Here is a 70393-nt window from a genome sequence, read left to right on the forward strand (position 1 = left end):
GTAATAATAACTACTTCTTATATGAAACAACCTCTGCTAAAGTGTTACTCACCCTTTGGTTTGGTCCCGTTTCCAAACAGTATCTGTCCACATGAGGCGACAGCACAGTAGTAGGTCCCAGCATGAGAAACATTCAGACTCTTTATTGGTGAGTTGTAGACACAGGTGTGTGTTTGCATGTTGTTGTTCCTCTCACACTGATCATTCCTGTCTCCATGTGTGTAAATTAATCCTGGATGATATTCTTGAGAGTTTTTGAACCAGTAAACACTGTGTTCTCCATCATCATAGGTCCCAGTGTGTACTGTACAGTTCAGAGTCACAGAGCCTCCTGGCTGGATGCTCTCAGATGTCGACTGATGGACTGAAGCTTGGATGTTCAAACCTGAACCCTTTACATTGACAATAGTTCCCTCTGCAAATTCTAACATAAATGAATAACCACTTGCGCAGTAGTAAGTAGCTGAGTCTGAGATGTGCAAATCTGTGATCTTCAAGTAATTTTTACCAGTTTCAGTATCCAGTGCAAAACATTGATTGTTCTTCAATTCATTATGAAAAGTGCCACTCCTTTCATACTTGTAGAAGGTAGAGATGATCCTTAGTTTCTGTCCTAGAGTTTGCTTATACCAGTAAAGCCTTGCAACAGCACCTTCATAAAAACATTGCAAAGTCACGTTGTCACCAACATTAGCTGATAAAAATCCAAGGACAATTTCAGATTAGTTGCCAGAGCTGAAGAGAAAAGAGACAAAGGAGATTTGCAATTAGTGCAATGATAGAAGTTTAATGTTGCAACAAAAATGTATATACGTTTTAAGATGTCATCGTGTTCAAAATATCTTGTTGAATGTAGAGAACCTCTAAATGTTCTCTACTCTTAGAGAGAAGACAATGTTTGATTGGCTAACAAGAAGTGACACTGCATGTCTTACTTTGGAAACAATGAACACAAGTTCAGCGCCGCCTCCATTGTCAATTGGTTGGTTCCCAGACAAGACACATGGAGAGAGGTGCCAGAACCACAATATAACTCTGAAGCCTAATGTTTAAAAATCACAAAAAAGGAATAACTTGCTGAAAAAAGTGCAGTGGAGTCCGGTTATGCTCAAATAGAGTACTCTAGTCCACAGTTCGCTCACCTTTATTTTCCGGCATCAGCAGCAGTAAAAGTGTGAAGAGGTTTAAACAGGTATTTAGAGAGGACTTTGAGAGCCAAAAGCAATTACAAAGACAAAGAGGCAGGATGTATAATCACACATTTCCTCTCAGGTAATTGTAGAATTGAGTGTAGAAAACTGAAATGAGGTGGATTAAGAGACTTGGTTGTTGAAATTTTTGAAGAAGTACTGAATTGCTCTTTTGGTGCTGTATGAATGTCTACTACACTGACCCCAGTAAACACATCTTAACACTGCTGAGCTAGACACAAGTGCAAACCTTGGACCCCAAATTACATTGTGTGGGTATGAAGATTTATTTTATGTACCCCAAAAGGATTGTTTGACAGTATAACACCTTTTATCTGTGTAAAATGAAACATTAGGGAACTGAAAATTTAATAGAGGTTAGGCATCTAAAACAACTTGGCCAAGGGTAGGGTCAGGATTTTGGTTAGGTTAAACTAAGAAAGGCTGAAAGTAGCCCCACTCACTAGTTTTTTTCAGTATTTTAGTATTTGCGGAGTTCAGTATATTTTCTGTCCATCCACTGTCCCTCCTTCTTTTACTTTACATTGTATTATTCAACGTGAAATTACAACCTGACTCCAACAAATCACTTGTTCCATGAGTAGAATCGTCTCTCACACTTTATTCAACAGTGTGTTTTTTGAAAGTTATCACATATTTCAGTCAAAAGGTCAGTCTTCCCACCACAGAAGCGATAAAGGTAAATGCTGAGAGTTGGCTAGATTTAAAGATGCAACCTGCACTAATGTTAGTATTACTAGATCTTTGTATGGTTTCAATAACTGTAATACACAGTGATGTTTTCACTCTTATTTGATTGATCTGATATGATTGATTATTGTTAAAAAAAAAAGAAGCTTTGCCTACAATGGCCCCCAACCAGTAGTTGTGGCTTCTTTGCTGAGGCGTTTCATGTTAATGGGCTATTAAAGTGACAATTTGCTGATTTTCAATATTCCATGTATCAGTTATATGTTTGGCATGTCTATAATATCCATAATTGTTGCCTGCGTTCTCTGCTGTGTGGACTGTACGTCTTTGTTAGATGTTGTTGCCAATGGCAGCACATGAAGTGCCAGTGTGTGGGTCAACATGGGGCTTGAAACCTTGCTCAAAGAAAGAAAGAGTCATTGCGACAGGAAGAAGAAGGCAGTGTGATGTTTTAACCAAACCTTGTAAGAAAATAACATTTTGTTTGCACTGGTTATTATGGCTGCAAGTAGCTTACACTGCTGCTAGCAGGACCTTTTATATATGCTGATGTAAATTGTTTCAGCTGCTTCTCCCAAACACACGTACAGTGGCCATTGTTTGGTTGATACAACAGTACATGTAATGCCTATGCGTTGGCACAACTGTCTGTCAGGCAGAAATACAGGTTTTAGTAGAAGGACATAATAAGAAGCTTATACTAACAGCAAAGTCATGAGTGTTTTGGCAATACAGTTACACAGCACTCTAAATGATGTTGACAAAAACAATCTGATAACCAAGAATATACAGTATATTAATGTTATAGAGCTGTTAGGTGTAGATGTCTATTATTTTATTAAATCATGTCTCAGCTCTTTGGTGCTGATTTGCTGATACAATCTACTGAAATGCTCTGGGCATTACAGTTAGACTGTGTGGCTGCTTTGCATGAAAACACTGTAGATTTCCTGTTTGAAACCACAAAGACAAAGAGAGCAGAGGGTCCTGCTGACGTACATGACTGGAGTATATTGAGAGTAAATCTTTTGACTGCCAACCACACAGAGGCTAAAAAAAAGATTCTTATATCTCTGGGTTTGTGATGTACAATAAACACATTTACAGTTTGGGTAAGCTTTGGGTGAACTCTCACTATCTGACAAATGGGAAATTACATGTTGGTAGGTCTTGTTGCCATCTTGCCATGAGAAGGCCCAACGTGTTGTTTCTGAGGCTGTAACCATGTGGGGAATGAGTCACGTCCGCATCCGACAAGCTTGATGTTTGCAATACCTTTCTGACTGTGTCCCTCCGACCAGTAACATTTGTAGCACAGTGAGATGGCGAACTACCTTAGTGTGGCAGAGCTTTATCTGCTTTTAAATTAGCAAGTAACCACAAACATGGACCAAATAACGTTAAAGTTCACTGCCTTGTTTGTCAAGTAAGGAAAAAGACAGATAGAGAAAAATCACAACTTAAAAATACATTATAGGTTGATAGGCAGACTGAGAGAGTCATGTCCTCTATAAGTGCAGCCAGGTTACTGCTTCACACTGAAGTACACACATTCAGTCAAAGTGTCATCCCTCTGTCTTCTTGACCTGCTGACCTTGTTCTCCCCTAAAGCAGTGTAATGTAGGTTGTCTGCATCTCTGTAACTCTGAAAATATAGTATGAAGCAATCACCACATTAGTATACATCCTGTGTCTTATTATGTCTTATTTTAGGATGATTGTACTGAATTGTGTCCATCCCCTGTACATGTTGTCATGCTGTAATATACAGTATATTGTTGTTGTAGTAGTACAACTCTAAGAACACTCACCTCTGGATCTGGAGTCGAGTCCACTGGAGATCTTTCTTGAGACTCTTGAGTTGTGAAAAAAGAATAAAAGCTTTTAAAATGCACTAAGCTGGTGCTCAAACATGATGGAAAATGAACCATTGCACCATGATAGATATAAATCAATCATAAGTTTCTAACTTATGGCCTCTTTAGTTAATATTCTTGTTGACTGGCTCAGTTTCCTATGAATTGATAAATAAAAACTTGAAGTTCTAGTTGATAAACCATGAAAATATGTTCCTACAGTATGTGGAAGTAATCACTGTGGTGGAATATGTTAACACTCTTGTCTTGATTTGATTGACTTGTTGTTCTTATCAACTTCCAATAGCTGTGCCTCCAATATTAAGTGCATGAATACAAACTATCAACAGTAATAAATAACAGTTGGCCTACCTGTACGTTGGCAGCAGTTTTTGTTCATTGTATATGCTGCATATGCCAGGAAAACAATCAGGATGGTGGAGAATGTCAAAGCTCCAAACAAGAAGTAGACCAAGACAAAGTCCACTTCATCTGCAGATTCAGATGATAGGAGACATTACAGAGCTGTAGGAATATTGAGTAGGTAGAAATCATAACCACATATGAAACCACAGCTAGAAAGTTACTTACTGCCAAGGTCCATCTTGGTCCCGTTTCCAAACACTATCTGTCCACATGAGGCGGCAGCACAGTAGTAGGTCTACATTAACTTGTTATCTGGGGATGTTTATTGCGTTACCTGTTCTTACTCAAGCACACATGGCACAGTCATGGCCACCATTTGGTTGATATAAGAGTGAATGTAATGCCTGTGTGTTGGCACAACTCTGGCAGGCAGAAATACCTGATTTCTATGGCTGGACATGATGAAAAGCTGGTGTACATTAACTGGTTTTGATAAAACACTGACAATATTGGATGCCTCTAACCAAATGCGTTTAACCAAATAGTAACTAATGAGCTACTAGTTACTATTTTTTTAGTTTTGGACATTTGAAATGTTTTAGTTTTAGTTCTCTAATATAACACAATATGAAAATTGGTTACAGAGCATCAGTAAAATAACTTTTTAATCAAGTCTGGGCATTAGAGTTATACTGTGTGGCGGCTGTGCATGAAAACACTGCAGAGACTTCCTGTTTAAAACCACAAAGAGAGCAGAGGGTCCTACTGAAGTACATGAAGTACATTGAGAGTGAATCTTTCAACTGCCGACCACACAGAAGCTAAAAAAAGATCCTCACATCTCTGGGTTTGTGATGTGCAATCTGCTAATTTACTGTAAACAACTTGTGAAGAACAACAGGCAGTGTCAGTGCAAGAGTGTGTTCAGAATACACATATTGATGAGTATTGTCGCCAAACTGCTGTGAGAGGGCTGGTTCTGATGTTTCTGAACGTGCTACCACACCTGAGAGGAGTCTCGTCTGTACCAGACACACAGGATGTTAGCACAACAAGCTGGATGTGTCCCTCTGACTCTGAAATAGTGTTTCTGTCATATGATGATGGTTTTGCTTTGTAAAACATTGTGACATCATGCCTTTAACAGTGCAGCACTTAGAGACTGATACAGATGGCACAGTACTGACTTTGTTTTAATGTTCATTTTCCAGGCTTGCAAACTCTCTCCGAATATCTGACTCCACAAACACCACAGAGATGTGTTGTGTGTGGTCGTGTGTTTGTACATTGTGAAATGCAGGTATAGTGAGAGTGGAAATATCGCACCTTTGACAAACAGATCACATCAAAGAACCCTGGCTCAACTGTAACTGAAAGAAAGTGTTTATTTGGTTATATTATATTCAGTTCATTCTTCTAGTCACAGAGACACAAAGTACAAATGAAACATGTTCAGCTCTACTGTCTCACACCGGAGTAAACACATTCAGTCCAAGTGTCGTCCCTCTGTCGTCTTGACCTGCTGACCTTGTTCTCCCTTAAAGCAGCGTAATGGAGGTTATCTGCATCTTGGTAGCCCTGGTAATAAAATAAATAAAACAGTGTTTGTCTCATTATTGATATAGACAAACATTGAAAAAAGTATCAGCAACTTCTGTTCACTGTCATGCAAATCAATACAACTTCCTGCAAAAATAACTTCCTTTGGGAAGCTTAAAATGTAATCCAGTACAACAACAACAAATGAAGTCTCCCACAGTTACCATTGGAAGCTGTTTTACAATGTACAATCAACCTTTACAAGGGTATGTAGCACTTACTGCACTATTTTTAATTGGTTAACAAATGTTGCTCTTCTTGTATTGTATTATGTTTCCCCTGTGCTCTGTTTTCATTCTGTAAAATATGTTACAGTGACATTAGAGCACTTAAATACCTACCTCTGCATTTGGAGCCGCGGCAGCTGATGGTCTTGCTTGCGAGTCTAGTCATGAAAAAAACAACAAAATTGTTTTTCAAAATTCCTTTTTAACTTAGTTTGATCATTTATACTGAAAGTAATGAACCAGTTCTTCTGATTTATCGATCACTGAAATGTGACAGACACGAAACTGCAGGGCGAGGCGGCGCTTAAATAAAAGCCAGATTTGAGTATGAATATTAAATTTACATCAATTTATTTAGAATACTGTTTTCATTTCAGAGCCTTATTTAAAAATATCGTTCTTGACTGGCTCATTTTTCCAGGATTTTTTGACTATAAATCTGAAGCAGAAGTGAACAGTTCAACACTGATGATGTTTGCAGCTGATGAAACATAAAATAAAAAATACACAGTATATTCTCATGGTATGTGCATGTTCTTCAATGTACAAATGAACATGTTAAAATCTAAATCTTTGCTAATGTCCACCTTGCTGCCCTTCAATATCATGTACATTACACACTCCAAATATAAGGAACTGCAGTTTAGCCTACCTGTGCATTGGCAGCTGTTTGTCTTGAACATTGTATATACTGTGTAAGCCAGGAAAACAACCAGGATGGTGGTGAGTGCCAAAGCTCCACTCAAGATATACACCAAGACAAGAGAGTCTTCCTCATCTGCAGATCCAAACATTAGGAGACATTACAGAGTTTTCTTTCTTTGTTCATCAAATTTGATTATAAAGTTTCCTCCACTACTTAACAAATGAGGCCACCTTTGCTACAAAGTTACTTACGCTCAAAATCCAATGTGGTCCCGTTTCCAAACAGTATCTGTCCACATGAGGCGACAGCACAGTAGTAGGTCCCAGCATGAGAAAGATTCAGACTCTTCATTGGTAAGTTGTAGACACAGGTGTGTGTTTGTGTGTTGTTGTTCCTCTCACACTGATCATTCCTGCCTCCATGTTTGTAAATGATTCCTGGATGAGATTCTTGAGAGTTTTTGAACCAGTAAACACTGTGTTCTCCATCATCACAGGTCCCAGTGTGTACTGTACAGTTCAGAGTCACAGAGCCTCCTGGCTGGATGCTCTCAGATGCCGACTGATGGACCAAAGCTTGGATGTTTGAACCTGAATCCTTTACACCGACAATAATGCTCTCTAAAAATTCATACACATATGAATAGCCAGCTACGCAGAAGTAAGTAGCTGAGTCTGAAATTTGCACATCTGAGATCTTCATGTGATTTTTACCAGGGCTAGTTTCCAGTCCTAAGCGTGGATGGTTCTTAAATTCACCTTGAAAAGTGCCATTTGGATCATGTTTATAGAATTTAGACATCAGCTTTGGCTTCTGTCCCAGAGTTTGTTTATACCAGTAAAACATCACTGCAACATTATCTTTATAAAAACATTCCAAAGTCACGTCTTCACCAACATTAACTGATTCAAAGTGTAAAGATGATGATGTATTCAGAGATGTAATAGGAGCTGAAGAGAAAATGGAGACCAAGCAAATACACAGTTAACTTTACACCATGACAGGGAGCATATTGTAACATACATAATATATGACAGAACAAATAAAAAATATCGATATATAAAGGAAACCAAATGTAAAAGATGCAGCTTACCAATTCTCTCCAAGAGCAGACATGTCACATACAAAGCAAAAACTGGAGATGTCATTTTGTTGTAACCACTGTGATCATTGGAGAGAATCTCTATACATCCTCTACTTTTCAGAGGAACAAGGCTGTGTTTGATTGGCCAATCAGAAAAGACTCTGTTAAAGTAACATTGATCGCTTGTTCAGTGCCTCCTACAGTGTTCATGTTTGGTTTAGAAGGGACTGCTTCCAAGAGGGCAGAGTTGCGAGTTCAGTTTTTTACACACGACTGTGATGATCATCTTCCAAACTTAATGTGGTTGAATATGCATGAATGTACATGAGAAAACTACGGGATCATCTGCTGTATAAATGAAGGAGCCTTCTTACTTTTAGCTTAGTTTTTTCAGTCTTAAGATAAGACTGTATAAAACTGGTTGTGGCAACTCTGACCATTAACACCGCTCTTCTTGACCTTTCTCCCATCACTGTTCGGTATTTGCAGACCTGCTGTTTCTTATTGATTTCATAGGACAGATATAATATGTGTGTTTTCTCCCTGACACCAAGTTGATAAATTTAAACTTAAAACTGTGTTTTTATTCATTGGTTAGAATCTGTGATGTTACAAAATACACATTTTAGCAATAATGGAAAGGTTGAAAATAAGATTTAAAATTGACCTCTGACCTCCTTATAGTAGCCTGTTTATAATATTCTTTCTTATGGACATTTTTAGTGATGATATAGATGAAGTTGTGCTTATTTGTGTTGAGTCGTATTCATAATGTGCTGCAAGACATGTAGTAAAATGCCGGTTTGGTTGTGTGAACAGTAAGAAAGTTGATCTCCTTCATTATGCACATTATGCTTCTAATGCTGACAGCAGCAGAAAATATTTCATTAAATAAAAAAATACTGTGATATTATATGGCAGCCATATTGCCCACCACTGATGTAAAAAGTAGTGAAGGAACCACTGGAAATGTTCCTGTATGTTCTGTGCAATGTGACTTTATCCACTACTTCAACTTCTTTAACCAGAAAAACCTCATGTAGTTCGACTTGTGGACCTGCATAATATGTCAATTTCTTCAAAAAGTTGCAAAATCGGATGTTTCCTAAAAAGCAAAGCTTTGGGTCAAGTTTGGGCCTGAGTTTTACTGAAATAGTGAAACTGTGCAACGGTTATGGATGATTGAAACTTTTTGTTTGTTATTTATAGAAGAAGAAAACAGACTGAAATGAAAGCTTCACTCAGAGTACTCTTCTGTAAATACATCTCAATACTTTGAGTGGAAAGTATGTAAAAATCCTTTCAGTCATTTGTTTTCTGCACCTTGGACATGATACTTGTTTCACAGTCCCATGAGATTGGGCTTGCTGAGGTGTAAGACGCTGTGACCTGAATGCTACAGGCCACTCTTCCTGTTTTAAAGCTAGGGACTTGTGTTTCCACCAATGGAAACTTATTCTCTGTACTTCACACCAACTTCACCGCAAGAGTGAAAGGTAAATGGTGAGAGCCGGCTAGATAAAAAGGTGCAATCTCTGTTGACATTTCTGGTAGAAGAAGGTATTAATAGAACACAGGGGATTTTCATGAGCCTGCTTTGTCTAAATCTGCCTCCATATTGTTTCTACGAAGAGGTTTCTCTGTGTGACTGAGGAACACTTTCAGAATGTATTTTATCCAAAAACACTGCAAACACATTTTGCTAAAATGTTTTATTTTCTTTTTTTCCATATTATTTACATTTATTCTTGTGAATTGTTGACAAGCAAAGTTCTACTTCACTCTTTTCTACTCTTTATTTTAGAGTACACACAAACACTCTCCACATTGTCCTCTCGGCGGTGTCGTTCACTGTTCCTGTTCAGACTCAGAGCAGCATAATGGAGACTGTTTGCATCTTGGCTCTGGTAATGACGAATAAAAAATAGGAAAAAATGAAAGAAATATAAGTGGAACAAATATGATGCTTAATTCTATAGGACTGAATTTGGCTTTTCATTATACATTCATTTCACCTACCGCAGCGTCAGAGGCTGCAGAACATGTCAGATGAGAAACAGTTCCTGCAAATCAGAATAGAGGAATGATCAAGCCAGGTCAACACGGCAACATTTTGAAAACCTTGATTCTGAAAATCTTACCATGGCAGACAGAGCACAGGTTTTTCTTCAACTTGTGCACAATGAAAACCAAGACAAGGAGCACAATAATGAAAACTGCCAATGCCACACTCAGACAATACACCAGGAGAATGGAGTCTTTAGTCGAGACTCCTAACATGCAATCAAGAGAAGAGATATATCAAATCCCATTTCACATACAAGAGTTCATTCATGACTTCTTCAAAATGAAAAAAAACAATGTTATGCAACATCAGCTGCCACCACATACCCGCAATCTTGATTTCTGTTCCATTTCCAAAAACAATCTCCCCACAGGAGGACAGAGCACAGTAGTAGATCCCAGCATCAGAGGAGCTCACAGACTTTATAGAAAGGTTTAAAGTGCAACTTTTTGTGACAGACTCTTCATTTGAGATGTTCTTGCATTGTCCTGTTCTGGGGTATATGACTGCAGGCTGAGACGCACCATGTCTGAACCAGTAGAAGCTCTGCTCCCCTACACATGGTTCGGCGTGTACTGTGCAGCTCAAATTTACAGAGTCTCCTGACTGAAATGGCTGTAATGATGGCTGATGGACAGCAGCCTGGATGTTGGACAGTGATGTTTTGACATGAAGGAAAGCTCCTTGTCCAAATTCAATTGCGTTGAATTCTAAAATCCCACAGTAATATGTTGCTGAATCTGACAGGTGAAGGTCTGTGATTATAAGATGATTGATACTTTCTCCACCTTTTGCAAGAACTTGAAACCTCTCCCTAAACTCGGGGGAGATCTCTGCTTCTGTCCCATGCTTCATCCGTGATGATATGAGCTGAGGTTTACCTCCCAATGTTTGCTGGTACCAGAAGATAAAAGTTACAGAATCATCCTGACAGACGCATTGCAAAGTAACATTTCCCCCAACTTTGGCTGTTTTGACACCACTATCCTGAGTTATACTTGAGATCTTGTGAACAGCTGGTACCTGACCTGCATAAGAAACAAAATATATGTATACTTTCAAAACCACAAAATCCCTCAAAATTATATTCCTACAAGTAGAAATGGTGAGAAAATGTGTAAAATACTCACATAATTGACTGAGAAATGCAAGTAGAATGCAAAGTGGCATCATCTCTGAAGCTCTGCAGTCTGTGTGCTGTGTTTTGACGAATGCACCCAACTCTTATAGGAGACAAAGGCTGTTTGTGATTGGCTAAGGTGACTGGTTTGGTCTAGAGTCAGAATTGCGATTTGTTCTTTTCCAAAAGATCAATGTGATCAGGTGACCAGAGGTGTAATTGGTGCTGGTCGAGTCTGTTTGGTTATATTCTTGTTGCTGTACACTGGAGGACAACAAGTGTGACAACATGCTTGTATAACATGAAAAGGAAATTCTCTCAAGTCCATTTTTGAATGGAGGCGTGGAGGTTGATATTTTCAAAATATGCAATGTGCTTAGAGTTGATTTATTTCCATTTGGAAAAACATGCTGTATTCTTCAGTCATGACACAGGTTTGTTCTGTTTGTTAGATTTAGGTGTGTATATATGATTATTTATAGGATTACTAAAAACTATAAACTCAATGTGCTTAAAAACAAAAGCAAAAAAAGTAAAGCTCATGCATGACAAAAACACATAACATTACATTAACATTACATATATAACACATATAAGATAAAACATAAAAAAAGGGAGGGAGTGTGTGGGCAGAAGGCAGAAATAAACCAGTTCAAGTAATGTAATCCAGTAAAGTAATTTAAAGTTAATGTTGATAACTTACAGTTAATTACATATGTCTTTACAAGTCGGTGATGCCTCTCAGGTCAGATGTGGCATTTGTCCCAGGACTTAGTCCTTAGTCCTAGTCCCTTGTCCCTAGTCTCTAGTCCTTATACATTCCCATAACCCTTTATTGGAATGGGACAACACCCACTGACTTGTTCACATCAACATCAGAAGTTGTCTGTTCAGATGAAACCACATGTAAAGAATGAGTGACACCAATGTTTTCAAGGGCCATTGTTTTTGTTCTTCTTTTGGTGTTTTTTAATGGCAGACCGCATTAATTTGATGTTTCATTACTGCCAGTGGTGGAGGAAGTATTCAGATCCTTTACTTCCTAAAGTTCCAATACAGCAACGTAAAACAACTCCATTACAAGTAAAAGTTCAGCGTGAAAAATCTTATTTAAATAAAAGTCCATAAATATTATCAGCAAAGTATAGTTAAAGTATCACAGTAAAAGTAGTGGTTTGGTCCCTCTGACTGATATATTGTTATATATGACATCATTATATTATTAATACTGAAGCATCAGTGTGTAATTAGCATGTTACTGTTGTAGCTGCTGGAGGTGGAGCTAGTTTGAACTACAGTTAGTTTAGTCCAGTGGTTCATACAGTGGTTCCACAGTACTTTAGTACTTTCCACCACTGATTACTGCCTTCTGCTGATCAAATTGACCTTATCTATTTGAGGCATTATATTATATATAATGGTTATCCCTCAATGCCAAGTGCAGCATTCAAAAAATCTCTGTAAGTAGAAAGAGGAAGAAGGTTAAGATAAAAAAAGGGAAGAAATGGAAGAGAGCACCACACTCTGAGATGGCCTCATTTCCATTCCTATTCTATTACACATAGCTATATGTAGGCATATCACATTCTCTGTTGATGGGTTTCGCAATGTTCCCTCAAAAACACAAACACGAAAAATGTCAACCTCATGTTAGCAATAGAGGAAGAGTCAGGGGATCACCAAAGTCAATGGGCTTCATCTTCTGAGGACCATGAATGTTTGTACAACATTTCATGGCCATCCAAAGACCAAGGTGGTGGACCAACTAAGCCAACATTGCCATCCTTAGAGCCAAACTGCTAGCATGATTAAAAACATAACTATACTCATAATAAATGAGTTCCTGTTGTGGAAAGTAAACAGCTAACACTGATAACTTTTATTATGCTAGTAACAAAACTGTCTGAGATAGCTGGTTTTACTATTTGTAACAGGAGATAAAGTGGACAATTTTATCTTTTATCATACCTATGACAAATCACATACAGACAGGTGACAAATTAACAGAAAAACCGGTACAGGCCTGAATGCTTGACCCCTACAATGAGGGGATCCGGTGGCTCTGCTGTGCTTTGAGGGGCATTTTGCTTGAAAAATGGTGTTCATCCCTCCAGAAGACTTCCAGAGACTTATAAAATCAATGCCAAGGCTGAGGAACACCATTCTTCAAAAAGATATTCCTTCATTTGGTGTTTTGATGATGGTGGTAGAGAGCGCTGTCTAACACGTCAGTCCAAAATTTCATATAGTTGTTCAATTGAGTTGAGATCCGGTGACGACGAAGGCCATAGCATATGATTCACATCATTTTCATACTCATCAAACCATTAAATGACCCCTCATGCCCTATGAATTGGGGCAGTTTCATCCTGGAAGAGACCACTCCCATCAGGATAGAAGTTTCATCATAGGATAAAGGTGATGACTCAACACCTTTGTATTGATTTGCAGTGACCCTTCCCTCTAAGGGAACAAGTGGACCCAAACCATGCCAGCAAAATGCCCCCCAAAGCATAACAGAGCCACCAGATCCCCTCACTGTAGGCGTCAAGCATTCAGGCCTGTACCAGTTTTTCCTTTAACTTGTAACTCGTCTGTATGTTTTCTAACCATTTCTTAAAACATACTGTAGTGTTAAGACTGATGAATGTGTTTTTGCTGCCCATACAGCTGTTGGTTTTTGTTACTTCATTATTTCATGAAGCTTGGATCTATTTTTGTCAGAATTACATCATTTTGGCATGGTAATTCAGTTGGAAGTAAGATTTGTTTCAAAATGATGCCCAGGTATAGTGGTGCATTCAAGTGCAGGCTTTGGAAAGGGGGTGGTAGTAATTTAAAGTAGCACATGACCTAAAACATACAAAAATCCAGGTACTGTCCTCTAAACATTAGCTGCTACAGAGGGCTGAATGGACTCAGGGTACTTGACTGTAACACGTGGTTAAAAGATTTCACTGCTCATGTACACTTGTGTGTCTATACTGTACAATTGTGTAGGAGCTTGTGTTTCTGTTGAAGTGAGAAAGAAATGGTCTGGTTGTTGTCAGATATCTGCATCTGTTCTCACGCCTTAAGTACAATTTAGTATTTTTGTCTAATTCCCTCAGCCTCGCCCTGAAAGATGTAACAGCACTGTCAACTCATGCAGAAGACCTTTGCCTAGCAGAAGCAGGCTGCTGTGTGTGACTCAAACATGTCTTTTGATCTTTGTGGTCTGTACGTACATGCTTTAACAAAGCTGTGGTGAAAGAAGAAGGTTGTTTACTCAGTAGAGATGAGCCATTACTGACCGACACTCTTCTAACTTGAGCTCATACTTCCCGAGAAGTGACAGTAGGACGGCCTAATCTTCAGTGTTTCTCAGATGAGTCAAAGCTAAACTGAAACAACAAACCATACACCCAACAATGAAGAAATTAAACGGTGCTTTAAAGAAAAGCAAAAAAGGTAGAGATGGATCACTGAGAGTAAATGTTAACTGTGATTTCAGTGTGTTAAGCATGTAGCTGTTTGCCAAGCACAACTCTGCACTGTGTTATGTCTTCAATGTTATTTCAATGTCATTTGGAGCTAAGTGCTCACTACTGACGTTTTTGAGCTGCACTTCTGAAAAAAGGGTGTTTGGAGGACTCTTTTACTTTAGTTTGGTACTTTGCTTTTTTATTTTGGTTTACTTTAAGTTTGACTTTCTTCAGTTGATGCTCTTATTATTAGTCAGCTCAGCTTTCATTATACAACCAGCTCCTCCTTTATTTATTCAAAACAAATACCTTTGACCTGCAGAGTCTCCTTCCTCCACGGAGCCACACAGAGTTGCTGCATGCATGGTTGCAACCTTGACAAGTATAGACAATGTGGAAGCTACAGTATCATTATGAGCTTATTTTGTGAAATGACTTAGGAGGCAGTTCATAGAACTTGTGTGTATCCTTGTCTAGTCTAATAAATGTCAAACACATTTCATTCCACATCAAAAATTTGAAAGCCAATTTTTTAAATATTTTGAATGCATGCATTGTTTACATGTTTGCGTGCCAACACTCTTCTTATTCCTTGCCTTTGTTGGCACATACATTTCTAGACGTGTTATTGCTGCCAACTGATGATCAGTGGATTAGTGTGAAATTGACAGCAGGATGTGAGTTGCACCACTCTCATGGGTACATGTACGTCCTTGTGTGGATGCACAATACAAACTAAACAAGGACCAACTGCTAAAAACTTTAGAACAAAACACTATCACATAATTGTGTTTTTGTGTGTGGTTTGTGTGTTTTCTACAGTATGCTTGAACATTCCACATCCAAACCACAACTGAAGACTCTTTATCACAGAAGTATATGCTATTATATACAATTTTTATAGAAGCTATTTTGAGGTGGAGTCTTTTATCGATAAATATTTTAAAAAGCCACTCCCTATTGAAGTTCTACTTCCAACTTCATCAAACTTTATTTGAACTTTAAATTGGCCACCAAATATAAACATTATTTTTTTCAGTCAACTTTTGGAAACCAGTTGCATATTTTGGGAGATCATATTTAGGGGCGGCTATGGCTCAGGAGGTAGAGTGGGTCGTCCACGGAAGATCAGCGGTTTGATTCCTGGCTCCTCCAGTCTGCATGTTGAAGTGTCCTTGGGCAAGATACTGAAACCCAAAGTTGCTCCTGATGGCTGTGCAGTGTATGAATGATTTGAATCCCTCTGATGGGCAGGTTGAGACATGGTAGCCCCTGTACCCATTCAGCGTATGAATGGGTGAATGTGACTTGTAGTGTAAAAGCGCTTTGATTTGTCGGAAGACTAGAATGGCGCTATACAAGTACAGCCCATTTACATTTTAGATTTTATGCTGTTTACGAGACTTTATAACAGGAGTCAGTGGAGGCAGAGAAACCTCACTGCTGTTGTGGTTTTCTACACCAGAAATGATCTTTTACATCTCATCTCACTATTTTTATGACTCAGTCAAAAATTGCAAGACAGGAAGGCTCTGCAGCAGTTGATTAAAACCATCATTGGTACCCATCTACCAAGCATCATTGATATTGGTGAGGTGAGGAGCCTACATAGAGCCCAATGGATTTTAAAAGACAATACCCACATCAACCACAGCCTATTCACCTTGCTGCCATCTGGTAAAAGATACAGAAGTATCTGCTGTCATACCACCAGACTACAGAGAATCTTCTTTCCTCAGGCTCTGAGACTCCTCAATTCATCCTCTGCACTACAACATAAAAAATAGTTTTCATTGTTATTTGTTGGTCCATTTTTTGTGGTTTTTGTTTTTGTGAGTGGCATTGAGGGGCTACAGACTACATTTTGTTGTGCAACCTTGTGTTGTAAAATGATACTAAAAAAGATCTTGAATCTTGAATTTGTTTTCTGTAGTCAAGTTGTTTCTCATAACTGGTGAAAATAGGTCAGAAACTGTTAGGTGCCTACCAGGCCACCAGCTTGGTCAGCCCATGTTTCTTGTGGCAATGTTGTATTTTCCACTGCACTGTTGGCATTATTAAGTGAATTCAGGTCTGTTAGAGGCAAATATACTTCCTCTGTACTTCTGCACTGTATAACACGAAGATCAAATACCTTTTAGTGGCTTGTGTTGCAATCGGAAGCATTTTGCTATTTGCACACTGCAAATGACACTAAGTTAGAGAGTTGCTTTGTTCAAGTTTGCATTATTGTTCTTTAATATGTTTCTCTTAACATTTATAAAGATATATATTTCAAAAACAGGAACAAAAGCCATGTGGTTACAGAGTAGAGAGAAAGCAAAGACAGGCCTCCAGTGACCTTGTCACAGAGCTCCTCCTCCTCCTTACTTTATAACTGGTGTGACAGCTTCAAGTCAGCAGTGTGACTAATGTGGATGGATTGTTATCATTGCTGTATTGTTTAGATGAAGTTAAAAGTGTGACTTTGTGTATTGGTTTTTAACCCAACAGACATTAAAGTGTAAAAATATACATCAGAATCAGCAGTGAAAGAACAGAGGCGTTGTAGTGAAGCGACTGGAACAAACAAACAAGAAACAGCATCACAAATGAAACCACATAGACATCCTGTTAGGAGGGCGGGGGTGGGGGGCGAGAAAACCACTTGGGTAGAACAGTGTGAGAGCTTGACCAGAGCGGGAATTCAGAAGCGAGACTTTTTTTTTCTTTTTCTCATCAGTCACTCGGCTGTTACCGCTTGAAAACAGCTCACTGACTTGATGAGAGTTTGAGAGGAAGAGAGAAACAGCAAACCTTTAAGTTTGAACAAAACATCCACCAAACCATACAAATATGTGATCATGAGTTTTTATCATCTGAGTATGGCACCACTTTTTATTTCTAAGCATCAAAAAAGTGATCAAGTCAAAATAGAATTTAAAGAAAGTTTTGGCATATCCATTTGTATCAATCTATTCGCTGCATCCAAGACACCGGAGCATTCTGAACGAAGGGTAAAAGCAAGCTTTTTATGTCAGGCGACCACAACTAAACCTCCAGACACATCCCCCCGTGGGCGGATGGCTACAGTATTTTAAGAGCAAACAGGACACACCTTGCAAGTGTCTGTCTCTGAAATGTTCAAATGCAGTTCAGCCTCTCTCTGCGGTGAATTCACTCAGAAAAGATATTTGACATCACGTCTTTCCAGTTTTAGCTATCTGGTGGTCACAACAGTCTGTGTGTTACGTAATCAGTTATATCTATTTTAAAAAAGCATCATGATGGAATATGAATTGACATCCTGTATACTGACATATGGAGGTGGACTGTTGCTCCCTACTGACGGAGAGCTTAACTGCACACAACTGTTGACATTGACTTCATCCACAACCAAAGATGTACAATAGAAGACGGCACAGTAATGTCACACAAAACCATTGTAGCTTATATAGTGCATTAATTGTAAATGCTCTTTTTTTAGATATCGTGTATTTATTTATCATTGTATTTTATTGTTCTATGGACTCCCAAGTTATTGTAATCAATAAGAAAAACATGTTTAAACTATACATTTAGTCATGAGAAATAAAAAAGAACTGGATGATTTAAATATATATATCTCAATATCTGTGGTTCTTTGCTTTTATCATCAATTGGAGGTCATCATATATCAAACATAATTGATTTCACTGAGTTAGATGTAAAATGTAGAAACCACCTATTTTTTTTATTATTAGAATAAACATTTAATGGTGCAGTGAAGCATATGCATGATTTAAGATGATCAAAACCAGAGAGAGAGCAGCAGCAGTGCAGGTTTTGGAAGGTTTGGTTTGATTGAACAGTAAACATCAGTCCAGGTCTGACACTCTCAGTCCAGAGTAAATCATCTCCTTCTCTGTGCTCCTCTGTCTCCTGCTCTTGCGTTGCCTTTTTTTGAAGTCCAGGGCCATGTACTGCAAAGCACCAGATTCCTCATTCTGTTGGAAATAAGAAGACTAAATAATTATCATGGGATGCAAAACTTAAAAATTACACTGCAGTAACTTTGCAGTGCAAGATATGAATGTGTAGACCTAAATTTTATTTAAGAAAAGGTAGTGGCAAACACAAAAGTTTTAAGGCCTTGAACTAAAAGAACTGAGAGGTGGAGCAGACCTCATGTTTTCTGGGAGTTTGTTCGGGATATGGGGTGCAATGAAAACTTAATGCTGCTTCTCCATGTTTAGTATAGACTTTGAGAACCTTTGAGAAAGGAAACCTGTCCCTGATGATGTGAGAGATCTGGACGGTTCATATTGTAGCAGTATAGAGAACCAGCTACTGCTGACTTTAGCCCTCCAAGTCTTGATGCTACATCCTGATGGTGCTGTTGAGGCTGACACAACAACCACCATGGGTGATTTAGGAGAAGATGGGCTGTTACACCATATGGAGAGAAAAAGAAAGCCGGTCTGAAAAGGGTAAAGAAATCTTCACTCTACGGAATACAGATCAAATAAAAAGAAATCAATATTATGTTTCCTCTCTGGTTGACGTTGTGGAGTTCCTGGTTGCCAATCAGTTTCCATTGAGGGGTAAAGTTGAGGCATTTGACAATACGGAGGATGGAGGAAGTGGATTATTCGTGTCTTTGCTGGATTTTAACATTGGGAAGGACCTCCAGCTCACAGAAATTGTAAAAACTGTCCCAAAGATGCTGTCATGGGCAACATTGTCACAGAGGCAATTGTGAAGGCGATCGGGGAATTGTGTTACATTCTTAAAGTTGATGGAACCAGATATTGTACTGGAATGGAAAATGTTTCTATTATTATTCACTTCTTCAATGAAGACATGCTGGCAATAACAGAGTGACTGCTGGTGATGACAACTAGTGAATTGGGTGATGCTCATACACTTACCAATGTCATCTGTTCTGAGCATACCAATGTAGGCCTGACCATGTGTAAAGGTGTTACCGGTGTTACACTATGTTTGGGCAAACACTGATTACATTACTTGTCCACTGCCTCCACAGGAAATTTATTTTTTTTATAGAAATATAACCCATGTAGTTAATTTTTGCATATCAGTACCGCGTTCATAAAAAAACCCTCTCATTTGTAAAATACTAAGCATGTTAACAATACTTAGTCAGATGACGGACACCACAATTATACAATGAAAGTGAGTACTCTGTGAGTCTGTTCCTCTCAGAATAACATGGAGTACAGGGCCATGCCCACTGTTTTGCTTGCCCTGAAACTTTCACCGACATTAGGTGCCTCCACCTCCATGTACGAGAACTCATTCTCAGTACTTAAGAACATTTTTACTGTTTTTACTTATGTGTTATCGTTGTGTTATTATTATCTCAGGTGTGTTTTGAGTAAAACATTTCAGTCAATGCAAAATGTGCTTGTCTTTGCCTTTATTTACACCCAAGTGATTTCTCCTTGTGTTTTTGTCAGATTATTAGGAAAACAAAGAGAATGGATTTTTGTGATTTGGTTTCACTTTCACTATACACGACTACATGGCCACTTGCCATTAATTGGCCCCCTACTGCTCCGCTAAATGGCTGGGATGATAAAGTAGTAAGTGAGTAAGGCAACTAGCCTGTGGTTGGCCGGGCTCAGTAAGGCAGTCTGAGGATATGGCACGGCAGGGCATACATTTGTTCGGCCCTGCTTACTGTACACCTAGAGTCCAGTAGAGGGCGGAGCCTGTGTGAGATAGAATGAAGGTTACGATATTGTAAACCTAGTTTTATAAGCACAGGCTTACATCTACTGATGGACCCCGACCACTCCCATGCTGTCCGCTGAAGTGGTTTTGGGTGGGACACATGTAATTGGTAGGAGCGTCCTGATTGGCCGGCTATGTACATGCAAATTTCAGTGAGCGATTGCGTGCATGTGATTGGAGAGGAGTATTACCCATAGTGGTGTAATGTAGGCCTATAGTATGACTATTCAGCTCAACCCAAACTGTAGTACATGACGCTTACAGAGTGATGTAGGGTTGTGTGGTTTGGTCAACATTTGATGAGCTTCAGAAATAGATGTCAGTTTATTGGGTGGGTAAGGTGTGTTCACTGCTCATAACCACAATTTTACACAAGATGTAATCACTTGATAATCACCTGACTCACACCTGATTGACAGCGTGAGTAATATACATTACTTTGGCAGAGTAGTGAATTATCATTAGTCACTGTACAGCAGTTTGACTACAAACATAAAGCTGTTATTGAAGATGTTTTCCTGCCTTAAAATTTCAAATGTTCTGCAGCAAGGAACAGGGTGCATTTCTGAATGTATTGTACTATACTTTCATAGTGTGTTTCAACCGCAATGCACAATTTTTCACATTCATATGTTGAGTTTGGTCACAGTTTAACAAAGTAAACACTTGTGTGTGGGCCTTTTTTTATCTGACATCTTTCCAGCATGGAAAGACACAAGCTGATACATGATGTGAATTTAGACGAACCAGTTAGATCTCTAAAAAGCTTTTAAAATATGACTTTAATAAATTATTTTGATGGAATATTATTTTTTCAAAAAAATCATTAGACCTTTGATAGGTATGGTTATAATGCAGAGAACTGAATGCCAGTCTTCCTGTTTATCACCACAATGGAAAATAACAAGCAGGGCATCAAAACATGTCCATATTTGTATGCAAACAGGCATTACTTGAGCTCAGACCACACTGCACTCTCTCTTCCTGTCAAACAACCAACATGACCTCAGTAACACTGAAGAACTCCATCTAAACTCTCTTTAATCTGACAATTATCAATGTCCTTACTGACCCCTCCTCAATCGAACACCAATCATATTCTTTTGCTTTTACATTGAGATTGAAGGCAGATTAAATAAATAAAGGAAAATAAACAATTGTGAGAAATAAAACTCAGTGCTAAGACTACAAATTTGCCACAAATATATCTTTATTACAAATTGGATTTTTTTGACATGGTGATAGTTGCTTCTCCCACCTGCCAGCTGTACAAAAATACAACAGTAGAGTGATATACTGGAACAAGTTATCAATTAACCTCTAAACTGCAGTTCCAGGTGCTTCCTGAGTCTATCTGGTGGCAGCATAAATCACATTTGGCTCCACTTCTCTCCCTGATGCAGGCCTTTGGATTCTTTTGGGCTTTGGATTGAAACTCAGTGCTGCGTAGTTCAGGTTATCAGAGCCCAGATTCTGCAAATTAAAATATTTACAATCACTCATCTGACATTTGTAAGGAAAAACTAAAAGAAATAACTGATAAATCACTTGAAGTGACTGTAACACTTTCTACATTTTAATACATAAAAGAAAATTTTCAAGTTAGATTCACCTCACACTGTGGTGTATTTTGCTCTTCATTAGGAGCTATACGAGAGACAACACATGTGATCAGTTAATTAATGACATTTATCATATTTCAAACAAAACAAAAATAGGACATGCAAAACCTCATATAAAAAGATACAGTAGCTCTCACAAGTACCTGTCTGAAGTTTCCTGATTTTGACAACCAAACCAATGATAATCATAACAAGGAGAACAGTCTGACCACCCAAGACCACACGCAGCAGCAGGTTTGTTATTCCATCAGACTTTTCTACAAGAAAGATTGAAAGAGCAGATTCTACTTCAGCTTTAGTGTTTTGGCACCCTGCTAACATTAAAACTCAATCTAGTTTCACCTTCAGTTGACTGACAGTTTGTGCAATAAAAGAAAATTGTAGGAGAATCTTACTTTTACACTCACTGTCCACGTCAACACTGAATTCATCGTGACCTTGAAATGAAACAAAGATTGATTTAAACTGGATGTTATTTTGAAACAATTGCTTTGTAATCATAATGCTGAAGTAATCACATATGTTGGATACAACGGTGAGAATTTAAATTTGCTATATACCAAAAAACTCAAGAGACAAGAAAACTGAAAACATTCTTACCTTGAAATTTTAAATCTATTACTTTAAGTACTGTACGTCCATCCATGTAAAATCCACAGAAATACAGCCCAGAGTCGGATAAATCCACTTGCGTGATTTTAAGAGAGACAGTAGAGACGTTGGAACTCATTTTGAATTTCCCATTTTGGAATCCATCACAGTATTCAGCATTGCCACCAGATCCGTACATAGAGGAGATACAGCTAATATTGGTTCTTTTGACAAGTCTGGACCAATATGTGTGAGTTGGAGTTCTGGAGATGTCGGAGCACTGCAGTGTGATTTCTTCACCAGGCCGGACCTCCACAGTCTGAGACTCAGAAACTGAGACAGTGATCCAGCCTGAAACACACAGAGACAACAGGAGATTTACTCCTCAGCTGATAAAGCAACAGGGACCTAAAGCCTTACACCTTAGATGTAGATGTTTAATATTTCAATGCCAGTACTTACTGAGGCTGCAGAGAAGTAAAGCTGTTATCAAGATAAAGCTCCTCATTGTGCACATGATCATCTTCCTGCAATGACACGCTATTCACTTTGTAGAGAGACTTTGTTGGAGAGGGGCGGGATGTTTTTAATACCGTTGCTCTCACTGGCCACATAAATTATCCAATCAAGAAGTGTTTAAGCAAAATCAAAGCCCCAAAGAGTGAATTATAATGATCATAATACAATATAAATGTATTCTTCAGGCTGTTATTTGAAAATGAAATCTAAAGTTATGATAATTGCCCATAAATCAACAACAATACAATAATGCATGAATAGTTAGCCTTCAATGGTAATCTTACAAAGAAACTATTTATAAACTTTGTTAACCTCCACACTGAAAAATGTCCCAAAGTAGTTGCCTTCAATATATGCACTTGTTGGTAAGAGTCTGAGTAGGTAAACTTGTTGTGTTTTCTCCTGAGTTTGTTTTCTTTTCACACAGAAAAAAATTAAAGCAAACCAAAATACATCGCTAATAACTATGTGAGAACCTTCTCTCCTCTCACTGGTCAGATGTGTCTGGGGCAGGAGCGAGACTGTAAACACAGGAAGACCTCTCCTGAAGATGGTCTTATCTGCCGATTTATCAAAAAGTCACAGTCCAATCTGCATGCAAAGTGCACCTAGTCACAAGAGCCTTTTAGCTCAAACTTTCTTGTAGTTAGGTCAGATCACATTCCCACCACAAAAAACTGTCCCAGAATTAATTTATGACCAGACTGAGACAACTTCCTCTAGTAGTAGTTTTGGTGCAGTTGTGTGTTCAGAACTGCACAAACAAGGTGGAAAATGAACCATAGTCTGATTGAACCAGACTCAACAACACTGGCCTTTAGTAGCCATTGTTCAAGGAAAAGTGACCCATGGACTCAACAGTGGGGACAGACTGACAGCTGAACTGATAAAGGGAAAATTAAAAGCCTTCAATGCATGAGGCCTAAACACGAAGGGCAAGGATGACTAGCTTTGATGTCAGCTTTCATTTATTATGGACTGTATTCTTTTGAAAAGCTTCTATGCAGATATCATGTTGCTTGCTTTACAGTGTAGTGTGGAAAAATCTATTAATTCCTATCCTTTACTCAAGTAAAAATAGTTATGTAAAAATGTGCTCAGATAAAAGTAAAAAGTAAGTCAGTTAAAATGTACTCTGAGTAGATGTTACTACATTACATGTTACATTTTTTAACTGGACCACCTTTAGGCTACCAAATACATTGCATTAAATGTAAATCCAACAAAAGTAGTGGAACAACATCACTTCACTGAGCCCTCGTGTCCAAATCAACAATAAAATCAATTTTTATAGACGGCACTTTGTAGCCTGTGCATACAACTGATTACCAATTAAAAATATATCACGGTCACTTAGCTTACTCGCCGGGTGGTGCAATAAATCATCGATTAATTAAGGTAAATGCAACATTTTTTTAAACTATGTTGAAGTACAATAATGCCAACCATACCCCATATTGATGTCATTCTTTATTTTATTGCATTATTCTGCGTTGTTTACTGTTCACAAACTGCTAGGCCCGGCCCAGGTGCAACCCCTGACTCTAGGCTGGTGAATGTACCCAGTCAACATGTATGCTTTCCAGAGTGTCAGCTGAGTACAGTGTCACCTCTCTGCTCTCCTGAGGCTGCTGACACACCAGCGATTGTCTTTTTTTCCATTCTCACATGGCTTATCAGGACTTTTTCATGTGATTTTGTGTTGATTCTGTAACGAATTCAACTTCAAATGTACAATACTTTAGGGAAAAAGCACTTAAGTAAAAGTAAAATCACAGATTTTTAAATATACTCAAAAAAGTACAGGTACACAAAAAAACAACTTTCTTCCAGTAACAACAGTAAATGTAATTCATTACTTCCACCTCTGGATCCCGGTAACCATGTACAGATAGTCTTAACATTGAGTCTAATTTCTCTTGTACCTCTCTTGGGAATGCATTGCCCACCCTTTTATAGATGGGATTCTAATGATTGGAACATTGGAATTGTATTGATAACATGAAATTCATTACAGTGAAGTTAAACATAGTTAAAAGAGTTTAATTCTAAATGCACTGAAAAAGCAAACACAATGCCAATGAAAACATGACATTTTCAAGAGCGGGATTTATATCGGCATCTTAGGCAATATCTTATTTTCTTGTAAAATGTATTGTTTAGAACAATTACATGCTAACTTACATTGTTTTTGGTTTATTTTAAGGCATTTTGCATTTGTCACCTCTGAGGATGACTATACGGAGAAGTCGTAGTGTGGCACAGAGTGACAGAGGGTCCTGGCAGCCATGTGAGAAGTGTAGTTCAGAGTTCATAAAATTTGTGGAAGAGAAGAAGAAGATGGACATTCTTTCCAGCATAAGTAAGTTTATATTGTTAGCCATTGCCATGAGGGTTATACCATCTAGTGGCAACTTTTAAACCATTAAATACACCTCACCAAGTGTAAGTCACAGAGCAACTTTATTTGGCAGATGGGCTCCTATGTTAAAGTTTGACCACATATCCATTAGAGAAAAAAAGTCTATGCAACCCAGCTCACTTTTTTTGCTTAATGTAACGTTACAGCCTTTATTTAAGTCAAGACGTGTGAGGAATATATTCTCCTAGTGGCTCATATAGTTTGTCCAATCTGTGAAGCATGTTCTTGAAGGCCGGTTTCTTTACTATCTAGAACCAAACTTGATCCAGTTACTAACATGGTTAAATATTCTGTGATTCTGTCTATAAGTGTTTACATTTATAGACAGAATGTCAGCTGTCCTGTTTATATTTTCTGGAATGGAATCAGCCACTCTGTGCTGCAGACTGTAGGCTATAAAATAAATATTGCGGGGTATTTGGTTCTCAGTTAATTCTTGAGATTGGTAGTTTCTTGTTTACTTGTTTGACGGAGATAGTCCTAAAAACAAATTTAACATTTTGCCTAGCGATACCGCACTCTGTGTCCATGTATATATTTTTGGTATGTTGCGAAAAGATCTAGAAATGCATAGGTGTTTATAACCTTTGGTATAGATGCTTTTGTTTTGTGAAATACTTAATATTTGAAATATCAAACCTTTCTACAATTAATCCTTTTTTAGGGGTTGAACCACAATATTTAAGAACAACTGTTTATAATATATAAAAGTGTAGATGTTTGTTGAAATACTGAATATTTGAAATCTCAAGCTGTTATCTAATGATTAATCAAGTTAAATAGCCTGAAAAGGGAAGTACGTCATTTTTGGTGTCAGAGTAAATTAAGTTTATGCAAACATGTTGGGAGAATTGTGAACAACTGCTTTAACAGTGAACTGACATTTGCACTGTGGTTTTGTTTTGATTTTGAATATCAAGTTAACACTGATGTTGCATGTTTAATGTAAATGCAAAATAAAAGGGGGTTTTAGGAGAAACATTTCAGATTGAAGGGATCTTAAGAAGATGTAGAATTAAGATCTTACTTACAACTCCCTAGTGCTCCTCATGGCTTTTAAGGAGCAATAAGCATTTTGCCCATTATAATCTCAATTCAGTATCCATTTGTCTCACCTAAGTCTTAAAAAGTCAGTAGTCTAATTTTTTCTCCTAAGGGGGTTTTAGGAGTAACAATTGAGACTGAGGTGATCTCAAAAAGATACACAATGGAGATCTTACTACTTTTCCAAGAGTTAAAGAAAAGACTATCCTGAGCAAAAGATTTCCCCATTAATTGTTTTAATTTATATCAGCAAGCCTCCCTACTGTCATGAGGAGAGTAGAGTAGGTGGACCCAAACACAAAAGACAGCAGGCAGACGGGATCAAACACAGAATATCTATTGAAGAAAATCAAGAAACTGTGACACAGGAACAAGGTTAACTGATCAGATGACTCTACAAAGATTGAACTGAAAACTGGACTTAAATACAAAAGGAATGATTATAAACTGAACACAGGTGAGTGAAATAAGATACAAGTCAAACACATGAGGTAATCAACAAAGGTGGGAAAACACAGGAAGTAAAGGTAACAAAACACAAGGAGAAAACATTTCAAAATAAAACAGGAACTAAAAATCCAAACACAAACAGAAAGTCCTGTCAAGATGTGACACCTTCCTGTTCTCATGTCTTGTTTCATTTCAGTTTGATCTGTTTCTCTCTGTGTTATACTTTAAATTGTAAATTACACTATTTTGTTGATCTATTTGTTTTAATTTTGCATGTGTGTGTGTTTGTGAAGCACTTTGTAACTGTGTGTTTTACAAAGTGCTATATAAAATAAGCTTTACTTACTTAGTTACTCCATCAAATACCAATCACATTCCTTCGCTTTTAGAGTGAGCTCAAAGGAAAACACAGTAAGTAAGACATAGGTGAGTAAGTAAGTGAGTGAAGAAGAAACTGATTATGTTGATGGTAACTCCTCCCAGTCATCCGCACAAAAATCACAGCAGCAGATTAATATGACTAAGCATCAGTTCCACTTTGAGGCTGATAAAATGACAGCAAATTAAACAATGCCTTTATATGAATTTGTCAGCAGTGCAGCTGATGCTGTGGAGTAATTGAATGGTACTTAATGAGGCTGCAGAGAAGTAAAACGTTATCAAGTTAAAGATCATAATTATGCATATAATTGCATCACTGCAATGGCTTTTTATAACACTGTAGGGTTCAAAGAGGTGGGATATTTTTAAATGTTTAGCATGTTTACATCGTCCACATAAAGGGCTTCTGAAAGATGAATGTTAAAGCATAATCTTGGCCTCAAGGAGTGACTTACAAAGTTGACAGTATGACACAAAGTTATTTTTCACTCAAAGTTATTTAAATATTCTTCATTTTAACATTATACCTGGTATTTTCAAAAGCTTGGCAGCTTTGTGAAGCAGGCTGACCCTGAACAAGGGCTGCAATTCCACATTATTCCAGCACGTGAATATTCAAAACTGTGTACCATCCACCTGAAAGTGCAGCTGCCCTTTTTCATATCACCAATTTACATAAAATAAATTCCACTAATCCTAAATAGGAGGGGCAAAGATTATGACTGTTGGTGTGTGGAATTACAATTACATTACCATCAACCTATTTCCTTTTTTTTTTTGCAGTTTGTGTTCCTTATCATGTTTTAAATATATCAGAATAAGAACGCATGAAGACAAAACATTCAGTATAGCACTACACAAAAAGTGCTTATTGGCATAATCTTTGATTCATAATGTAAACTTGATAAATTGATTAAATTGGGATTAAACATGTACAGGCTGGAGCAAAGTGAACAGTTTCATATGAGGCTGGTTTCAAAAGCTCCCATACATATACTGGCTGACCTTTTTCTGCTTGACAGAAGCTGAAAACGGCTGTTCACTCTCTCATGATTGTCACCTGAGTCCAATTTACAGTGTTGTCTCTTCCTGTCAAAGTTTTTATACCCCAATCCCAAGAGAAATGGTATTTCATTCAGCTGTATTTTTCATGATTGTTATGGCAACTAAATTTGAAACTCCACTGCTGCAGACCTCCAGCTAACTCCACTATAAGGGAATCTTGACACACATCAGTGTTCCTTCTTGCTCCTTGTCTAACAAACACTGATTAAAATTCTTTTGCTCTCAGATTAAAATCTAAAATAGTCAAACGTGTGACACAGAGATTGTGACATTTTGCATGATTCACTGTTACAAAGTTGGACTTTTTGACAAAGTAACTCTGATACTATGGTGATAGTTTAAAGTGATGGTACATCCACCAACCTCAGTAAAACACACAGTGGATGAATAATAAAATCATCAGTTCCACTTTGAGCTGCAGTTTCAGGTGCCTGTGAATCTATCTGGTGGAAGAATAAATAACTTGAGTCTCCACTTCTCTCTCTGATGCAGGCCTGTGGTTTCTCGTGTCTTTTAGTTGAAAAGTCACAGCTGCATAGTTCAGGTCATCGGAGTCCTGACTCTGTGAATAAGAGAATACTCTTATTGTCATGTTATAATCTTACTGTCACTCATCTCATATAGCTAAGTTTTTGAGAAATCAATTGTCTTGATGTGATTGTAGCACCTTCTTTAACACAAAAAATGTAAAAATGAAACTGAATAAACCTCAGTCTTTACCTCTGTCTGATGTGGATTCAGTTCTTCAACATGAGCTAAATGATAGAAACAAACAAAATTATTGCTGTCAATACATTTTAGTAAACAGCATGTTATGGACTTTTATGTCATATAGGCGCAACCAAAAAAATAGGTAAAATTGTAATAAAACTAAAAGTACCTGTCTGAAATTTCCTGATTTTGACAACCAGACCGATAATGATCATAACAAGGAGAATAGTCAGACCACCCAGGATCACACTCATCAGCTTTGTTATTCCATCAGACTCTCCTACAAGAAAGATTTACAGATCAGATTCTACTTTAGCTTTAGTGTTTTGCCACCCTGCTAACATTAAAACTGAATCTAGTTTCACCTTCAGTTGACTGACAGTTTGTGCAATGAAAGAAAACTTTAGGAGAATCTTACTTTTATACTTGCTGTCCACGTCATTACTGAATTCATCGTGACCTTTTACAAGAAAGATCATTAAATCAGAATCTGTACATTTTACATTTAGTGACTTGCCTTCTGATTCAGATTTAACAGGACAGAACTGACTAATAATTAACAAAGATCCATGCACAATGACAGATTTTTAATGGGAGGCAGGAAGAATTAAAATTTTAGGTTATGCAAGGAATCTAAAATTGTAAACTGTCATCATGAGTTTCACTAAAATTAAAATATGAAGATAAAATTCTCCTAATGTTATTTTGACAGTAGTCCCAAATACTTAACGACAATCTTACCTTGAACCTCTAAATATGTTGCACTGACAATAATTGGGTTTTTGCTCACATAATATCCACAAAAATACAGTCCAGAGTCTGTTAAATCCAATTGCTTGATTTTGAGAAAAAATGTAGAAATGTTGGATCTCATTTCAAATTTGCCATTTTGAAATCCCTCACAGAATGAGGCAGGCTCGAGAGGCTTGAACATAGATGAGATACAGTGAGGCTTGGATCTCTTGACCACTCTGAACCAGAATATCTGAGAGGGAACACTGGAAAAGTTGGAGCACAGCAGTGTCACGTCTTCACCAGGCTGAACATCCACAGTGTAAAACTCAGAAACTGAGACAGAGATCCAGCCTGAAACAAGCACACAGCTGATAAATCTACAGGAACCTAAACAATACTTTTATACAAATCTACTTACATTGCAGTTGATGTTGTTGAGTAATTCAGTGCCAGTACTTACTCAGGATGCAGAGCAGTAAAGCTGTAGTTGAGATGAAGTTCCTCATTTTGCGAATGATTGTGTCACTGCAATTGTACAAAGGTGTGAGCTCCTGTAAGAGGGTTTGAAGAGGCGGAGTTTTTTCTATACATCTTCTTTACCATGACAACCCAGAGTTGAGACCAGGAGGCAGAGCTGCAGTCCTACACGCTTCTCTGCGCTTCCATTAGAGCAGTTACCCACCCAAAACCACATAGAGACTGTGTCTGTCCCCCGACCACATAAATCAATTAAATCCAAAGTAAATAAAAGAAGAGTCATTCATGAAAATCTAGTAAAAATTAAAACCACTACTGCAATAGTACAACAAAATAAGATAATTAAATGTGGACTCTTGAACATTAGATCTCTTTCATCTAAAGCAGTTTTAGTAAACGATTTAATTTCAGATCATCGTATTGATTTATTTTCTCTCACTGAAACCTGGCTGTGTCATGAAGAATATGTCAGCCTTAATGAATCCACTCCCCCCAGTCATATTAATACTCATATTCCTCGAGACACTGGCCGAGGAGGAGGAGTTGCAGCCATTTTTAACTCAAGCCTAATCATCAACCCTAGACCTAAATTTAATTATAACTCATTCGAAAGCCTCGTTCTTAGTCTCTCTCAGCCAACCTGGAAAACTTTACAGCCAGTTCTATTTGTTATAGTGTATCGTCCTCCTGGCCCGTACTCTGAATTCTCAGAGTTTTTGTCATATTTAGTCCTTAGTACAGATAAAGTAATTATAGTAGGTGATTTTAATATTCATGTGGACGTTGATAGTGACAGTCTCAGCACTGCATTTCTCTCATTATTAGACTCAATTGGCTTCTCTCAGTGTGTAAATAATCCCACTCACCGTCTTAACCACACCCTAGACCTTGTTCTGACTTATGGGATTGAAATTGAACATTTAATAATTTTTCCACAAAATCCTATTTTATCAGATCATTTTTTAATAACTTTTGAATTCCTATTACTGGATTACACACCATTAGATAAAAATGTCTTCACTAGATGTCTCTCTGATAGTGTTGTAGATAAATTTAAGGAAGCAATTCCGTCAATACTGAATTCACTGCCATGTCTCAATACTACAGAGGACTCTTATGTTAACTTTAGTCCCTCCCAAATTGATAATCTTATTGATAGTGCTGCAGGCTCACTAAGACAAACACTCGACTCCATCGCCCCCTTAAAAAAGAAGATAATAAAACGTAAGAGGTTAGCTCCATGGTATAACTCCCAAACCCGCAAATTAAAGCAAACATCGCGAAAATTGGAAAGGATTTGGCGTTCCACCAAAGTAGAAGATTCTCGCTTAGTCTGGCAAGATAGTCTTAAAACATATAGGAAGGCCCTCTGTAATGCCAGAGCCGCCTATTACTCAGAATTAATAGAAGAGAATAAAAACTGCCCTAGGTTCCTTTTCAGCACTTTGGCCAGGCTGACAAAGAGTCATAACTCTACTGATCCATGTATTCCTATAGCTCTCAGTAGTAACGACTTTATGAGCTTCTTTAATGATAAAATTCTAACTATTAGAGACAAAATTAACCACCTCCTGCCCTCAACAGGCACCGTTCTCTCCCCAAACACAGGAACCTTGGTAACGGCAGTAAATCCTGACATATATTTGGACTGTTTTTCTCCAGTAGACTTGTCTGAACTAACTTCAATGATTTGTTCAGCTAAACCATCAACCTGTCTCTTAGATCCCATCCCAACTAGGCTGCTTAAGGAAGCCTTACCCTTAGTGAGCACCTCTTTACTAGATATGATCAATCTGTCTTTAGTAACAGGCTATGTACCACAGTCCTTTAAAGTAGCTGTAATTAAACCTCTTCTTAAGAAGCCTACTCTTGATTCAGGTGTTTTAGCCAATTATAGACCTATATCTAACCTTCCATTTCTATCCAAGATCCTTGAGAAAGCAGTCTCTAATCAGTTATGTGACTTTCTACATAACAATAGTTTATTTGAGGATTTTCAGTCAGGATTTAGAGTGCATCATAGCACAGAAACAGCACTGGTGAAAGTCACTAATGACCTCCTAACTGCATCGGACAAAGGATTTGTCTCTATACTTGTCCTGTTAGATCTTAGTGCTGCATTCGACACAATTGACCATCAAATCCTTTTGCAGAGACTGGAACATTTAATTGGCATTAAAGGAACTGCATTAAGCTGGTTTAAGTCCTATTTATCAGACCGATTTCAGTTTGTACATGTGAATGATGAATCCTCCGTGAAGGCAAAAGTTAGACATGGAGTTCCACAAGGTTCTGTACTTGGACCAATTCTATTCACCTTATATATGCTTCCTTTAGGTAATATTATTAGGAAACACTCCATAAATTTTCATTGTTACGCAGATGATACCCAATTATATTTATCAGTGAAGCCAGATGAACCCAATCAGTTAAACAAACTCCAAACATGCCTTAACGACATAAAGACCTGGATGACCTGCAATTTTCTACTACTAAATTCAGATAAAACTGAAGTTATTGTGCTTGGCCCTAAACACCTTAGAAACACATTATCTAATGATAAAGCTGCTCTGGATGGCATTACCCTGGCCTCCAGCACCACCGTAAGGAATCTGGGAGTTATCTTTGATCAGGATATGTCCTTTAACTCCCACATAAATCAAATCTCAAGGACTGCCTTTTTTCACTTACGTAATATCACAAAAATCAGGCACATCCTGTCCCTAAAAGATGCAGAAAAACTAGTTCACGCATTTGTTACTTCTAGGCTGGATTATTGCAATTCCTTATTATCAGGCTGCCCTAACAAGTCTCTAAAGACTCTCCAGCTGGTCCAGAATGCAGCTGCACGTGTATTGACTAAAACTAGAAAAAGAGACCACATTTCTCCCATTTTAGCTTCACTACATTGGCTTCCTGTAAAATCTAGAATAGAATTTAAAATCCTTCTCCTAACTTACAAAGCCCTTAATGGTCAGGCACCATCATATCTTGAAGAGCTCATAATACCGTATTATCCCACTAGAACACTGCGCTCCCAGTATGCAGGCTTACTGGTGGTCCCTACAGTCTTTAAAAGTAGAATGGGAGGCAGAGCCTTCAGCTATCAGGCTCCTCTTCTATGGAACCATCTACCGGATTCAGTCCGGGGTGCAGACACCCTCTCTATGTTTAAGAGTAGGCTTAAAACTTTCCTTTTTGATAAAGCTTATAGTTAGGGCCGACCAGGCTCGCCTTGGATCAGCCCTTAGTTATGCTGCTATAGGCCTAGACTACTGGGGGACTTCCCATGATGCACCGAGCTCCTCTCTCCTCCTCCTCCTCTCCATCTGTATGCATTCATGTAACATCAATGCATGTCACTAACTTTGCTTCTTCCCCGGAGTTTTTTGTGCTTTCTCATCTCACAGAAAAACCTGACTCCCGGGCCGAACCTTCGCGGTCCTCCACAGTCCTGATGGCATCCTTCCCTGGCTGTTGCTGCTTGTGCTTGTTGTTGTTGTTGTTGTGTTGTTGTTGTGATTGTTTTTCTTCTGTCCCCCCTCCCCCTTTCCCTCTCTCTTTCTCTCTCTCAACCCAACCGGTCAAAGCAGATGGCCGCCCACCAAGAGCCGGGGTCTGCTTGAGGTTTCTACCCGTTAAAGGGGAGTTTTTCCTTACCGCTGTCGCCAAGTGCTTGCTCATGGGGGAATTGTTGGGTCTCTGTAAATTAAAGAGTACGGTCTTGACCTGCTCTATGTGAAAAGTGCCTTGAGATGACTTCTGTTGTGATATGGCGCTATATAAATAAAGATTGATTGATTGATTGATTGATTTACGCTGATCACACAAACACTTTTGAAAAATCATCAAAAAAAACCCCACAAAAACCCCACACACAATCAAAGCCTTAAGGAGTGAAATCCTCGTTACTTGAAAGTAGAACGTCATGGGATAGAGGTATGAGGAGAGTGGGGAGTTGGAGGTTTGTGTATGTGTGCCATCTTCCTCAACCCAACAAAGATGACTTGGAAATGTACCACAAATTCAAAACTGGTCAGCCACTATATGTCACCCTGCTGTCTTGTCTTCTAAAATGTCCAGCTGATCAGACTTCCATTTTTTCCCTGCTTGTTTTGTATGAAAAAGTAACCTTAACCCTCAACAATAGGGCTATTGTAAATAAGGGCAATTGTATGGTAAATATACTGCATATTGATAGAAGTTGTTTAAATTTTTATTATAACACTAACATAAATTTATTTATTATGTAATACAACTATAACATAAATTTAGACAATCTGAGGAGTTGTTCACAAGAGCAGTCTGAGGCCATGTGTAAATTGAGGTTCATTTAAACTGTGACTGAGATCAATCAGTTTGCTGCAAACACTGCTGCACTGAGAGGACTGAATACGTATCACAGAAAAGATGGACGCTGCACCTGCTGTAGCTTTGCTATGGTCTGTCATGTCTTATGCATGTGCAGTCTGGAGCAGAGTGAATGGTTTCTTATGAGGCTGTGCATGTGTCACGATACATCTTTTCATAGTTTTAGAAGAGATGGATTTAAAGACAACAGAAAGTTCACTCAGTACATCTGTAAAAATCACAAAATATCTTTTGATTTCAAAAGACATGATGAAGTATCATCGCTCTTTGGGAACGTAAGCGTCTTTGTTGTATGTGGTTATCATGCAGAGAGCTGATGGCCAAACTTCCTACTGCTGAGACCTCACTCATGATACAGATACAGATATCTCACTGATACAGAGATGGCTGTTTGTTACCTCAGTGCAAAGTACAACAATGAGCAAGTGGGAGTCATATATATTTGTATGCTTTATTGCAAATGATCAATTCAGATATTAAGCATACCACTAGAGACATGCAATGACCAAAGATGGTACAGAAACGTAGTCTTCAACTGTGCTGCAGCACGGTGTCTTCAAGTGCTACATACATTCTGTCAGCAACAACAAAACTGTGTCATTGTCTTGTGGCTGTTGCTTTAGTTGTGAGTTACATGCTGGAAAAAATAGCGCACAACTGAAGACCAGTCTTCTTGTGGTTGAGACTTTACTGTATGTTGATACAGACAGTGCTGTTTGTTACCACAGGTGAAGAATATAAATTCATGTTGCATGTTTTCACTTCTTGCTCTTGGACAGTAAGATCACTTTGTTTTCCTGTGAATGACTTTGAGATCTTACTAACCTTAACATGGACAAAGTGGATCTAGATGAACTGTTTTAGCTTCAGATGACTGACAATCTGCACAATGAAAGAAATGTGATGTACGTGCAATATAAATATAGAAAAAGAAATAAACCAAGAATGGGAACCGAAAGAAAAACAGGACACTGTAATAAGTTTACCTTCAACATTTAAACTTATCACATTACAATATGGCTTTCTGACTATGTAAAATCCACACAGGTGTCAGGAAATTCAAACTTAGTTTCTGAACTCTATTCGACTACATTCCACCATGTATAAAATTTGACAACATTCTTACCTTGAATATTTAAAAATGTTGCACAGACAATAGCTGGGTGTCTGTTCATGTAAAATCCACAGAAATACAGTCCAAAGTCAGATAAATCCACTTGTTTGATCTTGAGAAAGAGGGGAGTGATGCTGGATGTCATATCTTCTTCTTGAAGTCCATCACAGAATGAAGCAGGCTCAATAGGACTGAACATAGAGGAGATGCAGCGGGGTGTGGTTCTGTTGACCAGTCTGAACCAGATTATCTGTGTGGCAGAAAAGTTGGCTTCTGCTTTCACACTAGCATTGTTGACTTGCTTGGTGCACAAAGGTTTGACTCCAAGACTATTACATTTACTCAGCAGTTAAATCAAAAAAAGGAAACACTCTCCATCCAACAGCTCAGCTCGGCTGCTTTCTCACCCATCAGAAGGATCCTCTAGAAAACAAAAAAAGCTTGGACTTGAAAAACATTAAACATTTCAACTCAACATTAATGCTGAATATACATTAATTTATATGTAATAAAATACAGTCTGAACCTGGTTATCATATTCTGCTTTTCTGCTAAATGCTTAAAGGCCTACTGCTTCTGTGATAATTACAGCAATGCAAATGTGCAACAGTGCATACCCATGGATGTATTATAAGATAATAACATTATTATTATTATTATTATTATTATTATTGTATTTTATTACACATCCATGTGCATACCATACCATCTTACTGTTGACAGCTCCTTTTTTTGTCGTTGTTGCCATCTGCTGGACAGGACCAGTGAAGCTAGTGATAGATGATATTGTGGTAATGGCTATATGTAGGTATGTGTCCTATGAGGCTGCCATACTATGGCCAGATGTAAACAGGGAGAACTGAGTAATGTCAGAGCTCAAACTACCACAATGTGTCCCCCTTATTTGTAGTAACATGAATATTAGAACTAGTGTAACACAGTATTTGTTCCGCTGGGTGGAATAAAGTGGTGAAGTGGCTAATAATCTCCGCTTCTATAACAATAATCAATTTAGTGTGAAGAATACAACCAGGGAAGGCCTCCCTTGTGTGGCCTCTTGGCTGCCAATTACTCACAAATCCCATTTTTTCACTGGTTTTAATGGGCTGTTTTCTGCACCCTTTTTTTTTACACTTATTCTGTTCAGCTCACTTAACTTGCAGGAGATTTTAGTGTACACCTTACAACTGCAGGTCGTCATTTCCAATTCCTGCTGGATTTTGTCCTCAGGAGTCAACAGAATTTTGGGCTGAGCAGGGCACGCCCTATCCAGCTCTTATTGTACATCCATGGCTCCACCCCATGGATGTATAATAAGAGCCGCTCTGCCTTGCAGCCAATTTTTCCCAGTGGCCACTCACGGTATTGCAGCGAAAAATCCCCCTGCGGCCCAAAAAGGATTTTCCCCATAGACCACCATTGTAAAAGAGACGCCTGTAAAACTGTTGACAGGACCCCTCGAACTGTGAACAACGTCAATTATGACTCTTTCTATTATGAACGTTTGATTCATGGACGTTTTATGTTTGAAAAACTTTCTTCGAGCCGAGAAAAGCGATTTAAAAATCCGTGACGTCATCACAATGTAAAGTCTATGGGCCGAGCGGGAGCTCGCGAGCGGGGCCAGCGGGGGAACCACTACTGCGCATTTTCAGTGAGCCGCACAATGCGGAAGCAAACCTGGAAGCTAGAAACTTTTTTGGCGTATGCACCAGGCGAGCAATTCCACTGAATGAGTGCCATTTTTAGTCCGGTCTCCAGCTCTTATAATACATCTATGCTCCACCCTCTCGTTCATCCATGGTGACTTCTGGCTCCAAAAACCAAACATGGCCAAGTCCAAATCTAAGGTGGCGATAGTCAAATCGCTACACTCGAGGCTTCAAAACGGCAGTTCGCAAACCAATGGGTGACGTCATGGTGACCACGTCCATATTTTTTTGCAGTCTATGGTTGAATGTTGTGGCTGGAGAGGCGCTGCACGTCTGTTGGTCGACCACCACCAGGTGAAGGTCAGTTGTCGTCTGTGCTGAAAGTAACACGGTACTCGCTTGGTTAACTTCATGCCTCTGCCTTGCGAAACTGTGAATAGACACTGGAAAACGTTTGTGAAGGAAAGTCGTTCAACACTTTACGAAACATTTGGTTAATTAGCACGGACATTCAAAAGAAACGGTCGGGAGAGTTAGCAGGTGTTGCTAATGATAACGGCTACCTACCTGTGTGAGACTGTGAAAACTACGAAGTGGTGGACTGAGATAAGAAACGGATAGAAGACGTAGCTTCTCTGAAATTAAACCTGCTTTTCTTTGCTCTAAAAAGAGGAGAAGACAAGAGAAGTTGGACATTGGCCAAAATATTCGTCCGTGTTGTGGAAGACCTCAAATCCAGCGGGAAACGATATGATGCAGTTACAGCTCGCCATTATGAAGGACAGTGGGCTTCAAATACTGGTAGGTCAAACAAACAGTCCTTCTTCTTTCTTTCTGCCTGCTGTGTGGCTTTCATGACGACAGAATGGCCCGCCGTGGCTTCCTGTATGAACATACGGTTGAAGTGCTTATATTGCTTGTAGTATTGGCCTGAATATAGCTGTTTGGTTTGTATTACACTCAGCATGAGTGATGTTTGTGAACTCAGCACCATGGACAGAGCTCACCAAGGCTTTGGATAATCTTTGACATTATGTTGTGTAACTGTTTGTAATTATCAACTGGCTTGTTCTGCTGTGTGAGATTGGTGATTGATTGTATGACTTAAACGCCTCCTCTTTATTTAAGCCATTATTTCACTTTAAACAGATGTAAGTTATAAAAATAATGATGGCTGAATTCTATTTAGTCGCTTCAGTTTCAGGGTCCTGGTATGGTTCAGTCAAATATAGCAGAGCCATCATTAAATATTATTAGTAACACCTGTGTTTTTCCTACTACAAGACAAAATGTCTGCTGTGAAAAAAGCCTGTTGTGAGGTAAAATTATGACAACCTTAGCAGAGTGTGTGTAAGTTGTGTTGGACTGCTTTGGGCCAAACTCTGGCTGCTTTCAGTCTTATGTCTGAATGAACTTTTCACTGTGTTCAAAGTGTCTGAGCAACACGTCTTTTTCAGTATGGATGTCTTTAAGTGTTTGAGTGAAAGGCTTCAAAAGAGCAGACATGTATACTCACCTAGCTGAGCTGATGAAGGGAACTTGTGGCCTATAGAAGCCTTAAATGTTCAAGGCCTAAACAAGGGGGGCAAAGATCATGGCTGCCTCTGGCTGTATAAAGTTTAACATTATGGAAGTCAAAATGATCAGCTTTTTGACAGCAAGAAGACAAATCACTGAGTGAAGGCATGTTCAGGTTTAGTTAAGTTTTTCTTCCTGTTCTCTACTAAAATCAATTCAGTGGTGGTCAGAAGGTGAGTTTCCTCCCATTTGCCAGAGTGGGAGAAATTTTGCATCTCTGTTGTTCATCTTTGCTGCAGCACAGTGTCTTCATGTTGTTTTGTGGCTTTTGTTTAAATTGTGAGAGTTACAGAGCTGAAGACCAGTCTTCCTGTGGTTGAGACTACTCTTTAGGCTGATACAGACAGTGCTGTTTGTTATCATAGTAAGCAGGGGCATAAATAAATCCATTTTTGACATAAATCCTAACATATTTATGCAGACACGTCAGAGGTATAAACTGAGCAGCTTTTGTACGCCTTGTACTGTGTAACTTTGCATTCCACTACATGCTTCCAGGCTGCAAAAATTTAGTTTCAGGTTTGTGAATTGTGTGTTTTCGAAAACAACTGCATCCTTTCAAGACTTATTCTTGCAGAGTTGTGACTTACTGCAGCAGGCCTTATTTTCACCTCAGCTGTGCTCAGACCACACTGTGCTGTCTTTCTGATAAAGTGGTTTGTACATCACTCACTACTCCACTGCTGCAGACCTCCATTTTCTGTAACTCTAATCTACACACTCATCAGTGTTTTTAATGGCTCCTCCTCTATAAAACACAATCATATCAGAGTGAGATCTAAGGCAGATAAAATAAGTAAGAAAGGGATTTTGGCTGGAAAGTAAGAATTAAAACACACTTTACACTGTAAAGGAGAGTTACATGAATCAGCACAACTTGAGTGAATATAGAATCTTTATTAGAAAATTTAATTTATTGACAGTGATGGTAACATCTGCCACCCACATAAAACCCCAACAAGATGGATTTAATAAAGCATCAATTCCAGTCAGCGTTCAGTTTCAGTTGTTTGCTGAGTCTATCTGGTGGCAGCATAAATAACATTTGTCTCCATCTCTGTCTCTGATGCGGGCCTTCTCCTAGTTTTTGCTCTTGGATGGAAACTCGGCGCTGCGTAGTTCAGGGCATCAGAGCCCAGATTCTGTAAATAAAAATATTTACAGTCACTCATCTCACATAGCTGAGTTTGTGAGAGAAAATAAAACCATGATTTGATAAATGAACCAGACAGCATATAAAAATAGACTTCGATCACCTCACTGTGTTGTGGATTCTGTCCCTCAGTTTGAGCTAAATAATGGAAAGAGTAAAACTGGTCAGTTAATGGTTTTTAATCAAATATTTTTTTAAATTAACACATTTAGGCAAACACAACGTTTTTCATTTGTAAACTTCATTAACTTAATTAAAACCAAATACAAGTACCTGTATGAAGTTTCCTTATTTTGACAACCAGACCAATGATGACTAGAAGGAGGAAAACAGTCAGACCAACCAGGATTGCACTCATCAGCGTGCTTATTCCATCAAACACTTCTACAAGAGAGGTGATTTATATTAAACTTTTTGTACACTGTGTTACCTCTACTGGCTCAGTCCTTATTTTGACAGCAACTGACAGGGCACATATCTGTTTATTTTCAGTTAAAAGAAAGAAAAGAGCCTTACCTTGAACCTTTAAATATGTTGCACTGACAATAACTGGGTTTCCATCTGTTTTAAATCCACAGAAATACAGTCCAGAGTCAGATAAATCCACTTGTTTGATCTTGAGAAAGAGGGCAGTGGTGTTGGATGTCATATTAAATTTGTGATTTTGAAATCCATCACAAAATGAAACATTGGAATCAGAGCTGGCCATAGAGGAGATGCAGCTGGTGTTGGATCTGTTGGCCAGTCTGAACCAGTGTATGTGAATGGGAACACTGGAAAAGTTGGAGCACAGCAGTGTGACGTCTTCACCAGGCTGGACCTCCACAGTGTAAAACTCAGAAAGAGAGGCAGCGATACAACCTGAAACAAACATCAAGTCATTTATTCATAGGCTAGCTATTCAGGAGAACCAAAGAACACATATTATGTTATTAATGAGTATTTTGTAAGTTTCAGTGCTGGTAAGTTACTGTATTGAAGTTAAAAGTTATATTGAGTAAAAATCTGGTAGATATGCTTACAGAGTAAAGTCGTTACCAAGGTGAAGTTCATCTTTGTGCATATGGTAGGACTGCACCACTGCTATGTCTGTAACTGAACTGTGCTCCAGCAAGCGTGGTCTCAGCGTAAAGAGACAAAGTGTTCCTTTGTTCTTCCGGGTGCTCAGACGGACAACTTAGATACTTTAAAGAGTCTGGGTGCTGCAAGGAACTTTAAATAATCTTTAAAAAACCTTTAAATAATCTGGGTAATGTTATCTATTCCCTGTGTTTACAGTATATTGTCATACATTTCTTTTGAGTTTTTTTCAGTCCATTTAACCAAAGGATAGCCCAGTTTCACCAGTGGGAGTTACATACCTGGTAACATAGCATGAAGCAGACTATTGTGGCCTACAGTATTATATGCCTTGATCATGAAGGTTTTTTTTTAGGTGTCCTTTTATACAATTTTGACTACCAATGAAAAATGAGTTTCTGTGGTCATTTATTGAGAAATTTATAAATCAGTTAATTCATATAATTTGATCTGATGCTGAAACAAATCTGTAAACAATGCATCTAAACCAGTATAATTCAAATCTTAAACTCTCATCTAACAAACAAAATACTTGTACCCTTTGTTAACCTGAACCTTAAGAATGTTCATTGTTCTGCAGTTGCTCTGCTCTCCACAGACTGTATATAAGGATGGACATCATGACAGCTCCCCAAAAGTGAAGCCAAAATACCTCAAACACCCCCTGATGGCCGGTTGCAGTATAGGCCATAAATCCTGTGCTCCAGTAAGCGTGGAGCCCCCCCCCCCCCCCCCCCATGTTAGTGGATGGGACATGAACCAAACTAAAAAATGGAAAAATATGGTTTCTATCATTTAAGGTAGTTCTTATCACACTATTTGTTCAAGTGCTCATTTGTTTGTGATATTTGATGACATAAAAAGGGGGTGTGACATCACAATTGACAGCTGTGATTGACAGGCGCTCTCAAAACTCTGTCAGAGTGACCGCAGCAGTTTCTGAAGGAAGACACTAATGCACATTTTCATTTGTGATTCACTACCAGCTGCAGCTGCTAGTTACCGACTGGTTTTGGGTGGCTTACCTCTCCATCGTGACCATCATCCCGCCTCCCGACTCTGCACAGACTCTAGTTTTAAATTACATCACACATGAAAGATGGCAGCTCCCGAAAAAGAGAAATTTTGGCTTCACTTTTGCATAACGACAGGATGTGGAGACGCGTCATCCATATCTATATACAGTCTATGATATACCCTAGTGAAATGTTGGGAAGGTACTAAGATATGAAAAAATCGATACTGCCCAAGACTAGATTGTACCAGTTATAATAGTTAAAGTTTAAATCTTACCTGACCAGTGATTATTATTGGATTCATGCCTGCAAGGCTCATTAGTAGGTTCAAATCATATAAATGCATGTCACCGTAGAGATGGATGGGACCTGCACTGCTGTAGTTTTGATGTGATCTGTCATTTCAAGACATGCAAACTGGAGCCAAGTGAATGCTTTGATATGAGGCTGTGAAAGTCTCACCTTGCTACAGGGATCTTCTCACAAAAATGTAGTGATGTGAGTTTGTGGGAGTGATGAGTGTAATAAATTTGAACTGTGATGAGGGGAGCAGTGACACAGTTTGACAGTGGTTTACCACTAACAGGATGCTCATCTCTACAAATACCAAAAACATCTTCACTGTATAGGGTTTTTCTACTCTTGAGAAGTTCAAGGCCTTTGTTGTGTTTGGTTGTGATACAGAGCACTAAAGGCCAAGCTTCCACTGGCTGAGACCTCATTAATGATACAGGTATACATACCTCACTGATACAGACAGTGTAGTTTGTTAGCACATTGGAAAAGTGCACTAATGGAGAGATTACTGCTACCTAACATTTCTGAATAATTAATAATAATAATAATTCAAATGATAATAATAACTTTATTTGAATAGCACCTTTCATACAAGAAATGCAGCTCAAAGTGCTTTGCAACAAAAGAAATTACATGCATCAAGTGCTTCATGTGGGAAGGACATAAAAAGACGATAAAAGCATGAAAAAAACACTAATGTAACAAGATGGAAAATAAATCTACTCAATAAGATAAAATAAAAATAAGATAAAATAAAGTGAAAATACAATACATAGAATGCATACTTCAGTGGTGGCAATTTGAGACTTAATCAAAAACTCTGAAAGTATTTCGCCATGTGTATACAGACGGCGCCTAGGACCCTGAAGTCATAAGCATAACAGAACCTCACTTTCCCCCACAGACTTATTACCAGTCTTGATTAACCGAAATCACCCCAGAACGTCTTCCCACAGGTTTAACCTCACTGTGGGTCTTTATCTGTGTCAGGCGCAACCTGAAGTTGCCCCAGAAAGAACCACCCTTAGTGGTGCTGTGGGAGTAGAAGTCTTTTGTCAAACCTACCAACCACTGACCTCAGCACCTATGTAACATAAGATAGAAAATGAAACCCACTTGGTATCAATAATAAAAATAAGATAAAATGAAGTGAAAATACAATTCATAGAACACATACTAATGTTGTTTAACCTCACTGTGGGTCTTATCTGTGTCGGGTGCAACCCAAAGCTGCCTCAGAAAAAAACATCCTTAGTGGTGCTGTTGGGGTTAAAAAAAAAAACACACCACAGTCTTTTTGCTCTAACATACCAACCACTGACCTCACCAGCTATGTAAAATAAGATGAAAAATGAAATCCACTTGATAATAATAATAAAAATAAGATTAAATAAAGAGAAAATATAATGAAGCCCACTTAATAATAAAAATAAGATAAAAATAGATAAAGTAAGACTAAAAATACATAGAATGCATAATATAAGATGGAAGATAAAGCCCACTGAGACATGAAATAGAATTAATACTGAATAATAAAAAGAGAATGAAATATAATAAAACAAGTTAAAACATAGAATAAAGTAAAATACAAGGGGTCAGAATCTTTGGGTATCTCATGGTTTGATTCAGATTCTTGGTGTCTGAATGAATAGAAAAGGTTTTAGTCTCTTACTCTAGTACACTGTGTGCCAAACTATTCATTGGTGCCCTTAGTCCACTGAAATGCAGTATGAAACATAACTGGCAGTTTAGATATATGATCTTGATGAAGGTAACTGTCAGAAGAGAAAAGCATATGAGAGTACACAGATTTTAAAAAGTTATCTGGATTAATTCATTAATTAATTCATTTGAAAGCATTTTACAGTTCTCGTTGGTATGAGAATAACAAAATGAATGTGTAATTCACTGACCAACATCGCTGGTTAATGTCTTTGGTAAAAACAGAAGTTGGTGTGTTCGCCCTGCTGTAAGTGAGGGGGAGGAGTGCTCTGCTGTGTTGTTATTTAACGTCATGACTCCAGCAATGGAAAGAAGCCTCTCTGCTGCACCATTAGCTCCAGGAAAAGCCATTGTTGTCCAAGACGCTGAACACATTCAGGGATTTAGAGGTGAAACAGACTGTACACAGTTATTTTTTTCGCCTCAGAGTTGGTTTAAGTACTGCAGTGTGTGTTGGTCAGCTGGTCTTGTTTGTTACTGCTGGAGTTCACTGCTCTCCTCTGCTATCATTAGTCTCTGGGTGATGGTGTATAAAGTATTCACACTATACTTCACATTCAACTCGCAAAGGTAATTATTTAGTCATTAAGTAATTTAAAAAAGCCCAACTACTGCCTTTTTTGAAGATGAACTACAAGATACCTCTACCGTGTGTGTGTTGTAGACTGTCCGGGTGTTGCACTGTCTTCCCTAATGAGTTCTGCTGTGAAAGTAATAAAAGACCAAATGATTGGATTATCATTTTAATAAGGAATTGTGGAAGTCAGACCAGTACTTTTTTGTCCTGTTACTTTGAATTGGAAAAGGGGAATGTTCTCTTGTTATTCTTGAGGAGGCCTACTTCTCTCTCCCATCCTGGATTAGGTCTAAATAAGGTAATACTTTGGGTTTTAGCATAAGCAAAACCATTTAAGGGGTCAGAGGTCAGATCCTGGCTTGGGGGCCTTGGTTTCCGGAGCCTTGGGGAAATATGACTCTCATGTAACATACATGTGCATGCAGATGTATATCTCGTGGCTGTGTGCCATTGGCTGTAATCATATTAGCTGATACATTGACCATTCAGAAACTGATACGTTGTTCCTTCAGAAACTCTAATAGATTAGGTTTGCTCTTTGTTTGTTGAGACAAGCTGATGCCAGATCTTTGTGTGAGATCTGCCTACTTATTGCACAATAATAATTTTTAACCTTCAACCCAGAAGGGAATCTCAAAATAGATTTTTGAGATTTGTGAGTCGATTCAGAAACGTTGAAGATAAGAATCGTGATTCTTAAGTGAATATGTTTTTTCAGCCACCCCTAATACGTTGATATCACTGTTAAAAAACAGTTAGGCTACTCTGTGTTTTTCAAAGGCTTCTCCATTTGGTCTGCTTGGCAGAAGAAAGTAAGTCAGTATCCATTGCTCCGTTTCAGATTTTATTCTTGCAAAACTTGCTTAACAGACTCATGATGTTCACCTCAGTTGTGTTCAGACCACACTGTGCTGTTTCTTCCTTTCAATCACATGTGGTAAACAATCGATGTGCTTTGGACATGGATGACATGGTTTCTGTTGTTTGTATGTCATGCTCTGTTAGCATATAGATAAGGACAAAAGTAGGATGCCACACACATCCCTGCTAACTGCAGAGGGCAGTAATGCTAGTATATAGTACATGCAAGCTATATGATGCCCCTTGATTTCACACGGTGATGCTAAACAACAATTGATGGCGAGAAAGCTCCAAGACAGCTACCCAATTTAAACATTCATATAAGTAAGTTTTTTCAGTAATCCTTTAAACATGGCTACAATAGCCACATTTCAATGACTAGTTCACCTTTTGTGACCTGTGCCACCTGTTTTTTCTTGTATATTGTTGTCTAATGGGGACGTTGAGGATGTTATATGTTTCTGAATCATATTGAAAAACCCCCTGATTCAAATTTGGGATTTGTGTTAGCTTAATGTTCAGCCCAGTTTATAGATGTTTATAATGGTAAAGAAAATAAGTAAATCTCCAAAAACTAATATTTGGTTGAGCAAACATTCTCATCCTAAGGCCCATTTTCTGCGACTTATATAGCATGATTTTCATCAGTAGATTTCTCCCAGTTGTCATGTTGAATTTTAAATTTCTATTTTTTTGGGGATGACTTTAAGCTAACATGGATGAATAGTGTGGGTGAGATTGTTTTCTCAACTGCTGTTTTCATGGTCAAGACAAAGCTTTGAACCCTAGGTAACATTTGGTGATTGACAGCCAACCAACCAGAGACTTAAAGCTGTTATCAAGGTAAAGGTCTTCATGGTGCGTATGACAAAGCTCTGCAATGTCCGTACTTGATGTGTGACCCAGGAAGGTTGCTCTCAACATAAAGAGGCGGGCTGTTTTCTTGTTTCTTGTCTTGTTCCTCAAACTGACATTAATGCTCTCAGGAAACGCATATTGACACAGATGTTTGGCCTCAGTTAGAACAAGACAGTTATTTTTCATACAATTTTATTTAAAAATAAATAATCTTCAACCTAAATTACATACAATATAGTGAAGAAAGATATATTGAATAAGACAGTGTTTCTCCTAGGTTGATTGCTTTGGGGCGGTGTTGGGGTCGAGGGGCTTTGGGTGGCTGATGAAAAACTCGGGCGACACTCAGCAGCCAGACATTTCTCTGTTCTCTGTGTAAGAGCAGTTGAGATTGACACTAAAATGAGAATAGCTGGTCCACCTTAAGGGTCAGTCCACCTTAAGTGAGCCTGGCCAGGTTAGGCTAACTCACTGTTGCTAACTCCGGGGCTAACCCCCTTCAGTAATACTGCTAAACTTTTCCTCTGCTGTGCTCACATTCACCATCGCTTTTCTGCCACTCGCTCAACTACACATTCACTATGCTGCCACATTATGCGCTGCCCTATTCCTTAAAGCAGCTACACTACTCTCATAACACACCTTTCACATAGATGTCCGTTGATGAATGAGGAGAGGGAGGATGACTCAAAACAATTCCATGGTAACGTAGGATGTTGTTGTGCTTGCACAGTGTGTGAGTGAAAATCATTAGTAGACCATTGATGTTAATGATCATGTTAAATTTTAGCAGTGGTGCTCATGAACATAGTAGAAACACTGTAAAAAAAAATCAAATTTCATCTTCATATCTGAAACAGGAGATTCACATAACACATAATCTCACTTATAAAAAGGTCCTCATCAGATTATTGAGAGTTGTCAGGAAATGTAACGCTAAGAGTCAGTCAATACTCTTTGACTGAATAACAGCAAGTTACACAAGTTTATATAAAAGTCGACATTATAATGTTAACACAGAACAGTGATCTTAAATGTAGTTGCACTGAAATCCATTGGGAAAGAAATACATTGTTGTTAGTTTCATTTCACTTGAATAAAGTACTGTTGTGATCTGTGTTTACATGACATTCATACATCTCTACGTCTATAACAAAATCCAAATCTCAAACTCAAACTCAGCCAGCTAGTAAAGATGGACAAGGATCATTGTTATGAAGTAGCATCCTAATATTTATTACATTACATTGTTATTTATTAACATTATTTACCTTGTGAGGCAGCTGGATTCGCGAGACCCTAAGATCAAGCAAGAATCCATCTTGTCAGGCTTCAAGTTATGCGCTTGTGTCTGAGCCAACAGTAGTTCAGACTAATCAGCATCCTATGAGGATCCTCGCATGATCTTGGGATCTTGCAGATCCAGCTGCCTCGCAAGGTAAGATGCTGTTAGACGGTGATAGTTGGTTCATCCAATCACCTGCCAAATATTGTTAGAAAGTGCCTGCCCTTTTCCAAACAGTTTCCAAGGACGACTTCTAAGGTGGTTCTGTGTAACAAACCATGTGGTACGTCAGGTTAGGACATTATTGCCGACTGATGAGAATATTTGCTCTCGTTAAGACAGGATCATAATAAAAGCTTGTGGCCCTGAAACCAGCTGCCACACATAATGACTGTGATTTAGCTACAAACCTGTAGTGTTCCACTGTCATACTTGATGAGTGGATGACATGGAGAACATTTTGAGAATAATTCAATGTCAGTACTTACTGAGGCTGCAGAGAAGTAAAGCTGTGATCATAGTAAAGCTCATCATTGTGCATTTGATCATCTACACACACACCAATGGATCATCTTAGCTCCGGGAAGGAGGTTTGATTATGTCTGTTTATCTTGTCAGCCACTGACCACATAGTAACCACTCACACATAGTCCTCTACTTTTGTGGCAGCACAAAGATCAGCACAAGCAGCGGCATCACAACTTAATTGACGCTGAAGTGTACTAGTATTTTAGTGCTTGTTGTAGTGCACATGGTGTGAATGTGGGAGGATAGGTGCAAACAGGTAACAGTTTCATTCACATGATAGAGAGCAAGGAGAGATGTTGATATTTTGGGTTGAAGTTGTGGTGCTGAGAACAGTGTTTTTCTGAGGTAACACATCTCGTTTTGACCTGTATCCCCCTGCTTTGTACCAAACCCTACACTGAAATGTAATTTAAAACTGATCTTTTTATTCACTTTTGGTAAGACAGCCAACAAGCATATTATCCAAATACATGAAGGGGTAAGAAACTCAGTAATTGTTGCAATATTAAGACTCTAAATTCTCAACTTCAGAGACAACCAGGCCTTTATTTGACACAAACTTATAAAGACATGAATCTATTCCTAATTTCCTCTGTTTGCCTTTATAATTGTATCACATTTTAGTAAAACGTCTTATTTGCTGATCTACTGTGGTTTAATTTTGCAGCTGGTGTTGTAATGCATACTCAAAATGTCCTCCTTGTTTACCTGTTGTCTTGGTCGAATCAGTTCTGTTCCTGTGAGATTTTCTCTATAACAACAATACTGTTTTCACTCACTAATTAATTCTAGTTGATTCTACTTCATTGTCTTCAGGTACTGTCAGTAAATTCAGCACTTTCCAGCAACATGTGACAGTAAATAGCTCTCTCGATGTTGTACTTAATAGTTCAGTTACTGTGGTCTGTAAAGAACGTGACGGTTTGAGATGAGATGGATTTACACTTGATGGTATTTTAACTGATTACATCTCAACAGATACATCACCAAAATATCTTCACGTTAAGAAGAAAACAAGTTGTTTGAAAGAGGAACAGTTTTAATTGCATGTGGTTTTACAGCAGAGAGCTAAAGGCCAGTCTTGCTGTGGTTTTGTTTTGGCTGGTTCACACTTTTACCACAATGGAAAATGACAGGGGCAGGGTGCACAAGACTTGTTGCATGTCTGCACAGTTACTATACTTATTCACTGTGTCAGTACATAATGGAGACATTTCTAAAATGTAGAAATAATAATATATTGAGCCAAATAGAGGAAAATATAGTCTTGTTGAGATTGTTTGTACATTAGTAGAGATCAAGAGGTTAAACAAATTTAGTTTCATGACCCATGATGTTCACTTGAGACCACACTGTGCTGTACTTCCTGTCAAACAAGTGACGTTTACCTCACTCACTCCTCCCTTCTTGCAGACCATCTGACTCTCCCTATAAGGAGATTTGACAGTCATCAGTGTCCTTTTCTGGCTCCTCCTCCATCAAACATCTAACATGCTGTCGTTTCTCTCAGATTAAGATCAGAGGCAGACAGAATAAGAAAGACTTTAACAGAGAAGGATTGAAAGAAACACAAGCAATAAAATGCAAACTTTTAATTTATTGATCATTTTTTCACAGTGAGTCCTTCCACCCACTGCCCACACACAAACACACATCAGGTTACTGTGATAAAGCATCAGCTCCTCTCTGAGTTTATTTGCTGGGAGCACAAGTTCTCACCTTTTTTCTTTTGTCTGTCTGAAGAATGAGATGAAGACAAACAAGATAAAAAGACACTGAGACTGAGAGCAAGAGAGAAAGAAGCACGAGAGAATCAAAACTCAACCAGAACATAATTAAAATTAGATTCTAAACAAAGTGATGTCAACTGCTCCTACTTACCACTCACATATGAAAACACATCAGCCAATTAATATGACAAAGCATATTCTAAACTCACACATCCAGTAACTTCCTGAATCTGGTGGCAGCAGCAAACACAACATTCAGCTCCAGCTCTCTCTCTGATGCAGACCTGCAATTTTTCTTTTGTTTTTGGATGGGCTACATAGTTCAGGTCATCTGAGCTCACATTTTGTACATAAGAGTTCACACAGTCATGTGTTGTATCTTAGATGCTGTAGCTGAGTTTGTCAGGTATCATCCTTAAATCTGTGCATAATTAAAGTTTTTTTTTAAATGTCTTTCTTCCAAACAAGTAGGCTAAATCTTGTAATTCAGTCACATTAAAGTTATAATACTATTGTTTTGTCCAATAACCATTCAATGTATTTCTATTCAGTAATGATCTTACAGTATAGTAGTTATGCTTCATTCCTGCAGCTTCTACTGTTGTTGTGTATCAGAAGGTGCATTATTGCTCAAATACCAACAGAAAGATGAGAAAAAGGAATTAAAAGTTGGTCATTGGTTGGCTTTGTTTGGCTTTGTTTTGGCTGGTTCACACTTTTACCACAATGGAAAATGACAGGGGCAGGGTGCACAAGACTTGTTGCATGTCTGCATATGAATGCAAACACAGCTACTATACTTATTCACCGTGTCAGTATATAATGGAGAAATTTCTAAAGTGTAGAAATAATAATATATTGAGCCAAATAGAGGAAAATATAGTCTTGTTAAGATTGTTTCTACATCAGTAGAGATCAAGAGGTTAAACAAATTTAGTTTCATGACCCATGATGTTCACTTGAGACCACACTGTGCTGTCTCTTCCTGTCAAACAAGTGATGTGTCACCCACCCTCCCTATCGTACTCTCTCTGTAACTAAGTTTGACAGTCATCAGTGTCCTTTCTGCTCTTTTAATTGTCACATTAAGATTGTAGGCAGATGAAATAAGAAAGACAAAGACTTTTGCTTAGAGAGAGCAAAAGAAAAACACAAGCATGAAAATACAAACTATTTTTTACTTTTTTGGTTGCTTGTATTCACCACCTTCATCTGAGAACAACCACAGAATAATATGATAAAGCATCAGAGCTGCAGTTCCAGTTGCTTCCTGAGTCTATCTAGTGGCAGCATAAACAACATGAGTTTCCTCCTCTCTCTCTGCTGCTGGCCTCCTGCTTCTTATTGTTTTTGGAAGGAACCTCAGCACTGAAGAGTTCAGCTCATCTGAGCCCAAATACTGTAAATCAGAGAATTGGAGTCACATACTGTATCTCACACTACAATCTCTGTTTTTTCAATGTCTTCAAGTGCTGCACCTTTTACGAACACAGTTCTTCAAAAGTTAGAAAAAACAAAATGTAGTAGCAGTTTTACTGGGTGTGTTTTGTGGTTGTTGCTACATTGTGAAAGTAACACACTGGAGAAAATAGTACAGAGCTGAAGGCCATTCTTGCTGTGGTTGAGATGTCTCTTTTAGGCTGACACAGACAGTACTGTTTGTTATACTTGAAAGGATGGACGACTGAGAGCATAAATACATGTTACATGCTAAAAAACACACCTGGATGTTAGCTGTAGACTATCTTTGTATTTTCTTCCACGTACCACTATAGACACACCGACATACTGTATGTACTGTGCATACAGTCTATATTAAGTCAACATTTAAAGCTTAAGTTTCTGTATTGATGTACTGTAATAACATCTTTACAAGAGCGATATGGAATAAAACTCAGCACTAGAAAGAAGATGCAACTGTAATGCATCTTTTTTTCTGCCAAAGTGATGGTCTCCTGTCCACCAAACACACAAAAACACATAAAAACACAAGTGCAGATTCACATGAAAAAGCATCAGTTCCCCTCTGAAGAGCTTTTCTTGTTTCTTGAGTCTATCTGGTGGCAGCATACACAACATTTGGCTCCACCGCTCTTCTTTTTGCTTTTGGACAGAAAGTCACTGCTGCATAGTTCAGGTCATCAGAGCCCAGATTCTGTAAATAAAAGTATTTACAGTCAGTCACCTTAACAAGTGGAAATGAAGAGAAAAACAAAACAATGGCTGGACATGATCTTAAATTATAAAACAAATACAAGTAAATGATCAAACTTTACTTGTTAAGTAAATGATAAAACATGATTCACCTCACTCTGTTGTCGCTTCTTTTCTTCATTAGCTGCCAAATGAAAGAGACAATGTATCTAATCAGTTAATTGACCGTCATTATTCTAAAACTTTACTGTTATTCTGTTTTTGGCAAACATGAAATTTAGTAGTCTTCCAAAATATTCACACAACTTTAAAGAATTTGTGAAAAAAAAACTATAAACCAAATACAAGATCGAAACATTACCTCTCTGAAGTTTTCTGTTTTTAACAACCAGACCAATGATGACCGTAGTGTGGAGAACAAACAGACTGCCCAAGATCACCAAGATCACACCCATCAGCTTTGTTGTTGCATCCAACTCTGCCACAAGAAAGATCTTTAATCAGACTGTTTCTCCTTTTCTAGCTAAAAATGACGAACATTAAAATGGACAAATGAATTTTGCACAATGAAATCTATAAGAGACTCTTACGTTTAGACTTTCTGTCAATGTCATCATATGATTCATCATCACTGCCTTTTAATGAAATGAAGATACATTTTATTTTTATTTTGTTTTAAAAATGTGCATCAATATCTTGTTCTGACAATAATTAAATAGCCACATATAGAAAGACATAAGAGAAGAATCTAAATTTCATAACATCTTACCTTCAACATTTAAATGTATGACACTTAAAACTGTCTGTCCACTTCTGAGTAAAAATCCACAGAAATAAACCCCTGAGTCAGATAAATTCACTTCCTTAATGTTGAGAGAGGTTGTGGAAACGTTGGAGCTCATTTGAAATTTTCCATTTTTAAATCCATCACAGTATTCAACAGTTTTAGAGCTGAACATATATGAGATACAGCTGGCTTTGTTTCTGTTGACCAGTCTGAACCAGGATGTCTTTGATTGAATGTTGGAAATGTTGGTGCACTGCAGTGTGACGTTTTCACCAGACTGGACCTCCACAGTGTGAGACTCAGAAAGTGAGACAGAGATCCAGCCTGAAACAAACAGCAGAGACAACAAGAGATTTAGTTGTTATAGGAAGAAAAACAAAACCTCTTAATAAATTGAATAATGAGCAAAAACCATTAAATTCTGGCAGCAATGAAGTTGAGAGAAATGTAGTGGCAGTACTTACTGATGCTGCAGAGAATGAAAGCTGTTATCAAGGTAAGGTTCATCATGGTGCGTATGATTGTAGCTCAGCAATGTGTGTAATCAAACTGTGCTCCAGGAAGGGTGCTCTCAACTTAAGAGGTGGGGCCATTTTTTCTTGCTCATACTGTTGCGTAAACTGTCCACATGAATGCTTTCTGTAAAACGAGTGTTGATGCCAAATGATCGTCTGAACGGATACAAGATGGTTATCCTAAAGGTTATTTTAGCTGCTTAGTGTTCAAAATAAAGTTAAAGAATAGAGATAGACAGTCACATGTTATTTTCTTATACTAAATACTCACATGGCCTGGATTAATCTCTGCCATAAAAAATGGCCACGAGAAGTGTCAGCAAATGTAACATTTTAAAGAGTTCCTGGTCACTCTGAACACCAGCGTGCAAGCTGCAGAATATGAGATAATAGTCTTCATGTGTAGAACAAAGTGCTTTATGTCTAGTTGTTCATCAGATACATTGAGGAAACAAACAGGCCCAAATAGAAACAACATAAAGACAAGTGGAATTTAAAATCATCTGATGAATGAAAGATGCAGGTTTTATTAACCACTTTTGTTTTGTTGTGACTGCATCAGAAGCTTTAATTAACATTCTTACTTTTTGTAAGTGAGGAACTTCCAATTTTCTTTATGTTTACAGCTGCAGACAGTTGACTTGAATGGTTTACAATACAGATGCTGGTCATGTGTTGTCATTTACTTACTTAAAAATTTTATGTATCTACAAAAAATAGTTTGTTTTCCCACAACATGCTTTAGTGAGTGGGTATGAAGATCTGTGATTCCATTACATACTCATACATATTCACAGCAGTAGATCACGAAGCTGAGCCTCAATAATAATTCATAAACCTTTGTTTGACTAGTTTATTTCTGAACCTGCCCATCGCACACTGCGCCGTCACATGCTGCACCGTCACACAGCACGCCACCCACCACCACAGGTAAAACACAGGCCTGTGGGAAACACTGTACATGTTGAAGACACAGCAGAGATACAGCAGGTGCAGCTCCTGACCATCTTCACTGCTGTCACATCCTGCCAGGACTTTCTGTTGTGTTTGAACTCTGTGTTTTTGTTCTTTTGGGTTTTCTGTGTTACACTTATGTTGCCAGAGGGGTGTTCCATCAACGCAGTTAAAGAAAGCTACGCTTACTTGAAAAAGCCTGGCTAGAATTAACGTCAACTTTCACTTGAGGCTCAAGTCGTTCCACTAATGCAGCTTAGCCATGTCTAGTCAACGCTAAGTCTAGTAACGGGACAGAGTGCACAGTAAACTTGGCAGCCACGCATTGCTCTGCTCTGTATTTCTCTGTTTTGTGTCTTCAGGTTAGCTAGCCCATTGTTGTTAACTTTGGAGCTAACCCCCTTCACTTTTCCAGCATTTGGGGAAACAACAGACGTGACTTTTTAGCATTTATTAAGCGACACACTGTAGTCTGTATTGTACATTTACTGCCAGACTGACAACTTACTACTAACCTTTTCCTCTGCCCCGCTCGCATCCACCGTCACTTCTCTGCCCCTCGCTCTCTCCCACTCGCTACGCAAACATACTCCTTAACGGAGCCATGCTACCAATCGTTTCCCAGGCAACAACACAGAGGTTGACTCACGTACCGGAACAGCGCTGCTCAGAGACTCCCAAACGCCGTCAGATATCAAATATTAATTTTTTTTTGGCGGGGGTTCTCGTTGTGTCATTATGGTGAAACACAGATTCAGTAAACGTTCAGCACGTTCAGTAAATGTTGAGTACAGTTAGACCTAGTGGTCTCTATTAGGTTGAGCAAGTTCAAAGTTGTGAAAACAATGGGGGTGTTTTGAATACACCCCTGTTTTCACAGGTAATTTGTTAGTCTGTCCCTCCCGCCACAGGAAATAATGGATTACTCCTGGAAAGCTGTTGATGTAGCACTTTTCTCCTCATGAAAATAACACAGAGATTATTCGACCAATGAGAATTTAGTCGGACGAGAGCATATCGACCAACTAATCAACCAGCAGACTACAGCCTTACTGTCTAGGACATTTATCACTATAAGAAGATGATTATTATAACCATTTCTTTTTCTTTATTTGTCATAAACAATACCATCTAATTGACATTTGTATATTTATTAGCCAACATGAATATAAAGTTACCAGTACAGCTGTTTCAAACACAGTGTGCACATTTTTGAAGCAGCAGGTTCTGACTTTTGCAGGTAATAAGTTCCTTCTTTTCCCCGGCGGCAGAACAGGCGAAGATAGCTGTGAATTTTGCTTAAATTTCCCTTTAATTGTCATAAGCTTCGAGGATACTACGTTTGTCATTGAGAGAAAATGACTTTCTGTCTCTGTAATGATTTCAGTGTGCACGCAGCAGCAGCTGCTTATCATGGGAGTAAAGTTTTGTATAGGAATGATTCTGTCTCAGAGCTTTTTGATCCATATAAACAGCTGATCACTGTAACTGTGATCACTATAAGTGGTTACCACTGTATACATTTAAACACAGCAGGAGGACATGGTTTGGACTTTATTTAATTTTCTTTTTCTCTTCACAGCTTGAACAAAATGAGCGAATGAATAAATAACTAACTTAAAAATAAACGCTGGCACACTTTTATTTCTTAAATTATAAACGCTAAGCTTTTAAATAAAAGGGTTCACTCCAACACAGAAGTGGCCACGAATAAAATGGGGATTTACTTTAGTATTTTTTGTAAAAGTCCCTCAGAGTTCTTCTATTTTATGTTTCCGAGCACGGACAAGTGATGTGAGTGCGAAAAGACACTTGATGGGACCGTCTTTTGAGAGTCTGTTTCCGTCTGTCGGACATTCTTTGACATGCAGCTGAATTAAGCTTGACTGCTAGCCTGCCACGGAGCAGGCTAGTTCTTCTGACCAAGTTACCATGGTTACTGAGCTGGGACTGATATAAGCCGCAGTGGTGGAACGGAACTCTCACTTAAATAATTGAAATTAATTATCGAAATAAGCCAGGCTACACACCCCTGTAGTCATTTGATTGAGCTTGTTTATTATTTGACTTTCGGTCGGATTGTGTCATGTGTTCTGGAATTTGGTTTTCTCTGTGTTTCCCTTGTGTGTTCCTTCACTCCTCCTGTGTTCATGTTCATCCTCCTCTCACCTGCCCTGCATTACCCTCGTTAGCCCTGCCCTGCTCCTAGTGTCTTACTCAGTCTATCAGCTCGCAATCTGTCCTTGTATTGTGTCACCTGTTCATTGTTGTCTGATTGCTTTAGTTCCTGTTTTTATTTTGAAATGTTTTCTCCTTGTGTTTTATTACCTTTACCTCCTGTGTTTTCCCACTTTGTTGATTGCCTCATGTGTTTCACCTGTGTCTTGTTTCACTCACCTGTGTTCAGTTTGTAATCAGACCCTGTGTATTTAAAGTCCAGTTTTCATTTCAGTCTTTGTCAAGTTGTCTGTGTTTCTGGTCAGTGTTCCTTCTTCCTGTGTCTCAGTGTCTCCTGTGTGTTTTGAGTTATTCTATAAATTTCTGTATCTGATCCTGCTTGCTGTTCTCTGTGGTCAGGTCCACCTGCTCCACTCACTTCGTGACAGCTGTGATCTGTACTCAGTCTTCCTCAACGCAGCTGCCAACATGTTTCTTGAAAAATATCAATGACTCCTTACTTATTACTCATTGAATTGGTAATCACATTACTTTTGTACCTACTCAACAGTAGAAAGAAATGACTTATATGAACTGTTACATTAATTTCTGTGAGTCAGTCCAGCTCTGTCAAAGGTGCTTTCCAACAACTCTACATGCCACATCTTTTTGTGTTTAACAAGCAAAAGAAGGAAATGAGACATTTTGGTTCATAGGGGACATATTGTGCACATTTCCAGGTCTATATTTATATTCTGGGGCTCTACTGGAATATCTGTGCATGATCTACAGTTCAACAAACTTTTTATCTCATACTGGCTCTTTATGCAGCTCCTCAGTTCAGCCTCTGTCTGAAACAGGTCATTTTAGGTCCTGTCTCTTTAAAGTCCCCCTCCCAGTTAGCCTACTCTGTTCTGATTGGCCAACTCTCGGAAGCTGTGTCTCAGCCGACTTCCGGCAGCTCTGGAGGCTACGTAAAAAAACCATAGTAGTAGGATCTGCTTCTTTTTCCTCTTCACTTGAGATGGAAACTTCTTAAATACATCTGTACATGTCAGAGACTGATTCTGATCTGACATATGCAAGTGAAGAATGCAGACAACACATGGAACAACCTTAGGAACAAAGGCTACAAAATGGATGGTTGTTTGTGGGCATGTGTGAACAATCTGATGTCATCACAAGGAGGAAGTAGAAGTAACGTTGCAAACGAAGCATTCAGAGCAGGCTGAAGCCCTGGATGTTGACTTTCAGGGAGCATTTTTTCACACATTCACCTCAAGTTTTGGACCTTTGACCATGTTTAACAAACATCTGACATCTTAACATTATAAAAATGAGAGAAAATCTCAAAAAGCATAATGTTGCCTTTTGACAAGCAGCTAGCACACACATTGTAGAGATTCACAACAGTGAGCCCCAGCGTGCTCACACACACACACACACACACACACACACACTACCAAATCTGAACAAAACCCTGGTGATACCCAAATATAGCAAGAGCTAGCCAGCTAAGGAGACACAATATACACCTAGAGCACTCTCAACTGAATGCACACAGACATTATGTTGATCCTCCATCCAATTCTTTGTAAGACAGCAATCCCACCTTCCTATGTAGGAGTAAAAAGAGCATTTCTGGGACTAGTAACTGTCGTCAATGCTGAATTTAAAAACTGAATCCTTTACATTACTTGTAAGAGATTTGAAACTACTCATTAATGAAAAATGTATCACATCAGTGTAATGTGCTCTGGTTAAAACATTCATCAAGAATGTTGTTGGATTTGTTCTGTGTCAGCTGTCAACGGATCTTTGTCTGACTCAATAAAAGTAAAACCTCACAATATGTCAATAATGTGTATAGACCAGAGGCAGACTGAACACCACTGGATGTCATGTAGGCAGCTATACTGGAAACATCTACAATGTCCAGATGATCAGCCGTCCTCCTCTAGAACCTCAACAGTGAGGCTCAGCTAAGTGATGTACTGCTGTGAATATGTATGAGTATGTAATGGAATCACTGATCTTCACACACACTCAAAACAAGCTACTTTTTTGTGGATACTTCAAAGTTTTAAAAATGATGTCTCCATAAGCCGACAGCTTGACATGCATTTCAGGTATGAATGTGGGAACTGTTGCAAGGTGAATTAAAAAAATCAGATGCCAATAAGCAGAACTTTATTTCGGATACCTGGGAAAAAGAGGGACGAGTGTTTAACCAGTTCCTCCACATGGCATTCCTGGAGGATGGTAAAGCTGACACAGTGTTGCTGCTGCAAAGGATGTCATCCAGAAAACTTGAGGGGGGGGTCACATGGTCGGGATCTTGAGGGGACCTGTGTGCATTGATTGATTGAAAATTTAAAAAAAAATGGAATTTGTATTTTCTGTACCTTGGCAGGTCTTAATCTATCTGGACAGGCTGCCCAAGTAGAGAGAAACACTGATGTACAGTCTGGAGCAGAGTGAATGTTTTCACATGAGGCTGTCAGTGTCAAACTGTGTCACCACAGTGTAAAGTGCAACAAGGGGCAGGTGGGAGCCACATATAATTATATTTAAAAATACGACCTTTCAAAATGCATATTTGAATTCAGACATTTAGTACATCAACATCAGTTTAAATATCCAGTTTTCACTTTGATGGTTGTAAGTTTTACAAAAAGGTTTTTATAAATGTTCTGTAGAAGCTGATCATTTAGTCTACTTGACAGCAGAAAGTCACACAGTTAACTACACAGTTAACTACACAGTTAACTACACAGTTAACTACACAGTTAACTACACAGTTTTGACTGAACAGGTCTCTTGACTTTCAGGTCAGTTGTGCTCTGACTACACTGTGATATTATGTGTACCTCACTCACTCCTCCACTGTTGCATCTAACTCTCTCTATAAGAGAATGTGGACAGTCATCAATGTCCTTACTGGCTCCTCCTCCATCAAACACCAATCATATTGTTTTTCTGTCAGATCTCCATCTGAGGCAGATAAAATAATCAAGAAAGAGACTTTGAGAGAGATGAGAATGAAAACATTTAGCTCACTTTATTTATTTGCACAAATAACAAAACACACACAAACAATACATTAAAGAATTAAAAATGATTTTCATCAGGTGCTTAACTCAACAACACACAACACAATTTTGTATGAATCAAACTTGTTTAGATGATTTGACATCATTTTTGGATAAGTTGATGGTGTGTATCGCTACCCTCACAATACTCCACCAGCAGATTAATGAAGCATTAGTTTCACTCTGAGCTGTTGCTGTTGTTTCTTCTTGTCTGTCTGCAGGCAGCATAAATAACATGAGTGTCCACTTCTCTCTGTGATGCAGGCCTCCTGCTTCTTATTGTTGTTGAATACAAAGTCAGTGCTGTGTCCTTCAGCTGATCAGAGTCCAGATTCTGTAAATAAAAGTACATGCAGTTCTACATGTCAAATAGCTGAGTTTGTGAGAAAAACACTATTGACTTGTGATGATTCTACAACCTTTTGAAATGATCAAACACAAAACTGGATTTACCTTGTTCACTAGTGAATTCTGCCCTTCAGTGGCAGCTGAGTGACAGAGACAATACATCTGATCAGTTAATAGAAAGTTTGCTGTCATCACATCTTGGCTACAAGAAATGTTCTATTTTTTCATCATACTGACACTATTGAACATTTCCATAAGTGTTTAGTTTGAGTAATTCTCATAAAGTACCTGTCTTAAGTTTCCTGACTTTAACCAGCAGACCAATGATGACCATTACAAGGAAAACAGTCAGACCACCCAGCATCACACTCGTCAACTTTGTTGTTTCATCACACTCTTCTACAAGAAAGATCATTAAATCAGACTAAACTTTACCATAAGTGACTTGAAATGGAAGAAAAAAAATCTGCATTTCTACATCTGCAAATCTTACTTTTAGATGTGTGGTCCATGTTATCATGTGATCCATCATCACTGCCTTTTAATGAAATGAAGATACATTTAGTCTTGATTTTGTTTTGACAGATTTGCATCACAATCATTGTTAATGTTTAAACTGTCACTTTGTTGCATATGCAGTTGGATAATTCTGAAACATATCAACAATATAAACATAAATGACCAAATAAAAAACAAGACATTAATCTTACCTGCAACATTTAAATATATCACAGTGAAAACTGGACGGCCACTTGTGTAGAATCCACAGAAATACAGTCCATAGTCTGATGAATCCACTTGTTTGATGTTCAGAGAGACAGTAGAGATGTTGGAGCTCATTTCAAATTTTCCCTTCTGAAAGCCATCGCAGAGTTCAGCTTCGCTGCCAGATCTGATCATAACAGAGATACAGTTGATCTTGGTTCTGTTAACAAGTCTGAACCAGAAAGCCACAGAGCCATATATTAATCTATTGATGCAATGCAGTGTGACTTCTTCACCAGACTGGACCTCCACAACCTGAGACTCAGACACTGAGACAGAGATCCAGCCTGAAACACACAGCAGAGACAAGTTGTTACAGGAAGATAAACGATACCTCTTAATGAATTTAACAGTGAGTATATAAGTTTCAGTCGTGTTGGCTAAACATAGAATAACAACATTTGTAATGAAGTTGAGACTAATTCAAAGCCAATACTCACTAATGCTGCAGAGACTTAAAGCAGTTATCAAGGTAAAGGTCTTCATGGTGCGTATGACTGAAGCTCTGCAATGTCTGTTCTAGATGTGTAACCCAGGAAGGTTGCTCTCAACACAAAGAGGAAGGATGTTTTTTTGTTTCTTATCCTGTTGCGCAAACTGACATTAATGCTCTCAGAAAAAGCATCTTGATGCAGATGTTTGGCCTCAGTGAGAACAAGACAAAGTTATTTTTCAGACAATTTTATTTAATAATGAATAATATTCAACCCAAATTACATACAATATAGTGAACAAAGATATACTGAATAAGAAAATCAAATTTCATCAGAAGATTAACACATAATCTCACACAGGCTCCACTGTCTGCTGGACTCTATGGGTAATCCTCCTCTCATATCACATGCACACAATCGCTCACACTCACCAGAAGCAGTGGCAGCACATCGACAATATGATGTCTCACTCCGCTGCAACTAGACTGAGCTGGAGCTTGAGATAGATCTCTACAGTGAAGATGAAATCACCGCTCCATCTGGCTCTCTGCCGCCATGGCCACCACTGTCAGATGCCTCAGCTGAGACACTCCAAGTGGCTTCTCCAATGGATGATGACGACAGCCTCTCATCTGTCTCAGCGACTTCACTGACCTTCTGAAATCCGCCGCCCATGTCTGTTCCCTAGGATTTCCTGAAAGTTATGGCTATGGCGGTGGAGCGTGTGGTGCTTCCTTTGCCCACCCCCCATTCCACCCAAGCTGGTCAACTGTGAAGGATTTTATGGCCTGGCTCATCCTGATCAGCCTGCCTTCGTTTCGCCTCCTCTACCAGACATCTGGCATTTCACCAAAGCGTCCTGGAAGGAGCTGCTGAGAACGAAGTCACCAGTGGCGGGGACTGGTATCCTTCTTGACAGTGCAGGGTCACATGGAGACAGACTGTCCTGGTGTGCCCCCCCTGGAAGAGGCCATTGCAACCCTCTTACTTACCTACACTTGGCTGGTTGGGCAGCAGTGAGAAAGCTGCAGCCTCCACTGGCGCAGGACAGAGACACGCTGGAATATTTAAAAAAATATTCGGGCTGGGCACACAAATACACAGCTGCACGCCTCCTTCATGGTAGATTTCCCATAGCGCCAGACGGTCTCTTCGGATCCCTCTCCTCTGTCACTCAGCACTTCAAGAGGCTTGAAGAAGAGAAGACGCAGCTGAGCTGACATTTGCCACTCGCCCCTTCTTTAAATCAGAGAGGAGACGAGGTGCACGAAGGAGAGTGCGCAGCAGATTTGGAACTGGTTTGGGAGAGTAGAAGTGGACCTGTTCGCCAGTCAAAATAACACCCACTGCCTGCCGCACAACGATTGACCTTTGGGGGTGGATGCCTATGCACACGCGCCATGGCCAAGAAGCTGCATTACGCCTTTCCTCCGCTTTGTCTCATTCCCCTGCTGCTGGAGAGAGTGAGACAAGAGTGGTTGTTGGTCATCCTGAAAGCCCCTGGACCGCCGTTTGGCACCGTAGTATGCAGAGATGACTAGGATAATAATAATAATAATAATAATAATAGTAATAATAATACATTTTATTTATATAGCACTTTTCTAAACAATGTTACAAAGTGCTTTACAAAAGAGAATGAAACCAACAAGGCAGATAAAATAAGAAAAGAGGAACACATAGGTAAATGCAGAAGTACATAGTAACAATAGAGAATGCACAATGATAGTAATAATAGGACAATGGAATGCACAGGAGTAAAATAATGATTAAAAATAAGATAAAATAACATCAATTAATAGGTGTAAAAACAGTAATTAAAACATATCAAACATTTCCAAAAGCTTTCACAAAGAAAAAAGTTTTAAGATGAGTTTTAAAAAGAAGCTAGAGACCTAGTGTGTCTGAGTTCAGTGGGCAAAGAGTTCTAGAGAGTGGGGGCTCTGACAGCAAAAGCCCGATCATCCTTTGTCACAAGCTCTGACCTGGGAATGACCAACAGGGCTCCATCTGCGGATCTTAAGGGCCGAGGGGGCACATATCAGTTCAGTAGTGCAGATATGTAACTGGGAGCAAGGCTGTTTAATGCCTTAAAGTTAAGTAATAAAATTTTAAAATCAATACGAATAGAAGGCTAACTGGGAGCCATTGTAGGGAGGCAAGCACAGGGGTGATGTGCTCATACCTTTTTGTCCCAGTAATGAGACGAGCAGCAGCATTTTGGACCAGCTGGAGACGGTGAAGGGAGCCCTGTCTGATACCTGAATAAAGTGTGTTGCAGTAGTCGAGTCGAAAGTATAGTTTTTTGAAGATCGGCAAAAGATAAAAATGACCTAATTTTGAAGATGAACTTCAACTGGTAGAAACACAACTTCACAACATTTTTGACTTGATTCTCAAAACAGAGGTTGGAGTCAGATGTTGGCGGCTCAGCCCTGCTCCATTCCCCAGGTGTGGGGGGCTTGGCATGTTATGTTGAACGCACAGCTCCCTTTTGGCTATGGAGAGGGAGTGGCTGGTAAAGCCCTACCCAAGAATTGCCTAGCTAGTTGGCTTTATGAGTGCATCTCCCAAGCCTACAGGCAGGTGGGTAAGGTAAGGCCCAAGCAAATTCAACACATAGCATGGCAGCCTCTATGGCCTTGTTCGGTGAGGTGAGTGTCGAGGACATATGCATGGCGGCGTCCTGGTCTACGCCTTGTCCATTCATGAAGTTCTATGGACATGACAGGCTCCTTTTCAAGGTCCATGCTTGCAGGTGTGACTCAGGACTTATGAAAAGGGTGGTGTGTGTCAGCTGTGGTTCACCTGACCCCCTCCTGGGCAATTATACACCCGCATTCTCCGTGATCTAAGGTAACTCAGGAAATGGGGTGTGCAGGGTGTTTTGCATATGACCTAAGACCCATGTGAGGTTAGACCATTTTTTTCACCCAGCTCTGCTCCATGTTAACTGTACTGGGTTGGGCCCACTACTGCTCCACTAAGCAGCTGGGATTATACAGTTGCGGCAGTCTGATGATATGGCGCACATTCATCAGGCTCCTCCTACTGTGTCCATAGAGTCCAGTAGAGGGTGGATCCTGTGTGAGATAGAACAAACATTACAATATTGTAATCCTATTTCTATAAGCACAGGCAGCACCCTACCAATGGACCCTGCCACTCCCACGCCATCCTCTGAAGTGGTGTTGGATGGTAAAGCGTCAGCGAGACACTGCTTATATAGTGTGTGGGACACACGTAATCGGTAGGCGCGTCCTGATTGGCCAGCTATGTGCATGCAAATTTCAGTGAGTGATTTCATGCGTGTGATCGGACAGGAGTATTACCCATAGAGTCCAGTAGACCTTAACCCTCCGCTTGTGCTCATAGAACTAGGGTTACAATATTGTAACCTTTGTTATAAAAAAGCCCTCTTCAGATTGAGAGTTGTCAGGAAATGTAATGCTAAGAGTCAGTTGACACTCTTTCACTGAATAACAGCAAGTTACACAAGTTTATGCAAAAGCTGACATTATAATGTTAACACAGAACAGTTATCTTGAATGTAATGGCACTGAAATCCATTGGGAACGAAATACATAGTTGTTAGTTTAATTTCACTTGAGTAATTTACTGTTGTGGTCTGTGTTTACATTACCTATTCATACATCCCTACGTCTAAAACAAAATCTAAATCTCAAACTTACTCAAAAACCTCGCAAGAACTTTGCACGAGCTGCAGATAGTAATGGGTGGACCGATTCTTTTCACAGTATCGGTTCCTTTGAGTTGATACATATAAATGTATCAAACCTTTCGGGTTTTGATAGTTTTTGCAAAATACTCAGTTATAGTACAAGCACATTCAACAGCTAGTGCTGCCTGCCCCACAAAATTTCTCTTCAGTGCATTACCAGTCATCATGTATAAATTTACATTAATAAAGATAAAATTATTATAATATTAATTTAAACGCATTGATTCACAATCCCACTTGTATATAAGTAGGCTATATAAGCTCAATACGATGTTACAGAAATGTGATGTGACACTGACCAACAATCTGTCGGTCTTTTTGAGTCTTTTTGATGATTCCCGCTCATTCATTGGTGCTCATGCTGTTTTGAGCAACTGCACCATTGTGGTTTTGAACTGTGGGAAGAATCAACATGTAAGAGTCTGTCCATTCTTGATGAAAAGCTGTTTGCAGTTTTCACTGTCTAATCTTCTCTTTTTTTGAGCACGCCACGTGATTTCTTCTCTCCCCTTGTGTGTATGTGTGTGTACCATAAAGGATAGAAAAGCTGCTCTGTATAAAATACATATGCTCCGTCATATAATTTATCATTTATTTCACTCATCTATACGATCTGCCCGTGGGAAGAAGGAACATGTAAGAGTCTGTCCATTCTTGATTAAAAGCTCTGTTTTTGCTGTCTACTGTCCTCTTTTTAGAGCACGCCATGTGATTTCTCTGACTGTATTTCTAAATTATCCACTCCTCACTCTGGCGAGTGGAAAAAGGAATTTCCTACACATGCCGGAGAAAGCTGCTGGTTCGCTGTGTTTGTTTGTGGGGGTAGATAACTGGTTCACACTCCAGCTTAGTAGGTGGCGGTGATGCACCTTAACGCTGGTTGCCACCCACCATAAAATATAGAAAAGAAGATAGTGCTGCCTGAGTCTGAGACAGTGACAGGAGCAGGAGAGCAGCCCGGGCTTGTCAGGCAGAGGTAATGTTATCCTCTGCCTTCTGCTTAGGATTAATCACCGGCTTATCAGATCATAACCTAACCCTATGTGCGAGAAAACTGACTAAAAATAGATTTAGGACCACGGCAACTAAGGCCCTGTTTACACCTGGCATTAACATGAGTCTCCACATGCGTCCTGAGTGACCACATGTGATCCGATCTCACTTCCCCACTCTATATGCAAATAAACATGGACATCATTTCCGTTTTCAAAGACCAAATTTGTTTGTTATTCATCCAAAGCTGTGTTCAACTTCTTTGATAACAGGATAAATATTCAGGATCTAAATAAAAATTCTGCGTCGGGAGAGAGAGAGATGCAGCGATCTCCCCGCAGCTGCATCTCTCCATTCAGAGACACTATGCATATTTAAGCATAAGATACAGCAGCATAACTTCATTGATTATTTAAATCTCCGACACGCCGACAGGGTCGGTCAGGATCTAACATTAATTACTGTTCTGTGTTCTTCTGCACATCCAATAGGTCAGCTGTTGCACACACAGTCCAGGTTCATACAGTGAAACTGTTTGGAGTAAAGCAGCCGTCCTGAGTTCATTATGTCGAGCAGCGCAGCAAAACTAAAAACTGTAGTTATCAATTTGACAGGACAGAGGAAACTATCCAGCTACGTTTAGCTTCTGAAATATTTAGTGAGACAGTCAAGCGAAACATTAATGGTTTAATTTCTATTCTAACTGTCGATTTGAAGAGGGAAACCGGTTAGGGGAACGAGAAAAACAAGAAAAAACGGGAGGTGGATTACATTTTTAATTCATATGAAAAACAAAATAATTTGTTTATCCTGTTATCAAACAAGTTGAACAGCTTTGGACGGAGGGTCCTGTGTCTAGTCTGCCAGAAAATAGAGGACATCAGTTGAGTAGGCGGTCCTTCAATGTGGCCCAGGACGCATTTGCGTATACACTACTAAAAGAATGTGGCCACATGCGGCCCAGACCACCTCCGAATGTGGTCTGAGTGATCGGATCTCAGTCCATCCTCAATGCGTCTTGGGTGCATTTACACCTGTACTTAAAGCTGTCCACTTGTGATCGGATCACCCGAGACGGATGTTAATACCAGGTATAAACAGGGCCTAAGACAGTGATCTTTCAATGCATACCCAGAGCTAAGCAAGAAGAATTTGTCAGTGACATTAACAGCTTGAACTGGGATGATGTACTGTCCTCTGATGATCTAGACTATGACTATGATACTTTTATTCACAGAATCAACTCCGTGAGGGAAAGATTTAATGTGAGGATACGGATAAAATCTAAAAATAAAAACAATTTACTGTGGTTTAATGTCAAAACTAATGAAATCTAGAGAGGCTGCGCTAAGGAAGGTAATTAAAACTAGAAGAGACACCGACATGCTGATTTATTAAGGTTTAAGGAACAAAATTATCCAAGAGCTAAGAGAAGCTAAATCTCGTTTTTATCTCAATATATTGAATGAGGCAAAAGGCAACAGTAAATTGATCTGGAAAAACACTGATAATCTCACAAGGAGGGACCCAAAATTTTTAGGAGCACAGGGAGAGTTAATTGAAGATCATCTTACTGTTGCTTCTGTCTTTAATCATTTTTTTCTTGAGTCTGTATATGAGTTAGGAAAAAAAATTATGAAAAGGAAACTGGATATTGTCCTTATAGATGCTACAGGCCAGGTTTTCAAGCTGGTGGAGACTAGTGAGTTACAAGTAAACAAAATCAGCTCCTTAAAAAGCTCCAAAAGTAGAGATGCTGTCCAATTTGACACCATGTTTGTTAAATCACACAAAGATATTTTAACTACCCCTATTGCTCATTTAATTAACTTGTCTTTTAAATACAGCTCCTTCCCTGATGACTGGAAATGTGTCACACCTATTTTTAAATCTGGAGTCCACCTTGAAGCCAGTAACTACAGACAAATAAGTATACTGCCAGTACTCTCAAAGGTTGCTGATAAAGTTGTCATTGAACAACTGACAACATTTCTTAATACAAGCAGCTTTGGTCTACATTGTATGCAATTTGGCTTTAGAACAAGTCATTCCACCGAAACTGCTACCTTGCACTTAATAGAGAAAATTAAATCAAGACTTGATAAAGTAGGAGTAGTTGGTGCTGTATTTTTAGATCTGCGTAAAGCATTCGACACAGTCAATCATGATGTTTTAATATAGAAACTCTCTAAATTTAACTTCTCATCTAGAGCACTGTCCCATAACATGAAGTGCACAATGGGTGTTCCACAAGGGACAGTGTTAGGTCCCCTATTATTTAGCCCAGGGGTTCTCAACTGGTCTCACTCTGGGACCCATATTTTCCCATAGTCATTAAGTCGTGACCCGCTTTTATAGAATTCAAACTGAGCAAATTTATTTTTTCAAAAATATCCTTCGAAAAAACATATGTATGTCATCTTTTTTTTTTTAAACATATATTTACATGCACAAAGTGCACTTCAGAGCACATTATTAAGAGGAGGACCATGACAACTGCCAGTACACTAAAATAAATATCAAAACTACACAAAATAAATAAGGCCACAAAATTAGATATTATGGCAAAAATCATAATCACAATTAATTTGGTCAATATTGAGATCACGAATATTTAACACAATTACTTTTTGACTCTCATTTTGCCGATTGCCAGTGCCAATATATGCACATATTTTTTTCCACCTGGCTGAGTAGACTATTACAAATGCAATCATAGATTGTACTAATGATCAAGAAAGACAGTATATGAGGGAAGAAATTAGGAAGACTGGATTCAGGAGCTCAGCATTAAAAAAATTAAAACCTGCCAAGTGGGTGGAACAGTAGTTTTCTTTGAGTTTATTAGACAGGATTAATGTGTAGGATTTAATCTTTGGTCCACAGTCCGAAGCAGAAGGGGGCGGTAATGCACCTCATATGCTGGTTGCCAACGCTGATATAAACCAAAAAGAAGAAGAAAAAGTTTTTTCAGAGTGGTACATCCTGTCAGCTGAGGTGTTTCCTATCTCTGCAGCCGAACATGGCAGCACCTCCACGGACTATTACATCCCAGCGGTCCCGGTGCTTCCTCCGCAGGCTCCACTTCACTCAGCTGCCCGACAGTCCCGCTGCTTCTTCCCACTTTAACCTGAATAACAAACTGGGGCTCGGTGCCCCGGTTGGATCCAAATGGAGAGCCGCGGCTAGCTGGGAGGCTATTTTTACAAAATTTTCACAGAAAAATAACTGGATTTAAAAAAAAAACCCAGAAAACTACTTTTTAATGCCCAAAATAACAGTATATAAATTCCCAGATTTTCAAAAAAAAGAAAAAACATTAAGGGCCGTGAATATACTGTATATCTCCAAAACCCAGATACAGGAAAGTACCTTTTTTTCCAACTAATTCTCTGACAGTTAATTCTCTGTGGATTTAGAAGCCAACCTCAAGGAAATTGTCCAGGGACCATCATCTGAGACCGTCCAGCCAGGCAGCTCTGTGACCTTCAATTGCACAGTACAAACTGGAACCTGTGATGGAGAGCGCAGAGTTTACTGGTTCAGACACGGATCTCGCCAAGGAATCCTTTGCACCCACATGGATCAGTCTAAACACATCTCCACAGCACAGTCTCCATCACAGAGTTGTGTCTATCATTTTCAGAAAACGAACCTGAGCTCCTCTGATGCTGGAACTTACTACTGTGCTGTGGCCTCCTGTGGGGAGATACTGTTTGGAAGTGGAAGCAAGCTGCTCATCAAAGACGATGTTGAAGACCCAATGGCACAGATTAGAGTCTTAGTCTGGCTGTCCATCATTAGAACTGGGATCCTCCTGCTCTTTCTAACTTTGTGTCTCTTGGCTTATATCAGTAAGAGGTGGTGAAGTCCTTAATGTAGAGAATACAGACCAAAAGTAGATGCACACATTTTTTATTTGGCTGTTACAATTTTGAATAAAAGTAACTTTGACAAAGCTCTTTCATCATTTGTCTCTTCATACAAGGTCATTATTTTTGTCAGTGTCACTTGAATTTACAATGAATTTAATCTCTACAAAAGAAAAGCAACTACACAAACAAAACAACATTTTAAACAATTATATAAAACACTTGAAATTGACGGTCAAAAATATTGAAAACAACTTTTCAACCCAGTTGCACTGAATATTATTATTCATTAGTCAATTTATTTAATTCTCCATATAACTTCTTTTTTGTAATGATATCCAAGTCAAAACCAGTAAATTTGAGAACGCCTTCAGTCAACAAAAAACACATCATTTCAACACTGAAATTACTTGAGATTGTGTTAAGATGATTTCATTCTACCAATAACATTAATTTGTTATTGAAAACATTAATAAAAAATAAGAGAGGCTGATGGTGGTGGTGATGTGCTTTTTTTTATCTCCTTCTTAGTTAGTTTAGTTTAGTTTAGTTAGTTTCTTTTTTGTTTTAGATGCTCTCACCTCTTTCTTCCTGTCAAAAACTAGATGAGTAAAGCAGTGAGAGTACCTCAGGAACATGCTCACTTTGTTTAATCAACCTATAAACTTGAGTTCAGATCTTGCTAACCACAGTGCTAC

The 70393-nt window shown here is 38.7% G+C and overlaps 7 protein-coding genes across 8 annotated transcripts in view; all 7 read right to left on the minus strand.

Annotated features, from left to right (window-relative positions):
* Nucleotides 1-5511: 5511 nt before the first annotated feature.
* LOC137174231 (uncharacterized) lies at nt 5512-7828 on the minus strand. The gene is made up of 5 exons (XM_067579409.1): nt 7689-7828; nt 6847-7545; nt 6602-6727; nt 6064-6107; nt 5512-5701 (listed from the first exon to the last, which is right to left on the minus strand). The coding sequence occupies exons 1-5, from the start codon at nt 7741-7743 to the stop codon at nt 5582-5584; spliced, it is 1044 nt and encodes a 347-aa protein (XP_067435510.1). The 5' UTR covers nt 7744-7828; the 3' UTR covers nt 5512-5581.
* A 1561-nt stretch (nt 7829-9389) lies between these two features.
* Nucleotides 9390-10931, minus strand: LOC137174230 (uncharacterized). 2 transcript variants are annotated; one of them, XM_067579408.1, is made up of 5 exons: nt 10875-10931; nt 10071-10638; nt 9821-9952; nt 9699-9742; nt 9390-9583 (listed from the first exon to the last, which is right to left on the minus strand). In XM_067579408.1, the coding sequence occupies exons 2-5, from the start codon at nt 10597-10599 to the stop codon at nt 9458-9460; spliced, it is 831 nt and encodes a 276-aa protein (XP_067435509.1). In that variant the 5' UTR covers nt 10600-10638; nt 10875-10931; the 3' UTR covers nt 9390-9457. The 2 variants fall into 2 exon arrangements, with proteins under 2 accessions (XP_067435509.1, XP_067435507.1); XM_067579406.1 differs by having other exon boundaries at nt 10071-10772; nt 10875-10927.
* A 10315-nt stretch (nt 10932-21246) lies between these two features.
* LOC137174233 (uncharacterized) lies at nt 21247-22789 on the minus strand. The gene is made up of 6 exons (XM_067579411.1): nt 22719-22789; nt 22266-22607; nt 22061-22102; nt 21809-21922; nt 21656-21690; nt 21247-21516 (listed from the first exon to the last, which is right to left on the minus strand). Exons 1-6 carry the CDS (start codon nt 22777-22779, stop codon nt 21394-21396), a joined length of 717 nt encoding a protein of 238 aa, XP_067435512.1. The 5' UTR covers nt 22780-22789; the 3' UTR covers nt 21247-21393.
* Nucleotides 22790-27810: 5021 nt separating this feature from the next.
* LOC137174535 (uncharacterized) lies at nt 27811-30089 on the minus strand. The gene is made up of 5 exons (XM_067579891.1): nt 30044-30089; nt 29590-29934; nt 29018-29128; nt 28858-28892; nt 27811-28699 (listed from the first exon to the last, which is right to left on the minus strand). The coding sequence occupies exons 1-5, from the start codon at nt 30087-30089 to the stop codon at nt 28577-28579; spliced, it is 660 nt and encodes a 219-aa protein (XP_067435992.1). The 3' UTR covers nt 27811-28576.
* An 8857-nt stretch (nt 30090-38946) lies between these two features.
* LOC137174534 (uncharacterized) lies at nt 38947-41661 on the minus strand. Its single transcript, XM_067579890.1, has 5 exons — nt 40951-41661; nt 40445-40789; nt 40202-40312; nt 40032-40066; nt 38947-39917 (listed from the first exon to the last, which is right to left on the minus strand). Exons 1-5 carry the CDS (start codon nt 40979-40981, stop codon nt 39795-39797), a joined length of 645 nt encoding a protein of 214 aa, XP_067435991.1. The 5' UTR covers nt 40982-41661; the 3' UTR covers nt 38947-39794.
* A 17820-nt stretch (nt 41662-59481) lies between these two features.
* On the minus strand, nt 59482-62582 carry LOC137174533 (uncharacterized). Its single transcript, XM_067579889.1, has 6 exons — nt 61095-62582; nt 60600-60941; nt 60383-60427; nt 60178-60288; nt 59995-60029; nt 59482-59875 (listed from the first exon to the last, which is right to left on the minus strand). The coding sequence occupies exons 1-6, from the start codon at nt 61138-61140 to the stop codon at nt 59720-59722; spliced, it is 735 nt and encodes a 244-aa protein (XP_067435990.1). The 5' UTR covers nt 61141-62582; the 3' UTR covers nt 59482-59719.
* Nucleotides 62583-68764: 6182 nt separating this feature from the next.
* The window catches only part of LOC137174823 (immunoglobulin kappa light chain-like), a 4611-nt gene continuing 2982 nt past the window's right edge, over nt 68765-70393 (minus strand). The window contains exon 5 of the mRNA XM_067580307.1: nt 68765-70393. This exon is cut by the window's right edge and continues 631 nt beyond it. The gene's annotated coding sequence lies outside the window, so the exon portion shown is untranslated.

The sequence above is a fragment of the Thunnus thynnus genome, chromosome 22 (assembly GCF_963924715.1).
Source record: "Thunnus thynnus chromosome 22, fThuThy2.1, whole genome shotgun sequence".
Taxonomy (NCBI): Eukaryota; Metazoa; Chordata; class Actinopteri; order Scombriformes; family Scombridae; genus Thunnus; species Thunnus thynnus.

What these genes read in the sequence shown, in the direction of transcription:
- LOC137174533 (XM_067579889.1), bottom strand. Translation starts at nt 61,140, where the DNA reads ATGAAGACCTTTACCTTGATAACTGCTTTAAGTCTCTGCAGCATTA. An exon ending in GATATATTTAAATGTTGCAG is followed by an intron (nt 60,428 to 60,599) that starts GTAAGATTAATG and finishes TTTCATTAAAAG; the next exon opens with GCAGTGATGATGGATCACAT. An exon ending in CATGGACCACACATCTAAAA is followed by an intron (nt 60,289 to 60,382) that starts GTAAGATTTGCA and finishes TCTTTCTTGTAG; the next exon opens with AAGAGTGTGATGAAACAACA.
- LOC137174534 (XM_067579890.1), bottom strand. Translation starts at nt 40,981, where the DNA reads ATGAACTTCACCTTGGTAACGACTTTACTCT. An exon ending in AACATATTTAAAGGTTCAAG is followed by an intron (nt 40,313 to 40,444) that starts GTAAGGCTCTTT and finishes CCTCTCTTGTAG; the next exon opens with AAGTGTTTGATGGAATAAGC. An exon ending in AATAAGGAAACTTCATACAG is followed by an intron (nt 40,067 to 40,201) that starts GTACTTGTATTT and finishes TCCATTATTTAG; the next exon opens with CTCAAACTGAGGGACAGAAT.
- LOC137174230 (XM_067579406.1), bottom strand. Translation starts at nt 10,917, where the DNA reads ATGATGCCACTTTGCATTCTACTTGCATTTCTCAGTCAATTAT. An exon ending in AACAGAAATCAAGATTGCGG is followed by an intron (nt 9,953 to 10,070) that starts GTATGTGGTGGC and finishes ATTGCATGTTAG; the next exon opens with GAGTCTCGACTAAAGACTCC. An exon ending in CCTGTGCTCTGTCTGCCATG is followed by an intron (nt 9,743 to 9,820) that starts GTAAGATTTTCA and finishes TCTGATTTGCAG; the next exon opens with GAACTGTTTCTCATCTGACA.
- LOC137174535 (XM_067579891.1), bottom strand. Translation starts at nt 30,089, where the DNA reads ATGAGGAACTTCATCTCAACTACAGCTTTACTGCTCTGCATCCTGA. An exon ending in AATCAGGAAATTTCAGACAG is followed by an intron (nt 28,893 to 29,017) that starts GTACTTTTAGTT and finishes TCTATCATTTAG; the next exon opens with CTCATGTTGAAGAACTGAAT. An exon ending in TGAATCCACATCAGACAGAG is followed by an intron (nt 28,700 to 28,857) that starts GTAAAGACTGAG and finishes TCTTATTCACAG; the next exon opens with AGTCAGGACTCCGATGACCT.
- LOC137174231 (XM_067579409.1), bottom strand. Translation starts at nt 7,743, where the DNA reads ATGACATCTCCAGTTTTTGCTTTGTATGTGACATGTCTGCTCTTGGAG. An exon ending in GACCACATTGGATTTTGAGC is followed by an intron (nt 6,728 to 6,846) that starts GTAAGTAACTTT and finishes TTGGATCTGCAG; the next exon opens with ATGAGGAAGACTCTCTTGTC. An exon ending in CCGCGGCTCCAAATGCAGAG is followed by an intron (nt 5,702 to 6,063) that starts GTAGGTATTTAA and finishes TTTTATTACCAG; the next exon opens with GGCTACCAAGATGCAGATAA.
- LOC137174233 (XM_067579411.1), bottom strand. Translation starts at nt 22,779, where the DNA reads ATGATCATGTGCACAATGAGGAGCTTTATCTTGATAACAGCTTTACTT. An exon ending in AATCAGGAAACTTCAGACAG is followed by an intron (nt 21,691 to 21,808) that starts GTACTTGTGAGA and finishes TCTCTCGTATAG; the next exon opens with CTCCTAATGAAGAGCAAAAT. An exon ending in AAAATACACCACAGTGTGAG is followed by an intron (nt 21,517 to 21,655) that starts GTGAATCTAACT and finishes TTTAATTTGCAG; the next exon opens with AATCTGGGCTCTGATAACCT.